Source organism: Acanthochromis polyacanthus, chromosome 8, assembly GCF_021347895.1.
Source record: "Acanthochromis polyacanthus isolate Apoly-LR-REF ecotype Palm Island chromosome 8, KAUST_Apoly_ChrSc, whole genome shotgun sequence".
Taxonomy (NCBI): Eukaryota; Metazoa; Chordata; class Actinopteri; family Pomacentridae; genus Acanthochromis; species Acanthochromis polyacanthus.
Window position 1 is genome coordinate 32,822,791 of NC_067120.1, and position 61,460 is coordinate 32,884,250.

At 37.9% G+C, this 61,460-nt stretch overlaps 1 protein-coding gene across 2 annotated transcripts; it reads left to right on the forward strand.

The window, feature by feature from the left end:
* Window positions 1–16,262: 16,262 nt before the first annotated feature.
* Window positions 16,263–43,203, forward strand: siah1 (siah E3 ubiquitin protein ligase 1). 2 transcript variants are annotated; one of them, XM_022205703.2, is made up of 5 exons: window positions 16,263–16,432; window positions 31,918–31,974; window positions 36,448–36,629; window positions 39,011–39,307; window positions 41,102–43,203. In XM_022205703.2, exons 2-5 carry the CDS (start codon window positions 31,965–31,967, stop codon window positions 41,471–41,473), a joined length of 861 nt encoding a protein of 286 aa, XP_022061395.1. In that variant the 5' UTR covers window positions 16,263–16,432; window positions 31,918–31,964; the 3' UTR covers window positions 41,474–43,203. The 2 variants fall into 2 exon arrangements, with proteins under 2 accessions (XP_022061395.1, XP_022061394.1); XM_022205702.2 differs by lacking the exon at window positions 16,263–16,432 and adding an exon at window positions 27,769–28,292.
* Window positions 43,204–61,460: the final 18,257 nt, after the last annotated feature.

Below are 61,460 nucleotides of genomic sequence, written 5' to 3' on the forward strand. Positions count from 1 at the left end.
TAGCTGCAACTAATGAACAGATTTTTCCTGTTATGTGAGATTTCTGATATTATCTAGACGATACAACAACAAAAAACACTAACTTACATGTTCACTGTAAAATAAAAACTGTACATAATGCCCACATCATAAATGAGTATTTTTATAAATCCCTTCTTTAACAATGTGTGACCGTAAAATGTGACTAAATTTAAATCTGTTAAATTATTTTATAGATACGTGCCATTATTTTTGGCACTTTTCTTTTCACAGTTCTGCTAGATTTTCTAAAAAAAAAAATTAACAGAGGGATTTTTTTTTAACTCTAAGATACTAAAACAGTACATGTCATTAGATACTGAATCCTGAAACTGACCAAAAAAATGTAAATTTCAATTAAGTTATTTCTTATTAAACAAATTATCATGCAGTTCGATACAACATCAATAAAGTATCTTCAATTAAATTATTAGAATGAAGAATTTAACTCGCTGAACATTTCCTTTTGCTTTTGTCCTAACATAGACTTGTAATTAAAATGATCTGTTTTTTGCATTGTCGTAAAATAAGTCTTTTTTTGAAACAACTGCTAAAAGAAGATAAGGAGATAAAAGAATAAACCGTTGCTTTGAACACTCAATCTGAATTGTGTAACTTTAAAGCTGTGAATTTAAACCTATAATCCTGTTCACTTTAATAAACTCTAGTGTAAAAAAGCAAGTTCACGGTGATTCTTTCCATTTTATCTCCACATTTACAGCTCACAGCTCCTCCAGGCTTCGTGTTTTTAATTCCATTTCTTACACCGATACTTCTTTGTGCGCCGGGTGCAGAGTCTCGGTCTGTCAAAGCAAACTGCTGCTGATTTGTTGCAGTGGCAGTGAGATAAGAATAGAGTTTGGTGTTTCTGTACAAGCCCAGAGCCTGATGAATAAGTGACTGTGGGCTTTTTAAACTTCGGTGTTCTGCTCTGCGGCCGGCAGAGCTGTAATTATGCTGGGGAGAGACGTAATCCTCCTAGTCTGCCAACCAGCAGTTTAGTCTGAAACTGTGGTTTACACTGTTTTAAATGTGTCCTTACGCATGATTTCTGTCATTTAATATTTGCCCAGAAGCCCAGGCTGCATAATAATATACAGTACATGATGTTAGAATTTATATTTTATTGAGCTACTCGTTCAGTCTGGCTCACTGGTTGCAAGATAATCCAGGGTGTCCCTAAAGTCTGGATATGTAGGGGGAAATACATATTGTCAAGAAATGAAATGAAATTCATCTGCTATCTTTCTGTATATCCATCCTTCACATCCACAGGGAAGTACCAGTTCAATTCTTTCTTCTTTCAACAAAGCCATATTTAATCTGTGGAGCCAAAAAATGTATAGTTTATAAGATTTCCTGTGTTATGTGTCCAGGCTTATGATAGAAATGTTCTGTTTGATGGTTTTAAAACCCTGTCAGCTCTTCTAAATATGCTTAATGTTGCTTCATGACCCTCAGTAAATCATTTCATGGAACTTTTATTAATAATGATAATCTGAATTAATCACTTTCAAACTTTATTTGAGCAGTACAGCACCTTTAATCCAGGTTAGTGCAGCTCCAGTGCTGCTAATTAGACAGAATGAAGGTGAACAGTTTGAGTTTGATGCATTCAAGAAATAAAAATGAGGCAAATGTAGTAACATAAAAACAACAGAAAATTAGCTAAAAAGACAATCAATTTTTTAAAAAAAATCATGATCACAAAATAAATGATTAAATAAATAAAATGATCTATTTTTAAAGTTTTGGCGTTTTTGAAGTTTTGTTGTTTCATTTTTACCCTATTTTTTTCAAGAAAGAATTTTCAATTTTGTCTTTTTTTTTTGCCACTATTACAATCAAATTTATGACATTATAGCCTGAAAACTTTCACAGCAAAATATGTAGAGTATTGTCAGAAGAAGAATAGTTTATCGTGTCACAAGTTTCTGTGGAGAAATAATGAGGAAAATCTTGTTACAACATGAAAAATATCTTATTTTAACAGTACAACCTGGTATAATGGGTTAGCGTTTGATAAATTAAATACATTTAAATAGTCAGATAAATAAATTGAATTGTTTATCTATTTTAAATTGAATGTTTTTAACAACAAAGTAAAGCTTCACCAAATTTTCCTCAATTTATCGTTTTTTTGTTGTTGTTGTTGTTGACATTGTTACAATCAAATCTATCACATTGTAGCCCGAAAAATTCTAACATAATAAATAGTATTATGTTATAACATGAATAGTTTTGTGTTTTTGTGTAACAGTTTGTATGTAGAAATAAAATAGAAACATCTTATTCTGACAGTAAAACATGTTATAATGGGCTAGGTTTAGGGTTAGATAAAGTTAAATAAGATTAAAAAATTAAAATAATTTAATTATTTATAATACATTGAATGTTTTTTTTGCTCCTTTGTTGCTACGTTTTTGTCTTTTTTCAGATTTTTTTTACAACAAAGAAGCTTTGCCAACTTTCACTCAGTTTATCAATTTTTTTTTTACTATTATTACAATCACATCTATCACATCGCAACCTGAAACATTTCACGTTATGTTATAATGAACAGTATCATGTTATAACATGAATAGTTTTGTATCAAGATGTGACAGTTTTTATATAGAAATAAAATTTAAAAAAAATCTTATTGTAGCAGTAAAACACATTATATTGGGTTAGGTTTAGGGTTAGATACATTTTTAAAAATTCAAATAATAAGATAAATAATTGAAAATGCTTAAATTATTTATTTATTTTACATTGAATGTTTTTTCTTGCCTCTTTGTTGCTAAAGTTTTATCTTTTTTATCGTTTTGAACAACAGATAAACAAATTTTATCATTTTTTTTGTTCATTATTCAATCAGCTATCGCATTGTGGCCTGAAACATTTCACAACATAATAAAATAAACAGTATCATGCTATAACATGAAAAGGTTTGTGTCATTATGTGACAGTTTTTATGTCGAAACAAAATAAAAGCATCTTATAGTAACAGTAAAACACGTTCTAGTGTTGGACTAATTTCTTTTTCTTTTTCTAGTGTGCCAGCATTAAGCTTCCAACATGTTCTGGTTACGTAGCAACAAAACACAAAAGCGTATTTGCTTTTAAATGTATCCTTAAAGCATCACTGTGTCTGTGGTACTCAGACGTCTAACAGGGAATTCGATGTCTCTGATACTGTCTTTCATTTACATCACAAGAAAGAAGGGAGGAAGCTGACAAAAGTGACTTCCATTCATCATTTTCATTGTTTTCCTTTCCGTATCTAAAAGACAGGCGTGTCTCTTTTGAAAATGCTTTAAAGCACAACGATCCCTGACTCTCCTGTTGGGTTTGTTTCCACCTGTTCAGGCAGGAAAGGCCTTCATTTTTAATTTACATGCAATGGGTTTGGTAACTCCCATTTCCACTTCAACCTGAGCAGACTAACTGGAAACATCTGGATGTGACATTTTTCAAAAATCACTCATTATTTTACTGTAATGTGAAAGAGAATGCTCTTTTTAACACATTTTCATTCATAAACTTCATTATTGACTGGAAAAAAAAGTATTTTAAAATGATGCAAGGTCAGAATGTGGACTGTCAAAAACTTGAAAATGATTGGATAGGTTGTGTCCAAAGTTAAATGGGGATTTTCAGAATAAGGGTCTGTAGATGCGGAAGATCAGTCATGTTTGATGCTTCATTCAGGGCAACTCTTTTCTGTCTGTTGGTTTCATGCAGGGCTGCACAGTGGCGTAGTGGTTAGCACTTTCGCCTTGCAGCAAGAAGATCCCTGGTTCAAATCCCAGCCTGGAATCTTTCTGCATGGAGTTTGCATGTTCTCCCTGTCCATGTGTGGGTTTTCTCCGGGTACTCCGGCTTCCTCCCACAGTCCAAAAATATGCTGAGGTTAATTGATTACTCTAAATTGCCCGTAGGTGTGAATGTGAGTGTGATTGTTTGTCTGTATATGTAGCCCTGTGACAGACTGGCGACCTGTCCAGGGTGTCCCCTGCCTTCGCCTGAGTCAGCTGGGATAGGCTAAAGCACCTCCCGCGACCCTAGTGAGGATAAAGCTGTGTATAGAGGATGGATGGATGGTTTCATGCAGACATGTGTTTGGTGCACATTACATGCAGGCTGATCATAAGAGGAAATAAATGAAATTATTTGGCATTTAAAGTCATTTTTTTCACAATAATCCCTGTTTTTATGAACACACACCATATACATACATTTACTTGTATTTCAAAGACAAAAAATGTATATTAAATATTAAAAATGGCAAGTTAGCTAGGTGTAAGATATTTTACAGAATTTTCCGGTTTTGATAGTTGGCAGATATTATCTCGAGAAATTACAGAAAAAATATATTTATTTAAATTTTAAATTGTAAATAACATCTGCATTAAAAATCTTTAAATTTAAAAATGATAATTTGTTGTTTTACATCTGCCCATGAAAATGTTATTTTCCCCTTTTTTACTGTATTAAAAAAATAATCATTTTACAGATATTGGTCATTATTGTAAAAAAAAAACATGTAAAAAAACATGTATATTAGTATTTGCAAAGATAGTAGATTTCTATACTGTAATTTTACAAATTTTTCCTGTTTAGTTAATTTACAGGTGATAACTTGTAAAACTACAGAAAAAAGTATTAACTATTAAATCTAAGAAAAAAAACAGACCAAATCTGTACATATTTTCTACATCAAAAATCTCTATTTTTTTAAAATATTTTTTTATGTAAGATATTTTACAGAATTTTCTTGTTTTGTTAGATTGCAGATGTTATCTAGAAAAATTGCAGGAAAAATAAACCTTAAAAAACTGAATAATATCAAATAACATGAAAAATCTGTCATTTTAGAAAAGATGATTTATCATTTTATAAAATTTGTCCTTTTTTTCTTATTTTTACTGTATTAAAATCAGCAAAAATTTCATTATTTTACAGATGTTTGTCATTATTTGAAAAAATGTATAATACTAATTAAAAGAATAGTAGATTTATATCCTGTTATATTGCAGATTAATTTTCCTGTTTTGTTAAATTACAGATAATAGCTAGTTGTTAAATCTAAGGGGGAAAAACAGACCAAAGTCGTACATAATATCAAAAATCTCGATTTTTATAACTAATAATTTCTTTTTAGTGTGTGTTTGGTATCAGCTTCATTCAGTCTGATCACATGAGGAAACAAGCAGCATTCTTTGGCATTTAAAGTAATTTTTTACTCACAATATTCCTTGTTTTTCTGAGCACACACCTTCAGTAACTCATGCATTCAGTCAACTTTAGCTCCAGATGTTGAAGTCATAAAGCGGTGGGATAAAGATGGAAGCTGACTGAAACTCAGCACTGCTTCACATGATCCTTTCTTTATGTGTTGATTAGTTTTCTGGCTCAGAAGCTCTCGGGGGACACGTGTCAGGTGCTGCCTTACATAAGCTGCATATTTCTCGTAGCCTGGCTGTCATTATGCAAATACGTGTGGTTTGTGTTTCAGGTGACTCGCCAACACCGACGCTGTGTGTGAGATTATTCCTCGACTGCAGCTCTGAAGTTATGCCGCTCTGCTTCAGCCTGAAAAATAGCTGGAGGAGAAATTCCCCGTAGGCCGGCCGGTCTAATTGCAGTTGGAGGTCTCTGCATGCAAAACGTACAAATGCTGCACAGCTAGTCTGGCAGAAAAGTTGAGAAACTCCGGACTGCAGGAAAAGAACAAAATGTTTTCGGACCACGGTGAATTTTTAGCATTGGAAACACTACAGACACTCTGAAAACAGGTGGTGGGTTTATGGTGGGCCTTTCTATAGGAGGTCACTGGCAGCAGTAATAGAGATGTTTTTGTGTGTTTTTCTAAGTGTTTTTATTGTTTTTTTTACTGCGAAACCCCTGAGAAAATAGCGTTTGGTGTCATCTGGGTTTCAACAGATGTTTTTTTTGCTTTTCAGTAAAGAAACACGAAGATGCTGCGACACCTACAGCCGAACTGTGCAAAAATGTATCTCTGAAAAGTTACTGTTCTTTGTTTATGCAACATTTACAAGCCACAATAATGAATTTGTTGTGTAATGAATAGTTTTTCTGTTTTCTGTGATTAACACATGCAATTTAGCTTTAACTGACATCTGGCACATTACAGCACAGTTTGATTCTTGTTCTTGCCTTATGCTGAAACGTCCTTGTTGAAGAAAAGTGGACTAGTCATTAGCAAGAACTAGCTTAGAAGTCACTCGGGGGTGTTCTCTTCCAAGGATGCTCAGTCGTTTCGTTTCTGACGGCTCAAATCTTGAAAAAAGTCAAGGCATAAACCACATGGCATTTTATTGATGGCATTTTGAACGCACAGAGATACTGTGCCATACATCCAAGAACATCACCTCATGTTGCAGCATTATAATCCACAGCCCCATGTTGCAAGAATCTGTACACAATTCTTGGAAGCTGAAAACGTCCCAGTTCTTGCATGGCCAGCATACTCACCGGACATGTCACCCATTGAGCATGTTTGGGATGCTCTAGATCGGCATATACGACAGCGTGTACCAGTTCCCACCAATATCCAGCAGCTTCGCACAGCCATTGAAGAGGAGTGGACCCCCCCCCCAAATAAAACAAAACTGCACCTTTCAGAGTGGCCTTTTATTGTGGGCAGTCTAAGGCACACCTGTGCACTAATCATGGTGTCTAATCAGCATCTTGATATGACACACCTGTGAGGTGGGATGGATTATCTCAGCAAAGGAGAAGTGCTCACTATCACAGATTTGTGAACAATATTTGAGAGAAATGGTGAGATTGTGTATGTGGAAAAACTTTTAGATCTTTGAGTTCATCTCATAAAAAGTGGGAGCAAAAACAAGTGTTGCATTTATATTTTTGTTGAGTGTAGTTACAGTGACACTGTGCCGCTATCTCACAATGATACAGAAATCTTGGACAAATCCATGGATCCAGACTATAAGCTGCATCACTGCCAAAATCTAATCACTTGGTCCTTGTGTCATTTCTGACCTTCCCTGAAAATGTCATCCAAATCCTTTGGTCCGTTTTTCAGTAATGTTACTAACGGACAAACAGACAATCCGGTTTTAGCCGGTACTCTTTTCATGAAAATAAATAAAAACACTTGCTTTTACTACATGAATTGACTTTTCCTCTACAATCAAAGATATCTTTAATTACAAGTTTTAATTGTTAAGATCAAGAAGTTTCCTTGAAATCCTGAAGTCAAGGTGAAGAAAAATTAAGTTGTTAAGCCAATTTCATTCAGTTTTCTCAACTTCATTTTCATGTGAAATCCACAAACACAGAAATTTTACTTGAAATGACGCATAATATTAAGTTGATACCGTTACCAACGTTATGTCAACACAACTCATCAAAAAGTTTGCAACTTAAAAAGGCTTTTCTAAAACAGTTAATGAGATTTATTTTAAAATCTTGCAACCAAGCATTTCATTAAATGGTGGGAACAGATCCTTAAATTACTTTTAAGAGCCAGTCGCAGTAAAAACACTCAGAACATTTAGGTTTTGGTTGCTTTCGTCTGCCTACTTGGCAAATTCTCAGATGTTTAGCTTTTATGTTTTCTATTGTCTCATGGGATTGTTCCTTCCAAACTAACCATCTCTTTCAGGCTTTTAGGCAAACAGGACGTGATTGAACCTTCTGCTGACACTTTAGAACGGAAAAAAAAAACAAAAAAAAAACGGGGAAATCCTGGTTCCCATTATAGACTTGTGGTTTTTCCAATCTTAATGAGGCGACTCCAACACAAAATCCTGTCTGTGCTGCTGTTTCTTTCGGAGTCGGGCTCCGTCCTTAATTGCTTTTCTTGTAGCTCCTGTGTGTGTCATGCTCAGGCCTGTAGTTATGGTTCTAAAAAGACAGACAATACAGATTGTGCTGCAGCCCAGCTTTGATCTTGGTTTGACTATAACCAAGTTATTTGGTTGCCACAGGGCTGGTGAGGAAATACGTGACGTTATGTAATGTTTCTGACACTAAAGACATACACTACTAGTCAAAAGTTTGGACACACCTTCTCATTTAATGGTTTTTCTTTGTTTTCACAGCTGTTTACATTGTAGATTCTCACTGAAGGCATCAAAACTATGAATGAACACATATGGAATTATGTAGTAAATAAAAGTGTGAAATAAGTCAAAACATGTTTTATATTTTATATTCTTTAGAGTAGCCACCCTTTGCTTTGATTACTGCTTTGCCCTTTCTTTAGGTAGTCTCCTGAAATGGTTTTCATTTCATAGGTGTGTCTTGTCAAGGTTCATTTGTAGAATTTCTTTCTTCTTAATGGGGTGGGGACCATCAGCTGTGTTGTGCAAAAGTCAGGTTGGTACACAGTTGACAGCCCTATTGGACAACTGTTAGAATCCATATTATGGCAAGAACCAATCAGCTAAGTAAAGAGAAATGGCAGTCCATAATTACTTTAAGAACTGAAGGTCAGTCAATCTGGAAAATTGTAAAAACTTTGAATATGCAGTTGCAAAATCCATCAAGCGCGACAATCAAACTGACTCACGTGAGGACCGCACTAGGAAACAAAGACTGAGAGTCACCTCTGCTGAGGATAAGTTCATCTGAGTCACCAGGATCAGAAATCACAATTTTACAGCACCTCAGATTAGAGTCCAGAGAAATGCCACGAAGTTCTAGTAGCAGACACATCTCTACATCAACTGTTTAGAGGAGACTGCGTGAATCAGGCCTTTGAAGTGAAATATATGCATAAGAAACCATTGGAAAAGCAACAAGCAGAAGAGAGTTGTTTGGACCAAAAAACACAAGGAATGGATATTGGACGAGTGGAAATCTGTGCTTTGGTCTGATTAGTCCAAATTTGAGATCTTTGGTTCCACCCACCATGTCTTTGTGCGACGGTCACAACATGCAAAGTTCCCACCGTGAGGCATGGCGGAGGAGGTGTGATGGTGTGAGGATACTTTGCTGATGACACTGTTAGGGATTTATTCTCAACTGAAGGCAAACTGAACCAGCATGGCGACCACAGCATCCTGCAGCGACATGCCATTTCATCCGGTTCACATTTAGTTGGACCATCATTTATTTTTCAACAGGACAATGACCCCAAACACGCCTCCAGGCTGTGTAAGAACTATTTGACCAAGAAGGAGAGTGATGAAGTGCTGTGTTAGATGAGCTGGCCGCCACAGTCACCTGATCTAAACCCAATCCAGATGGTTTGGGATGAGATGGACCTCAGAGTGAAGGCAAAACGGCCAACAAGATGCTTAGCATCTCTGGGAACTCTTTCAAGACTGTTGGAGAACAATTTCGTGAAGCTCATGGAGAGAATGCCTTGATGCCTTAAGTGAGAATCCACAATGTAAATCGTCATGAAAATGAAGAAAAACCATTAAATGAAAAGGTGTGTCCAAAGTTGACTGGTTGAGTAAATCTACTCTGCTCCAGTATCATAATTCTCTTGTCACCACACAGGAATCTTGGACTTTGGCATATTTTGTATTTTTCATGATTTGCTTCAGATAAGAGTAGATGAGAAGTTTGATATGATTTCCATGCCTGAAGGTGAAATATAAAACACCAGTATTTTCTCGTTCCAAAGGTAACAGAATCTGTCTTTGAATAGATCTGAAGCTCACCTATCAACACGTAGAATCTTGTTTGTTTGATTTACAGATAAACCAAAGTGCAAAAACAACCAGTTGTGGTTTTTTGGGTTTATTTGCCCTAAATGTTTTGTGGAGAGACTTCCTGGAGTCTCGTTGTCATCGTGAGGTTACCAAGCAACCACCTCGTGTAAAACCACAATAGTTTTTCTTCTGGATTTTATTAGTTTGAATGAAATTAAGTCAGATGAAATCTAACGTGTTTTCTTTTGAACTTCAAGGTTAAATTCCGGACTGCACAGGAGTGGCTGTATATTGTTGCCATTCTGAGACCTTTGTGTAAGGATTTTTTTTAGATTTGCACAGATTAGGTGTCAAATTTGCGTTTTCTCTTGAAAACATTGTCACATTTAATGGTGATTACCATTGTTACCTCACAGCATGAAAGTTCTGCAGGTCAGACAGGGTTTTCTGTGTGGAGTTTGCATGTTCTCTCAGTTTCTGCAGCTTCCTCCCACAGTCCAAACACACGAGTGGTGGGTTCATTGGTGACTAAATTGTTTGTAGGTGTAGGTGGGAGCATGCATAGTTGTCTGACTGGCAACTTCTCTACAGTGTTTCTTGCAACTTGTTCAAATGTGAGCTGGGATGTGCTCCAAACAGGAAAGCACTGCTATAGCTAATGCATGGAGCCATGAAACTGGATTTACATCATCAATACAAACGGATGGAACAAGGACAAGTTGGTCAACGATATTAACAGCTGTGTAGAAAAAATGCATTTTTCTGCACTCTACTACAAGATTACTAGTAATATGCTTGAAAAAATAGAAGAAACGTCCTTGTGTTAACCAACTCTGCAGATAGGTTTATGTGCATCTCTGCAGAAACACAATTGCAGGCACATTTTGTTACCTTTTTACTAAAGCAGTCAAACTTTTGCAGCCTTTGTGCTGAGCTCAGCTAACCAGATACCAGCAACAGCTTTGTATTTACCATTCAGACATACAAGTGGTATCGGTTTAATCATCTGAGTCACAAAAAAACCTGCAAATAAGTACATTTCACAAACAGTTCAACTACAGTGACAAGCTATTAACATACAACTTTTTGCACATTTGAGGTTGTTTAAACCAAATTCTATGTAAATGCACAAATTATCGAGCAAATGATTCTCACATTTCCTTCACGTGATAAAAACATTCCTTTTTTCCACTCCTAATTCAGTGAATTTGTTTTGCTTTATTTGACTTGTAGCCCCTTATTTGTTGTGGAACTGTCTATTGATTTGCTTTCTTTTTAAATCTTTTTGTCCTTCTTTCAAAATGCTCTACTAAGCACCAAGTCGAGTTTTTATACAAACCTATTTGTCAATAAAACTGATTCTGAAATTTAATAGTATTCGGTTATTTAATTCTTGAATAAACGTTTCATAAGAAAATGACTCTTTTTGTGAGTGCAGGAGCATGAAGGAGGCCGTGCTTTTGAAATTAAAGAAACTTCCTCGTATGAACCAACTTGGCAGATAGGTTTATGTGCATTGCTGCAGAAACATGACTACAAACACATTTTGTCACCTTTTCACTAAACCGGTCTAACTTTTGCAGCCGTTGTGCTAAGCTAAGCTAACCAGATGCTAGCAACAGCTTTGTATTTACCATTCAGACATGCGAGTGGTATCAGTTTAATCATCTGAGTCATATGAAGCCTGCAAATAAGTACATTTTCTGAAAAGTTCAACGTTACAAGCATCCACAGCAGGTAATGCAGTGACAAAGAAATATTAACACACAGCTTTATGCACATTTCAAGTTGTTTAAACCAAATTCCATGTCAATGTACAAATTCTCGGGTGAATAATTCTCACATTTCCTTCACATGATTCAAAAAAAATCCTTTTATTCCACTTTCAATTCGGTGAATTTGCTTTGCTTTATTTGACTTGTAGCCCCTTATTTGTTGTGGAACTGTCTATTGATTTGCTTTCTTTTTAAATCTTTTTGTCCTTCTTTCAAAATGCTCTACCTGTAAACACCAAGTTGAATTTTTGCACAAATCTATTGACAATAAAGCTGATTCTGAAATGTAATAGTACTCAGTAATTTAATTCTTGGGTAAACATTGCATGAGAAAATAACTCTTTTAGTGTGAGTGCAGCAGCAGCATGAAGGAGGCCGTGCTTTAAATACCAGGCATATTCCCAATCCAGTGGCTGCTCATCACGAGCTGGAGTTTACGTTTTAAACCAGTCTGGTTCTCCACAAGAATCTCAGCAGCAAACGCGTCCTCAGCGAGCTCAGAACTCGCTGTGAATTCAGGATAATAATCTGCTGCCAAACAGCCTGGAATCTGCTGCCTCTCACTCACCTACTTCCTCTTTCTTTTCCCCTCCACCCTCCACCCTCCGACTCTACTCTTCTTTAATTACATCCATTACTCCTGTCTCCTCACTTCCTTCCTCCCTTTCTCTCAAACTCTCTTTTCTGTTTCTCTTCTTCAAACCATCCATCCTGGCCTCTTCCTTCCACTTTTTCAACATAAAACGCTGTAATGTTGTTATGTCCAACCTTCCTCCAGCATACCAGCGCAGCTTAACATTCTCTTGGGTTTGGATCTCCCCACTTCCTCTCCCTTCCTCCCCCAACCCCTCTCTCACATTCTCCCAGCTGCTCTCTGTAGTTTCAGCCCTTCTTTGCTTGTCCTTTTCTTCCCATCATAATAAGAAGAAGTGAGGTTCAGAGTATCTGCCTCCTGCACATCCACGACTGGAGAGTCAAAGAGTTTTCTTTGCTGAATGATAAAGAGTCGCATCCTCATAATTGGTCCATATTGCCAGAATCCAGACGCTCACCTCCGTCTCCATTGACAATATTTGACTTAGAAATTGTTGTCAAGTCGTCATCTCTGCAAAAACTTCAAGTTTTTTTTTTTAGCTTTTAAATTGTCAAATGATTGCTGCAGTAAGAAAACCAAGATACACACACCCTCACTGTATTTCTGCAGCAGTGCTCCTTATCTTTTTCTGGCCTTCAGCATGTGCAAAGTGCAGCTGCTAGCTAAGAAACAATGAGATGTAAAAAGATACTACACTATGCTGTAATAAATACTGTGAAATACAGGCAAATTATAGCAATAGTGAGCTGTTTTAGCAAACTACAGTTAAAAACGGTAAAATCTGGACATTTTTTGGAGGCAAAAACTATTAAAAAAAACCCAAAACAAAACAGTAGTCTATTGTAAAAACTGACAATATGAAATTAACAAAAAAAATATGCAAACAGGAAACAAAACATCAAAAAGCAGACATAAAACAGCAAAAACAGGACAGAAACAGTGACAGAACAACACGTAAATCAACAGAAAGGAGACGAAATTGACTCAAAGAGAAACAAATAAGACACTAAAGAAAAGGAGAAAACAAGAGAGGACATGACAAAAATGAGACAAAATGACTCAAATGAAAGACAAACCTATCGCAAAGAGGCGCAAACAAACATCGCAGATAAGATGCGTGAAAAATGAGACAAAAGATGACAAAAACAAGACACAAAACAACAAGAAATGAGACCGAACGACCCACCTGAGATACAAAAGACAAAAGGAAAAAATGAAATACAGTATATTACAGGAGAGTGTAGCAACAATACTAAATAGGAAACCTCATATTCTACTGTAGAATACTGTAATAAATTACGTGGTTAGCAACTATTTAAGCAAATTGCAACTGTGACACTAAAGGAAATGCATTAAAGTACTGCAGTGTTTTACAGTGTAACCTTCATATTGACATGTCAGTTTCAGAAGATGTCATCGATAACTTACTAATACACTTTTTTTTGTTTTTTGGCGTGGACTGAAACTGACATTGGACAAAAATATTGACACACTGTTTTGTTTTTAGAGATGATGTTGTATTTTCATGTATGAGGCAGCACGACGAGGCCTGGACGGTAATTAAATAATACGGCATTCACACCCATAAAAAGAATTCACAAAGTGATAAATTTGGTCTAGTGCGCCCAGTATGTTGAGCCAACGAAGTGTTGGCCTCCTGCGTTTAGAGAGAAAAGCTGTTACACGCTGTCTGATTACAGTAAAGCACCTTACAGCCGCTGCTCAGGACAATAGGATTATATTCGCACAAGTCTGTTCTTTCTCTCACTTTTCTTGCTGTCTGAGCCGCTCTCGGCCTCTCGTGCACTCAGATGTCCTCCCGGGACAATGCACTTACATAACCAGTCCTCCTCTGTAATCCCAGCCTCACCCGCCTCCCACTCCTCTCCGGCGGTGGGGGCCCCCTTATGTCCAGATTACTATGGAAGAAGCAACATGACCTCTTAATCTTAATCCCAGCCAGTTTCATGTGCCGCATCAAGACTCGGCCTCGTTCTCTCCACTCTGTTGCTCGCTGCTCTAATTCAATTCAGTGTGATTTATTAGCATGAGTGTGAAGTTTACAAGACTGCCAAAGCACCTAGGATGGCATAATTAAAAAAACAATAAGTGAAAGAAATAAAAGTTGAAAAATACGATGTAATAAATGGAACAAAGAAATAAATAAGACTATAAAACAATGAAAAATTACAAAAAATAGGGATAAAAACTGTAAAAATGTGTGTGCCATATGTATGAAATGTCAAAAAATACGAATTTTTAGTGATGTTTCTGTGTGTTTGTTTTTGTAAAAATAAAATGTATTAATTGGAAGAAAGAAATGACTAAGAGTAAAACAACAAAGAATGAGGAAAAAAATAGGGGGGAAATTAAAAAATAAATTAATTAATAAAATGGTTGTGTGTACCATATACATCAAATGTAAAATAATAATAATAACTAAAGTCATTTTTAGTGATATTTCTATTCTATGTCCCTCAGCTTGTATAAAAACAAAAGAATTACTATGTATTAAATGGAATGAAGAAATGAATGAGAGTAAAACAACAAAGAATGACAAAAATAGGGGGGGAAATGTAAATAAAAAAGGCTGTGTGGTTACCATATGTATAAAATGTCAAAAAAAAATAAGCAATTTTAGTGATGTAATGTAAAAGTTTGTAACAAAGTAAAAATACAATGTACTAAATGGAAAAAAGAAAACAATGTTTTTTTGAGGAAATACAGAAATAACAGTAAAACAACAAAGAATGAGGACAAATAGGAGGAAAATTTAGAATAAATAAATTCAAAGGTTGTGTGTACCATGTGTATAAGATGCAAAAGCAAAAATAAAGCAGTAATTTTTAGTGATGTTTCAATTATGTGTCTCGCAGTTTGTATAAAAAGGGGAAAAATCTATGTATTAAATGAAATAAAGAAATTAATAAAGTCGTAGAGTAATAATGAATGACAAAAATAAGGGTTGCATATTTGTGCCATACGTATAAAATGTCAAAAATAAATATTTTTTAGTGATGTTTCATTATGTGTCCCTCAGTTTGTGTTAAAATGAAATAAATACAATGTAACAAAAATTAATACCATAGTAAAATAAAAAGACAAAAAATTGGGGAAAAACTGTAAATATGTGTTGTGTGTGTGTATATATATATATATATATATATATATATATATATATATATATATATATATATATATATATATATGTATATATAAGTCAAAAATAAATATTTTTACTGATGTTTTTATTGTTTCCCTCAGGTTGTGTACAAAAGAAAAAACATTACATTAAATGGAATAAAAGTAATTAATGAGTGATAAAATGACAAAAATTACAATAAAAGAAGAGAAAGCTGTAAATATGTCTTGTATGGTGTAACATTTGTATAAAATATCAAAAATTAATACATTTTTAATGATGTTTCTACTGTGTTTCCCTCTGTTTGTGCAAAAAGAAATAAAAAAAAAACAATAAATGAACTTTAAAAAAATCTGTAATATTGTAAAATAATAAAAAATGGCAAAAAAAGTAAATATATGTTACATGTGTGTGCATTATGTAAAAACAAGAAAAGTCAAAAAATAAAAAATTTAGTGACATTCCATTTTGTGTCCCTCAGTTGTGTAAAAAGAAATAATATGATATAATGAATGGAATAAAGAAAATTAACAAGATGGTAAAATAACAAAAAATGACAAAACCGCAGAAAATTGTAAATCTGTACTGTGTGCCACGTGTATAAAATGTCTGAAAAATAGCACATTTTTAGTGATGTCTCTGTTATATGTGCCTCAGTTCGATGTTTCTGTGCAATAACACAATTACAACTCTATTATTGTTCATTACACTGTATACTTATATTTATATTTCCTACAGCAATTAACATTTTTACATTATACGCTCATTCTTTCTATTTATAAGTAGATATATAACCAGTAGCTCAGACGTGTAATATTTAAAAGAGCATTCAAATTGTGACATATGGTGGCAAAATTGGTAGTATTTCGAGAGAGAAAAAAATAGCAAAATTGGTACTGACAGTAAATTTTGACTGCTGATTGTTTAACCTGCTTAAATCAGATGGGAACTCATTTAAATAATAGTCAATAGAGCAGGTGCATGTGTTTATTTTTTATTTTTTTAAATTTCTATTTTGCCTTTTGGACCAGTTAGTACTATCTGCAATTCGTGCAGAGCGCGCCCCCGCGACAAACTTCAACAACTGTGCGCGCTCCAGAGCGGCTGGTACTTAACGCCTGGCGTCTCGTCTCTGTTCCAGGAGCAGTGCCAATGTGTACACTGAGCGACCGAATGAAACACGGTAAAGACGGATCCTGTGTGTATCGCCGCGCCGTACCTTCACGCATATATCCGTCGTGAGCCGAAGGATATTTCTCCCGAGGTAAGCGGGTGTGCCGTGGCGAGCGAAACATCAGATTTTCGAGTGTGGTGTGTGTTGGCGAAAACAACAGCAGACGTTAGCTTCCTTCATTAGCGCTGTGCTAATGCTGCCTGCTGGCTAGCGAGAGGCTAAGCAGCCGTGTCTCCAGCCCGTTTGTCGTTTTAAAACGCCTCTTATCTGGGGTGTGCATATCAATTGGCGTGCATTGAGAGCAGATATTGTCGTTAGCGTTGACTCAACGGTGCATGGATAACAGTACAGTATCGGTTTCTTAGCTTGTTCACACTTGCTAAGCTAACAAGTCACCGATGCGGCTAGCTGGTTTGCTATGGGAGACTGCTTTACGGCAAGACAAGGCCTCGTATGTCTGTAACGGTGACTGCTTGCTAGGATACGCCGTAGTCTGCGTTGCCAGACAAGGCCATTTTGCTTTCAAAGTGGGTTAGTTCAGGTCAACAGAAACCCGTCGTGGCATTGTTTTGTGTAGCAGCGTTACCGGGATAACCGGGTTTTGTGGAGGAAGTGATGACTAATGTTTACGCGGAGTAACGACTGTGGCCGCAGTCGGATTCACCGTGACTGTGTCTGTGTGTGACCTGTCCGAAATGGGACGAGTGAATGTTAGCTCTAGTTAGTTATTGTTTATTAGAGGACTCTGATCTCCTTATTGAACTCCAATGTATGTTCTGGATGCAGCAGCCGAACATAATGGTTACTATGGACACCTGTAGATGAGTTATGAGCCCGGCTGTTAACAGAACTGTAGAAATGACATCACCCTTTTGACAAAGTTGCTTTAGGCAGGTGATAAATGCTGATTGCAGATCACATTTGCACTTATTCTAGCTTACAAGGTCTGCTCGGGTTGAGGTTGGAAACATCTAAGCTGGGCATTAGGAGAGGTCACAGTCGTACCTTTGCAGACGTGAGCAGTGAGTTGCTTGGGGCTAAAAGGTGCAACAGCAGTTGGATAACTTTCAGACACGTGAAAGTAACGCCAGTATCAACACAAACACAATGCTGTAACACAAAAGAGAGACACTAGATATATACTTGGGTGGCAGATATTGAGATATTTAGTTTTCTGCAATATTATGTTGGGGAAAATACAGGAATGTTCACTAAATGACTTCAGTGACTGTATTTGGAAAGAATTAATCATTTGAGTGATTGGTGTGTTGTTGTTTTTTTTCAAGGGGCAGCAAGATAGTAGATATCCTCTCTTCAAACATTCTACCATTGTCTTTTCTCTGTCCAGTGATCACTTGCATGCTTCCAGAGTTTCTGTTTCATTGTTATCATAGTATTTTTTTTCACAGTTTCTGATCCAACAAGGGTTTTACAAAGCTTTATCTCTTTTCTGAAGGCAGCAGTTCCTGTGATATTCTCCTAAAAATTATTTTAAAAAGCTGAAGAAAGCTATTTGGAGCCTTTTTCCTATAGTCTAACACTGACAAAGACATCCATAGCAGTTTTTTTGTCTTGCATAGTTTTGCACTCCACATACAGTGATATGTGGTGCTGATTTAAATGGGCAAATAGTTGATGTTGAGTTTCTTTCTGCAACCACATCTTCTACTTTCTCTCCTGTTCCTGCGTCATTTTGCTGTGCGCATGTGGAGCCTGAATGTCAACAAATTCTCTTTCATATAAAGTTAGAAAAAACTGTATTCAGACTCTTTAAGTCGGAGTAACTGCTGTTCCGTCAGACTTCTTCTGTAGTTTAGTTGTGGAAAATGAGAACCGCGAGAGTTTAGTTTTTGCATCAGGAAGCAAAACAGTTGTAGCATGATGTGTTTGAGTTGATATACCATACTTAAAATTGCACATGCATACATCAGAATGTCGATGCAGTAATGATATATTGTGCTGCCCTAGTATATACTAGAGTACACAATGGCTGTAAGACTTTGAAAGCTCTCACCTTTGGCCTGCACATCCATTGATGGATGATTTATTCGCAGTCTGAAATTGAATGAATTAAATTTTTGTCCCTTAGCCGAAGGTTACATTCCTCTTTGTGCAAAGGGGAAACGTAAATTAATTACACATAATCTGGCAGAACGATGCTCACATGCTACTGTAAATTCTTAATGTGTGAATGTTTTAAATTGCCAGAGCTGATTGTGCATGTAGAATAATGCTAATGTTTGCAGAGCAACACATGCAAGCTGATTTATGCTGAAGCACTTGGCAAGCACAGCTACCGTAGTGTAGAGCCCGACATCATGTTTGTAGCAGTAGTATGCAGATAATGTGTGACAGGTATTTCAATGGGATGTCTGCCGTGACTGCATTTCATCAATGGAAAATACGCAAATATAGGTAAACGTAGCTTACAGCAAATTGCACGTGCTCGTAAAAAAGATTTATCGGGAGATGCCAAGTGTGTCCCACTATGTATTATAATAGAGGTTGTTGGCTCTGCTAGTCAGTTTTCTAGAGTAGTTCCAGTGTTAACGTGACTATTCATTCAAACGCTGACTGCATTGTCAAACTGTAGACGAAGAACTGTGCTTTTGTCTGTTGTCTGTATGATGCTTGTACAGCTACTAGTGTCTCTACATTCTACCTTCCTAGCCCTTTACTGAGTGCAAAAGTAATAGTTTTGTTCATAATGCTACTGGCTCATTACTAAAACAACATTCATCAAATTCTCTGCTTGTTCACAGCCAATCTCGAAGACAAATGTTCTTGTCAGTCAAAACAAAATGCACTTTGTAACGTACGTACAAGTTAAAATCTGCAAAAATAATACAAGTAAATTATTGCAAACTGTTTTTTCATCTTGACATCTAATCCTGAGGTTAATTTCAAACCGCTCTCTGTTAGCATATATATTTGTAATTGTTTTGCAGCACTACTAAGGGAAACTGGAACAAAGAACATTCTGACCACCAGCCTATGACGTGATGGTCTAATTCTTGAGTAGCAATGCGTAAAGCTGACTGTTGGACTGTCTACAGTGAGATTACATGGCAGATGTCAGTCAGCTCAGCAGTAGTGTCGCTTTACTTTCTGTGCATTTAAGGACAGGGGGAGCATGAGAGATGCATGCCTTTGATTGAGAGACGGGTGATCCCATTTGTTGTTAACAGATTTGAAATGCAGCACAGCGTATAAGAACTGTAATGCCTATTTCAGCTGATCTGGTGCTTGCAGGTGGTTTATTTCAGGTCATTGCTTTGGGCTTGGGTGTAAATCAAGCCCTTATTAGCTGAATAAGATGTAAACCGGTGATGTTTGGGGTCCAGAGAAATACACTTAAAAACACTAGCCACGATTTCTGTATTGTACCTTAAGGATGTTGTTTACATGTCACACTAATTTTGTGTATTTTGCAGCAGTGAGGCTGCACTAAAGAGCTGTCAGGATCTAGACATCACACATTTACAACCAAGTACAAGATGTGAGAGTGGGAATAAATCCAGGCTAAGTCCAGGTTGCCAGGTGCAAATGGAATTCTGTCTCAAAGTTGAGCACAAAATCCGTGAGCTGCCCCCCCCCCCAAAAAAAAAAAAAAAAAAAAAAACTAAATAAAATAAAATAAAAAAACATCCTTAGGTAAGTTGTCAGTTCTTCTAACTGGTAGAATTTGGCTAAGAAACATCCAGCCCTGACGAGTGAAAGAAAACTAACAAGTTATGGACATGCTAATCAATCGATCTACACACAACACTACAGTCATGTGAGCAAAAAACGAGCAAAAAAATTGGCATCTTTTTATTTGCTGACTTTGCTCAGTACAGTGTTAGATGTCTGTAATGCAGCAGCAGAGATGAACTTGCTTTGACCTGAGGGCTTTCTGTAGCTTTTAGAGAGGCTTAGTAATGTAGCCACCAGGGTGGTTTTCATATGTGGATGGATGTTGACAGATGCCAAGATGACAGGGATTTATGTCATTGATAGGAAAGACTCATCCTCTTGAAATCCTCATACACGTTAAAATACAAGAAAATGAAGCTTTGGGTTTTTCAGCTGCAACTGACAATTACTTTCATTTTCAGTTGATTATTTTTTTGTCTGCAATATCCCATTCATTCTCAACAGATTGTTGTTTTATGGCCAGTGGGGATTAATCTAGGCAGACCAAAGTGACATCTTTCACCAAATCATGCCCAAACAGTTTCTTGTTAATTAACTGTACATTGACTGATCTGTTTTGTTTAGTTGGGGAGAAAAGACATTAAACTTTTTTTAGTTTCACAAACTCAGCAGCTGCATGCAAAAGGGTTGCAGCTGTTTGCGTAGACTATAGTTTACCACATACATCAGTATGCATTTTCAGTAGCAGGGACAACAAATACAGCATTTTGTAGATATGTAAATTTGCAAATAGTAGTAATTGCATAGCAAAACAAATGATATAGACATTTGTCTGTTGAACTACGTGACTGCACATGCAATAGTACATGTCAAAACACGTGTTTATTGCAGCTGTCATGCTTGTGTTTTATTTTCAGTCAGTCAGATTTGATATTACCTCTGCCCTTTCGATGTAGTTTTTATCATGTCTAATGCAGTATTTGGTCCCAGTGGCATAGTATTTATACATGCATTAACAGTGTGCTGTATTTAGAGCCATTCTCACATTCCTCAGTCATTTGAATTTCTCTTGCACAAGAGAAGTAAATGGCTGCTCCAGCTGCTTTTGTTGGTATGCGGCCTTTCTGTGAACTGCTAAAGGTTAGAACCTGCCGTCCACTCTGTGTTTTCATTTTCTCCTCAGTGGTTGTTTCTACTAGCTGTCTGTAGGTACAGTGTTTAATGGCTGATTTATTTATACTGTGCAGGTCTGCAGCGAGGATGATGTAACCACATATGCGCGCTGACAGTGAAGATTGTAGTGGCTCGTGGTTGTACTGATTGTTTAAGACGTCTGCCACATGACCTTTGTGGCCCAGTTATCTCTCCATCATACAGAAGAAAATGAGGCTGGTTAACCTGGTGTAGGGTATTCTGAGCCCTGAAGGTAAATTACTTCATCCTGACTGTAATGCTCATGTTTCTGTTTTAATATTATTTAGAAATGCACAGCAGTATTCTTGCCAGAAGTTGCCAGCCTTTAGCACACATGTACAGTTATGACAGCCCTATTTTTGTGTCATTTTAAATTGATCCACATAGAAATTGAAAATGTATGCACTTAAGCTGTTTTTTAAAATGTGCATTATGAAACCTGTAAGGCAGTACATGATTGATAATGCCCTCTTTTTTTTTTTTAGGCACCGGATATTTTTTTACTGGTGGGCCTTTTTTCCAAATGTGCTTCGTCACATTCTCCGTAGTGTCCAAAAACCTTGGTTGACTCTTGTATTTGAATTTCGCGTGGTTCACCTGAGCCTCTCTCTACTTCTGGTACTGCTGCTGCTGTCACCTGACCACCCGAGTGCATGCCCATGCATGGTGTCACATGGCACGAGACAGGACATAGTCTTCACTGTACATATTTAAGTGACATTTTAATTAAACCAGTTTAAGACTATTTATAGGATGAGTTATCTTGAGATACAACCTGACTTGTTGCGTTTGGTCAGCTTAATGTATGTTAACTAAACCAATGGTGGTAAAAGTAATTATCAAAGTATTTGACCTAATACGACAATAGATGATGATTTTTGTGATTTATGTGTGACTGTTTGCGATATTTATTGCACCAAGAGGTGGATGAGGTGCTTTGCGTGCTTCTGTATACTTGCATCTGTGACTTGGCTTGTCAGCTTGTGCATCTTTTAATGTCCTGCCACAACATCAGCGGCACATGTCCAGTGAACAGAGCACAGTTCGTCCTCACAAGAATGACAGGTGTTCCCGTCCAGCTTGATGCATGAGGTGTTTGTGTGTGAGAGAGAATGAGCATCTGTGTGCGCATGTGTGCGATAGAAACCGATAGACAGAAGTGACTCATTGGCTCTTTAACAGTGGGGTAATTCTAGATCTGTTACTAATGCCAGAGGGAGTCCCTGCTTGCTTTATCACTCCCTTTGTGTGTGGATGTGTATGCATGATGCGTGTCTGTTCATCTGTGTTAAACAGACAAGGTGCGCAGCTTTGTGTGTGTATGATCTGAGTTGGTTTTGCCTCTGCCCTGCTATCCCTGTTCTGTGTGGCTTCTCCATGGTAACAAGCTGCTAAACTGCATTGTTCCTCCAGTTGTTTTTCCTGCTGTGGATAAGAGGTTACTGCAAGAGTAAAAGAAATGACAGCATTAGCTTCTGAATACAATGTTCTCATGTTGTTGGCTTTGTTTCATTCAGGGATTTAGTTTGAGGCTTGTGCTGACTGATACACAATCTTAAGTTGACATTAGCTCTCATGGCTAACACAATGTCTCTGTAGTGATCAAACTCCTTCTTTCATCCTAAAAATGTAGCTGTGTAGTTTAGTGAGTTTGGTGTATGGATTAGAAGGTCAGTTTTCTTCATTTGGGTTATCAAGGCTTCACTTTGTCAGCAAGGAAGGCCATTCTGCTAAAGATAGCTATCAAGAGTCAAGGACAATTCTATAGTTTATCTTTCTCTCTGACCCGAGCTCTTACTGACCCTTAAATTTAATGTAAGGCTTACAGGACCTGGTTTTCTAATGTCTCTTGAAGCAAAATGGACTACATGGCACCTGCACTTGAGCTTAAATGGACCAAAACACTCCTAAATACGGGAAATGTCTGTAATGCTCGCTGAGTTTTCAGAGTGGTTTCCCCTGTTACCTTACCTAGCTCTGAGCCAGATGGGAGAACCTCTCATTAAAATTGAATTGGCTCCTGAATTGTGCATTCAAAATGTCCACTGGATCATTCACTCAGGCATTACGCTACACAGCAGCCTGATGTTTCTCATTTTGAACATTATTTTACTTACTCTTGGGACAGAGATGTTCATGAGGAGCTTACAGATGAACCTGAACTAAATAAAGATTGGGCTGGCTAACAGAAAGAAAAACTGTCTAGCCAACATGACCCCTAGATCACAGAATCGGGCCGTAGCCTCTGGTTTTGTGCTGACTCGGTCTGCTTGAGATTGTCTAAATGTGCCAAAGAAAACACACAGAATGATGCATTTCACCCTGCTGTGTTGCTCTTGTGTTCGTCATGCTTTATTCTGTAGACATAGTTTACACAGCAGTTTGTCAAGGCACTAATCTGTGAGTTACTGACTTTAAATGGACTTAACACTCATCTCTTTCCCACCCATTTCTTTATCAACAATGGACAAAGAGGCTTGAAACTGGAAACTAATTTATTGTTAATTTTACCTTACAATTAACTTCAGTGTGTACTCGGTCATGATAAGCCAGCTGAGACCAGACAAACCTCATGTAATGTGATAATTGGATCTATCAAAGCACTGATAAATGTCACGTAGTTGGCAGGTCATGTGATATGTTTTTTTTTTGTTTTGTTTTAAGTTAAGCAATCAAAGCATTTCTCTCTCAGCCTTGTTTCAGCTGCTTCCATGGTAGTACAACAGGTCAGAGTTTCAAAGGAGAAGACAGCAGGACAGCAGCATTTCATATGGAAATGTGAGCTTGTGTTTCTCTCAACCCAACCCTGTCTTACAACCTCCTTGCCTTTTTACATCTCCAGCTCACTGGTCTTGTTGTTTCTCTGACTTAATTTCACTTCAGCGGTGCTTTATTGGCATGACAAAATCCAGGCATCTGCATTGCTAAGCATGTTTACGATTTAAATAGTCTGTATCCTCCCCTCCCTCTTTCCATCTTCGCCTTTGTAGAAACCCCTGGCTCTAGGTGATGAAGTGTTTGGGTCGCTGGAGATGAACTGCTGCCTATTCCAGATGGCTCATTGTTGTATCTGCTGCCCTGCCCCTTTAATAACACACTGGGCATTGGCGAGTGTCACTAGCGTTGTTTTATAGCTCGCAGGGTGCATGTGTGTCCCAGCGGGTTCCCTTTGTGCCCATATTTTTTCTGCTCCTGAATTTCTGACTGCTTTATATTTATATTGTCTGGTGATAATGTGAGCAGATGTGGTGTAACGACTGTGAAAAGAATACAGCAGAGGGAGTACGGCAGTGTGTCTGTCTTAATCACGGTCAAGCTAGAATCCAGGAGCAGTTTATTTACCAAAAAATTGCATTTTAATTGCCTGTGGCATTAGAAAAATTCTTGGTGACACATAAAGTATTTTGGCAGTTAATCAGTTGGGAAACGAACAGAAAATAGATTTCTATAGTGATCATTTATCATGCAATAGTGCAGGTTTCAGTTTCTCCAGTATGAGGCTGTGCTGCTTTTCCACGTTTTTATTATGTATTTGTAAATCGTGGACTAAAACAGTGAAAATCTGAGAAGCTCAACTATATTTTTAACCATTGTTTGATGTTTTTGAAACTATACAATTCATAGTAAGAAAATTATTCAGCCCCAGTGATGTACAAGTAAATCTAGTTTTATTTGCTGTTATTACATTGTTTTAGCGAAGTTTGTCGTGCTAGACTTTGGAGCCTGACTGATACTGGATTTCAGGGATCAGTAATGGTTTTAAGGGATTAAAAATTCTGATATAGATGTATAGGCTGGCACTCTTTATATCAGTATTTCCTCTACATTCATTTAGGAGTGGCAGGCCGCCATTCCTAAATCCTAGCTGCTGCTTCTTAAAATTTTTCTTTTGTTTTTATTGTCACAAATACGCTACAGCTGCATGTCTCCATTTTCAAAGCAGAGTCTTGCACTGTGTCGGGTACTCGTGAGTACCAAGGTAAAGTACAGATAACTGTCTTGCTCAGTATCTACTCTTTCATAGGTCGTATTAATACGACGTTAATTCCTCGCGAACGTGGCCTTGAAAGTGATGTCACGTGGACCACACAGGCACCAGGTGAGAAAGTCAGAGGAGTGTCGTCTTGGAAAATAGGGCAGTGACTTACCGAAGAAAAGTTATTAGCCTAAGATAACTCATAATAGATTTTACAAGTTAAAGAGACATTTGCAAAATATTGATGGCCAGCTGACATTACGTAACATATCGGTAGCTTCAGTTAATTGGGCCCGGTGCCAACTCAGTGTTGCTATTGTGAGTGAACTAATTGATAGCATTAAGCTAATATCTCCACACCATGATGTAACTGCTGTGTACATTTTCAGATGAGCTTGTTCAATGTTTTTTTTTCTTGTTTTTATTTTTACATTCAGCCTTTAAAAAGCTATTTTCAATTGTCCATTCAATAAATAGGTTATACAAGTAAAATCTGCGCTCAACTGCCATTTGTTTAGGCCGCCACGGTTCCTAGAGAGCCTGCCACCGCTGCTGAAAAAAATCCTAGAGGAAACATTGTATATATATCTATGTCAGAGCTATATTGAAAAGGTAAAATGATGTAGTCTTTGTTTATTCAATTTCCAGTAAACTACCTAGCAGCGAGTGAAGACAGCACTCGACTGCACCACTATTTTGCTCGGCTGTGATGTGTACTCTGCTACATGTACTGCTGACAGTGCTGAGACTATTGGAAGCAATGGCACATTTTCTGAAGCATGTTTTTTTGCGACATGTTCTTCACAAGAAAGTTTTCAAATAAACACAAATTGAACAACAGAAATGTTGCTAGAGATTTATCATTTAAGACCAATATTGGTCACCTGATGTATCTGTTGGGCTCTATTAGACATTCATCTGAAGCAGTACTTCTAGTAACCGCACATACTCCTTACACATGTATGGCAGCTGCATCTGTGTTTAGACCTGTCCTTATGGGATTGAATCACCCAAGATGCCTTTCAGTGCCTCATGTGAACAGAGCCAGCGTCTCCCTTTCTTTGTGCACTAATCTAGCTATCACTTTCTCCCTTGCTGACAGACAGATCCTGGCTCACAGTGATATTTTGGTTTTTTACTTGGGCTCTTTTTCCTGCTTGCCTCAGTCTTGTGTGTGTTAGACAGAGAAAGCCTAGTTTCTGTATTTGTGCAGCAGAATGAATTTGTTTAAAAGGGAATGATTCTAGAGAGTAAAAAGCTAACATTTGAATCATTGATCTAAGAATTGCATTACATTATTTTTGATTTTGGCAAATCTGAAGAGCAAGGCTTGAGAAAACACAGAACACACACCAAGCTCTTCAAGTTTTTAACAGTTTTTTCTTATTATTTGATGCAAAGGTATTGAATTTTACACATAGGGCTTATTACTCTGTGGCAAACTATGCAAGGGGAAGTCAGAATGAAAAGAAAAGGCAGTGAGAAAGTGAGGTATGGTGTCAATGAGGGCAGCTGGTGGTACAGCCTGCAGCCAGACAAGGCTGAAATCTGAGACTTGCACAACCACAGAGCCCAGCAAAGGGAGGGGGCAGAGAGAGAAAGAGAGACACACCAGTGGGAGAAAGAGAGGGAGAGAGAGAATGTCCATCCAGGAGGGAAAAAAAGGGCAAAATATGCAGGCTTGAGGCAGAGAAACCATGCAGGAAAGTGTACAGGCGCAGAGAGGAAAATGGAGACCTGAAACAAAAAGTGTAGGAGGGTAAATAAAATTTGTAAGAATTAAGTTGAAGTCTCTTTGAGGGAGAGGAAATATCTGTGGAGCAGAGGAGAAAGGGTTATGTGTTTGGGTAGGGAGTCGTCAAGAGAGAATAGGGAAGGGTGTGAGTGAGCATGCTCTGTTTGGACTGACATTGGATGCCGGCTTAGCTTAGCCCTCTGTGTTTTGCACAAACACACCCAGCAGCAGTGACACCTACCACACTCCAGGGGACAGAGAGAACATCGTCGGAATAAAAGCACAGAGAAGGGGGAAAAAAAAGTCTGGGAGTGAGAGACTTTATCTGGGACTTTCCTTCTCTCACGAGTCTTCTCCTCTCAGGAAATCCAGAGAGCGGGGCTTTGTTTTCCAATCAGCAAAGGATTATTCTTCTAGGAACTGCTGTACACCATACAGGATTTGTTCTGTCATTTAAATCAGTCTTTTTCTGGATGTGGGAATTGTTTTTTAACTTCAAACCTGCAATTTTGGTGAATGGTTTTCAAACAGTGTATACCTGTTAAAAGCTGCAGTGGTGCAGTGCCGAACAGTTACTGAAAATCTGGCACCAGGAGAAACAGAGGTGGAACTTGCAACAGGATAATTACCCAGGGTTGGACTGAATCTACAGTGAGTTGGCTAAACTGCCTCGAGTTGCCTTCTGTTGCTAGTGGCTGATTAGGCAAAGGGAGGGAGTGGCAGGCTGACCACACACCGACAGACTGCTTACAGACTGACTGCATTTTCAAAGCTGTCAGTGCAACAGAAAGCAAATCTGTGAGCGTTTCTGTTTCTTTGTGCTGGAGCATAATCGTCCAGTCACCAGATCGGATTTCCTTTTTTAGTTTGAATTGAGTTTGGCAGGTTTGATGGATACCGGCTAAACTTTAAGGACATCAGCGATTGTTTTTTCGTGACGTTTCCAGCGATTGAGGGACTTTGAAATTTTTCTCATGTGAGATTTTGTAGTTTTGTTTTTTTTTTTTTGGATTCCACACGTGAGCACTTTCCTCCTGTCCCATTCCCTTGAGGGCAGTTATTTTTCCAGCTATTAAGGATTTGTTTGCCCTTGCCTGGACACAGCCCTCATTCTTTCATTGCAGCTCGCCCTGGACCCTCATGAGCTTATGCTTCCTAAATGGGGGAGCAGGAGGAAGAAATATGATCCTCTGTTTTGTGGTGTGTTTAGAGCAGCAGCAACCGTGTGTGGTTTCCATGGAAAAGGCCAGAGAAATATGGCACAGAGGGGCTGCATAAATGCTCAACCTCTATGTCTGTGGTCCAAGTGAAATCGAAGCCGGCTAGCGTAGCACTGCAAGCTCCACCTTGGAACTCCTTGTTCAGACTCTTCTCATGTGTAGCCACAAGGAGCGTGCACAAACCTAAAGGTGAATGAGCTATAAAGTGCTAATACACGTGAACGCGCCCTGATTTCTGGAAACGTTTACTCACCACCTCATCATGTCACTGTGTTTGCTGCTACTGTCCTTGTAGCTGCAGCCAAGGTGTTGTAAAATATTAATCTCTGCTCTCAGTCCAACTGCAGCTTTGTTTGTTTCAGGTTGATAAATTAATAGTTTGTGTGTGCAGAGTTTGGCTTGCAGAAAGTGAGCGTTCTGTATGTTGTGACAGAATATGCGCTCAGTAGCTTGTGTGTGGGTGAGTACAGAAGACGCTTTGAGCATGTGTTGCCTTGCGTGCATTGTGAATTACACTGCATGGTGTATATGAAGACTGTGCAATGTGTGTGACAGAGAAAGAGTGGGCTCTGAGTTGAGAACAAAGAATGGCACATTTGTGTTGAAGCCCGGCTTTTCTGCCTCCCCCTCTGCTCGTGCTCTCGTCATCTATCTCCTGTCTGTCTCGTTCCTTCTTCTATATCCTCTTCTCTGTGTCTTTGTCTCCCCCCCCCCAGCTGTTTGCCTCCAGACTTGTTTCTTTCTCTTTTTGGATACTTAGCTTTTCCTGTATTTAGTGTACCATTAGCCATCTTTCTGCATCTCGTACTATTTGCTTTTATGGTACTTGTTTTCCCCCGTTTGTCCAGCTAAAGTCATGTATGTGCAGGGCTTTTGTAGCGTGTGAATGCATGTGTTTATGTTTTGTCTAAAGCAAGTTGGCACATGCTTCAGGCTAACTTTGGTGACTTGCAGTAAATGCTGTTTTTCATGATAAAATGCCTCCATAACTTTTGCCCAAAACACAGAAGTCAGATTTGTCATAAACTTTGCTCACTGGAGTGCAGTCTTTGCTGCAAAAGACAAGAAAAACTACTTTGCATTGAGAAAGGAATCAGAATCCTTATTTGGAAATCTTTTAAGTTTGATGAAAATGGGATCCCTGTTGGTGTTCAATAAGCAGAAATGTAGGTGCATCGAAATCGATCTCACTTTCTCTGCACACTTTAATGCGTGCTGTTCCATTAGCCCAACAGTGGCTGCATTTATTTGCTCTCAGTAATCGGGGACAACAATCAGAGCAAGGCAGTTCTCCGGTTTCAATGTTGATGTTCGTTTGTCAAGGCAAGACAAGCACCAGGTCCAGACAATGAGATTAGGTTTTTATTACCTGTAAGTTTTGTTTACAGTCACAACCTCATATTTTCAATTATGACCAGTGAGGAAAACTCAAAATGCTAATGTCTGATACATAAGTAAAAAACATACCGTAAACAAACTTCTGAATGCTTACACAGTATTGATAACAGATATGACATTATAAATTCGAAAGCTGCATTTCAGTCACGTGAATACCTTGTTTCTGTGCTTTGCAGTTGTTTATCTCACATTTAAATCTTTACAACTAATGGAAAGTTGCAGCGCTTCATAAACAGACTTCCCAGACATACAGGTACACACTGTTTAGAAGATATACTTTATCCCACTACATTTGGTTTCTGTGTTGCATTTTGCAGCTGGAGACAGGAAACTAGTGGTCTTATTCTGTTGATAGTTTACACATATGGACATTTTCTATTTGCTTTATTACTGCTCATGTCCAAAACTTGTAACTTTACATTGCACTTTGGGCCGATTGTTGTTTTGGGTCTTTATTACTTCAGCAGTTATCTGTAGTGCTATTCCAAGTTTGCGTTGCAGGTGTTGAAGCAGGGGTGTTGTGGTTTTCAGTGCCTCTGTTTATGTTTGTTTCAGCAGGGATCATTTAACAGCTCCTGTGCTACAGGTACAGAATGTAGTAGCTAAAGGAGGGGTTTCTGGCAACTTAAGTATTCTGAAATACAGGAAATCAATACTGCTGTTGGAAGTTGTATCATGAATGAGAATTGTGTATTAAGAACAGAATGAAAATTTCTTGAGATAATGGTAGCTGTGTAGCCTAGCCACGCTATACCCATGTTTCTGACGGCACAAGGGTCTAGGGAAGCTCGACAGGGAGGGAGGCGGGCTAAAAGGTTGTCTATCAAATCCCTCTGCAGCAATTGGGTAGGTATACAACCAATCAACGCAACGAATAGGCTGATGTAGTTCCTAGAGCGCCGGCGGATTGTGGCTAAGTCCCATTAGCTTCCCAACCAGTGGAGCCAGCTGGTATATTAAGGATTTGCCATATCCCCTCGGCATAAGTCCAAATACGTCTTTCTTCTCAATGAAACACTTCAGTGCCGTCCTTTGTTTATCTTTCAAGTTGAATTTTAGCTTCAAATCTTTAAGGGCTGTGGCCAAAGCCGAGTCAAAAGATAACTGTTTGTTGTGCGCTGGTTGTTTCTGTCAGAATCGTCGCGCCTCTGTCGTCACTTAGTTACGCCCGCCTTCTGACTCTGCACTTCATGGTGATTGGTCCGGCCAGTTTTAGGAGCATCCAGCCTCGAGCCTTATGGAGGGTAACTAGACCCACCCTGGCAGATAATTAAATTCGTTGCCGTGGGTTGTCTAGCCCGGCTAGGCTAGTAGCTGTGTGCTAAAATATGTATATGTGCACATGTAAGAATTCCTGTTCAGTTTATCCAGCTTGCAGGCACCTCTGATGAGGAGCAGGTTTTGCATCATTTTGTAAAACTGTAATCCACAGTAGTATAATTGCATATCATAGACTTTAACACGAGCATGCAGCTTAAATTGATGGTATCTGGACTACTGTTTGGTTTTTGAAGATGTTTCATCTCTTAACCAAGGGGCTCCCTCAGTTTTAACTGACTCCTGGGCGGCTTCTGGTATTTGAAGCCATCTGTAGGTCGTTACTCACCTGAAACTCTTGTCACCAAGGCTAATTGACGACCTGCAGACTCTCATGAATCGAGGTGTGAATGGTGGCCTGGGGAGAGATGTCAGGATTGCATTGTTTGTGGCTGATACTTAATGCCAAAGGCTACCTCCCCCATTTAGAGACTGATCCCATTGATTCCCATATTGAGAAATGCTTGTGTTGCATCAGCAGAATAGAAAAGTAAACCCAAAGAATAACAAATTATATGGGTCAATAGGCAAAATTCAGAATGATTTTCAATGAAAAAGAAAGAGTAGTTCCAGCCTTCATTCCTCTCATCTACCATCTGTCCCTCTGTTTAAATTGAGAACCGTCCTCATAGAGGTGCCTCTTAGATGCGGGTAGACTGCTGAGTCTTATCCTGAAGGGACTTGCTCTTTTGTGTTTATTAAATATGAATTACTAGTGCTGGGAAAAACAGTGTGGCGCCAACACACAGTACAGTATGAATCAATGAGTGTGCAAGTCTCATGCTAATGTACGTTGCATTAGTGGTACAGTAAGTGGCTTAAATGCTTTGAATGAGCATTGCTAGGTTTATGGAAGTGCACAAGATGGGCAGTGCCCTTCCTGATCTCATATTGTCTGCTGGCACAATGCAGATGGAGCCTTAGAACCGAGATGACATTCATGAAAATCAAATCAAATTTATATGCAGGCTGAATTGAGCTGTGTTATTAAACGCTGTCAGAAATGAAAGAGGCAGGCTGTATTCTATTCACTGAAGAAAGATGTGTGTAACCACAGAGTCTTATTTATTTACCTTCTTATTTTTTTTTCTATTTTCAGAGGTCCCCACATTTCAAGAGAAGACGACAGCCTTATTTGGAAATCTTATGGACGAAGGTGGGTATTTGTTTCTGTTAGTGTCCTTCTCTGCCCTCTTCATTTGTCTCCCGGCTCATTTGTAGCAGTGTTTTCTGCAGGCTACTCCACCACATCTCTCTTGATCTCCTTTTTGTCCTCTGATGCCGTAGGATGAGTTGTTTCCAGTTTGAAAATTTGCAGCTCTTAATTTGCTTCACTTGGACAGCTCCTAACACAGTTTTCTCTTGTGCAAGATGATGCCTCTGTCTGGTGAAACCCTTTCATTTTGCCTTTTGTTAAAACATGCATTCAGTGCTGTGTGATAAATGGTTTTCTAAGCAGAAAGTCAGTATTCTTTCCCCTCCTGTTAAACACCAAGGACGGTGTGCTAAGTTATTGTTTTGTGTCTGCGCCTCTCTTTGCCATCCTTCCCTCCTCTCTTTTGACATGAAGCAGTGTGTGCTCATTGCCCTCAACCTGGATAGCTGACTCACTCTGTTACCTCAGCCCCTCTGTGCCCAGGTTTTCTCTCTCACACCTTTAGTGTACCCTTTTTGTCTAAGGTGTAATTTTGTTATAAAGCTTCTTTGGTATAAATCATCCCTAAAAAGCTGCTAGCACTCCTTAAGTATCCACATTGTAAAAAGTAAAGCCCAAAAGCTTTGTAAACTGTAAATTCAGACTGTAAAAGCCATTTCTAAGCCACCTGCTAACAACAAAAGGCTGCTGGGCCCTGCTCGTCTATATTTTGCCTTTATCTTGGCAGTGTCACCTTCTTGGCCTCCCATGTGCCAACTGAACAAGTGATGCTATGTTTATCCCCCCTCATGGACTCTTTTAGCTGGGCATGTTGCAGCTTGTTACAGCCTTACGTGCTGCCAACTATCTTTTTGTAGCAGTTCTCGAAGCAAGATCCGATTTTTATCAGGAGAATCGCAAGACTCTGAGCTGGCAAAGAAATGATTTAACACACATTTCTTGAAGTACATAAACTTTGCTTTCTGTGTGCTTATAGCCATTCTCCCATGGCCTTCCTGCCATTACGGGGGCATTTCTGTGCCAAAATCCCACATGGCTCAGCCAATCAGAAGCAATGTGTTAATCACATCAGTCACAACTGAGCTGCTTTTTTTTCTAAACATTTCTGCGCACCAGTGAGCAGCAGTGACTGATGATCCCCTGGCAGAATTCTAAGTTGACTGTATAATATTACCTCTAAATCAGTGAAACCCTAATAGTTGAGTTAAAACAATACATATTATGTGCTTGTACTGTAAGCTCTGTTGTCAGCTGTGAGACTGTGAATCCTGCTCCCCTTTTTCTGGCCTCTCAGCCGAGGTCCAGTGTTGATCTATTTCAGTAAAGTATGTTTAGCCATACATTAGTTCTATTCAGTCATGCAGGCAGTATTCGTCAGTAAGATGGCACTGCAGTGTACTCCACAGTGTGTGACAGAGGTACCAATCAGCCACACCCAAAGTATACAAACATCTTCTCAGACACACACAGCTGGTAGTTGGTCTCTCCTCCAAAATAATAAGTTGATGAGCCTATATTTTCTATTTTCTCTAAACACATCACAGCACACAGGCACATTTAAGTGCATATTATGGGTCAGTTGTATTATGTCTGTGTAAATGCTCCAAAGTTATCCAGGTCATGGTAATCTGAAGTGCTTCAGTAGATGGCAACTGAACTTCTTTTTTTCATGTTTGCCTTTCACTGAAGCACTTAAAATCAGTGGTGTTCATTTGATTTAAGGTGGTATTGTCAGTATGACCTCAATAGAAGCTAAACTTACAAGATATTGCTTAGCACACTGCACTTCTTGTGAGTTATTTTGTATTTATCGCTAGATGTTTACAATATAGAATCAATGTTAATAAAAGGAGACCCGTTTGTGCCTTTTTAAAGTTAGTTATTAAACTTGTCGATCAAGAGCATCGTGCAAGTTTACAACCTAGACATCACCGAAAAGATAATCTCCTTAAATCTTTATTATGTGTGAATTTAGGAGCACACAAGCTCCCTAATGTCTCATTCTGCCCGTCTGCAGCAAATGACTCACTCTCCAGTTGTGTTCATAGTTTTGTCTTTAGGCTGCATTAGCTAAGTTAAGAAGCGACCCTGTGCTGACTACTTCAGTCTTGCATGCTGGCTGACTGTGACCCTGGCCTTGGCCTAGCTGAATGTCCTGAGCTAATTTCGTCCCACTGCTCTTAGTGCTGCGGCTAGCATGCTAGCCAGCTAAGAAGTTCTATTAATAGCTGCTAAGGCAGTATCTCCATCAGAGCAGATGTGTTTACAGGCAGGAAGGCAGGCGTAGGGAGCGCTAGCTAATACTGCCTCTGACTAGATCCAGTTTTTACCTCTGCAGTTGGCGTCAGTGTACATGTGTGCATGCAGAGAAGCTTTACCCTAGCAGCCCTGGCTGCTGACAGCGCTGCCAGGTACTAAGCTCAAAGTAAGGGGGATGCTTACGCAAGTCGTGATGATGTAGTTAAAAGCATCACATTTGGTATTCATGGGCGCTCCGTTGCACTACATCATCTGGGAGTGGTCCGAACTGTCAACAAGGAATCACAAATCTGAAAAAGCTAAAAAGATTTCCTTTTGGACTAATTGTTGTTCAAAACCACGTTTGTTTGTTTTTTAATTAGAATTGAGCTTTTTCTTAGTTACCTTTGCACCAGAAACAAAAAGTTTTATTTCACTGCTTATAAAAATGAGAAACACCCAAACAGTGACTAATTATAAATGACATAATTCACTTGAAAAATGGATGAAAATTGCTGATGATTTCAGAAGACCTGCTATGATGGAATTACCTTTTAAAATGTTTCAATTTGCTGCTAGGTTAACCAAACTGAGCAGCCATGACTAAAGCTTGGTCAACGTTTTGCTGGTGGGTGTTAATTTCCCAGCTGTTGTATTGTCTGTCTACATATTGCTGTGCTGTTTGTCCACCTGACTCTTCTCTTGTCTTTACCTCCCACACATAACTAGCCTCTCTCCTCCTCTCTGTTCTGAGTCTCCCTGTGCTGCCTCTGTCTGTGGGCAGGGCTATAAAAAGGATGAACTATGCCAGCCAGGTAGCGCAGTAGGTGGGAACGCATCCCACCCAAACTACTGTGCTGCCCCGAAAAGGCCTACAACATCTTTCTTCCCCTCCTGTCCTTCCCTGTTTCTTTATTTCCACTCTGCTGCATCCATTTTTGTTGCTTCTTCCCTTGTCCTGTTCAATTTAAAGCTTTTTAGGTCACACAGATTCTGTCTACCACTATCTACTTGTCTCGCTCGATTCAAACTTTGCTGCATCACTCCTACTTTCCTCCACCTTTCTTTTTTCTCCCTCCTTTCATCTCCAATGACTCGATCTCCCTCCAACATTAAATATTCTTTTACACATCATATTTACTTGCCTCTTCTCTACACCCTCTCCTTTTCTCTGCTCCACAGGCCATCCCATACTTAACCACAAACCTGTTACCAAGGCAACTACACAGCATGATAGGAAACAGCAGCAGCTCCGCACACCACATCTGAGTTCACTTTACTGTCTGGTTGTTCTTTTTATATGTGACGAAGAAAGTCTGTGCGGCTCTGACTTGTTGCGGAGACAATAGTAGATACAGAGTAGGTTGTAATGGAGAGAATACTGACGTGTACTCTGCTCACTCCTCGTTTTAAAGGCAAATGTACTGTTAAGTTTTCTGTTTGCTTATGTATGTATATTCCCCTTTAATGAGTCTGTACATCCAAATACGCATAGTAATTAAAGCTATTACAAAGCCTCTATCAGTCACACAGATTGGGAAATGTGACATGTCTCGAGAGATTTGTACTAGTGGTTAACCATCGTGAGTGTATCGCTAAAGAAGTAAAGCTGTTTGGTGTATGGATATTTGACTGAAATGTTTATTTGCTGGTGATTAAGCATGAAGTGTATTGCAGGTGTACTGCACAGCGGATTGTTGCTCTGCTTGGCGTTCTATAGCTGTGAGAGCTTTAACAACAGTGAGTGTTGCAGACTGGATAGTAGATTAGCTCAGCATGTAGCCACATATCCTCACATAAGCTGAATAGTGCAGCTGACATATGGGAGCAGGAGAAATAGTTTTCTGCAGCAGAGAATTTGTTCATCAGTTTTCCTTGTGGTCTCATTGAATTTAAACTGCTTTGGTCAGTAAATCTAAGTACTATTTGTCACCAGAAACATTGTTTTCGACTACAGTGAAGGGAAAATACCTGATTTGATGTCACATAGGTTAACTAGATGCACTCGGCAGCGTTCACCACATTTTCAGTCTCTCTCTCTCTCTTTTTTTTTTTTTTTAGTGAATCACAGTGACTCATAGATGTGCAGTGACTAAGAAAGAGGTGCTATAAAGAGAGGTCCAGACAGCCAACCATTGCTTCTTTGATCTAAAAACCTTTTGTTGTGTTACAGTACAATACGATGCCGCTGCAGCACTTTATCACAACCACCGTCCTCCTCTCTCTCATTACCAGAAATGAGTCGCCAGACTGCCACCGCGCTGCCCACAGGAACCTCCAAGTGCCCCCCATCTCAGCGCGTGCCCACCCTGTCAGGCACCACAGCCTCCAACAGTGACCTGGCCAGCCTGTTCGAGTGTCCTGTCTGCTTCGACTATGTCCTACCCCCCATCCTGCAGTGCCAGTCCGGACACCTGGTACGTACTGTGCAGCCTGGAACCAAACCAGATGGTGTGGGTGTGTGTGTGTGTGCGCAATACAACAACCAGTGGCGGTTGGTTTTTCAAAGCCAGAGTCATTTTCCATTGGTCTGCGTTAAAGAACAGCAACAACCTGCGTCCCCATTGTCACATCTGGATTTTATTCATCCAACAACACAACAATGGCTCTTCTACTTTGGCTACAATGAGCACATCTTGTATATAGAGCTGTCTGTACTGCTACACCTGCAGCTTAGGTATTGCTATGAGTCACAATCAAACCAAGGTGAGCTTTCGTCTTGGAATTGTTGTCTTGAGTTCCTGCACTTGACTAGCCTAGCCCTGCTAGACCCATGTTCTGAAGGCACAAGGGTCTAGGCACGCTCGACAGGGAGGGAGGCGGGCTAAAAGGTTGTCTATCAAATCACTCTGCAGCAATTGGGTAGGTATACAACCAATCAGCGCAACGAATAGACTCCTAGAGCGCTGGAAATCAGAGGATACGGTAGTTCGGTGAAGCCTTATTTATAGTCAATGGGTGAAGCTCAAGTATATTACAGACATGTTAACAGAAAGATTATTCAGAGTCGGTGCTAATGGAGCTCAACGACTGTTGTCGTTTTTGTTGTCGACCTTGGCAGAGAATTAAATTCGTTGCCGTGGGTTGTCTAGCGCGGCTAGGCTAGTTGTTTCTGTCAGAATCGTCGCACCTCTGTCGTCACTTAGTTACGCCCACCTTTTGACTCTACACTTCATGGTGATTGGTCCGGCCAGTTTTAGGAGCATCCAGCCTCGAGCCTTATGGAGGGTAACTAGACCCACCCTGGCAGAGAATTAAATTCGTTGCCGTGGATTGTCTAGCGCGGCTAGGCTAGCACTTGACACAACGTTGTGAAATTTCCAAGTATTTCTCTAAGTTTGTAATCTAAATAAGCTAACACCTACAGATTACAGTAGACTAGTCACAGAGTGAAATTACTAAGCAACTAGCCTAAGAAATGCTAACGGGGTGATCAAGACCCCAAAGTAGAAACCCTGTTTGATACGAGGTAGACATTTCCTGTAATAGTGCTAGTTACATTTAAAGCTACTGACCAGTTTTCTGTATAAAAGGGCCATGTACACGTCGTGTAAACAATATAAATAGAAGACTGGTCCATTCTTACCTACGTGCTACCCTCGCGCCTCATGTAGTCAGTTTCATTGATTTTAGTTTAAGCGTAGTGATGCAGCAGCTGCTCAGCCCACAGTCCACATACACCACATGTTCAGTGTAGCTGTGGGCACAGTGTAGGACTGGCTTTTAGCATGAATACTGTTTTCTCAGTGGAGTTTTGCAAAAAAAAAAAAACATGCTATTCATTATAAATTGCATTGTTATGAATCTACAAAATGCAGCTGAAACAGGTACTTCTCCTCTGCAAGTTTTCAGAGTACAAACGGCAGACTAGAGCACACTCCTATTTCACAGGATTTTATTGTCCAAACAGACAAAATGTTCAACTCTTTATCAGAGATATTATTATTTTTAGCAATGTAATCATGGCCAATATTGTCTCAGTTGTATCTTCGGAGATGTTTGTGGTGTAAATTGAAGCTGATTGCTCAGTAGAAAAGTAATAATAATAATAATAACTTTATTCATATAGCAACTTTTGAAAAATTGGGTTAACAAAGTGTGTTACAGACAGGGCAGAAAAGAAGGATATTCAGGACGAACATTGACCAACAGAAGGCTGGTCAGTCCAAACATGGTAAAAGATTTTCAAAAGAAATTGGTACAACACCAGATAAAATAATAAAATGACACATCCAAATAAGGGAGAGAACACATGGAATAAAAGATAAATGGAGGGGCAATCCAGAAACACAAGGCCAAAAATGATAACAGCAATAAATAAGGCGTAAAACTGAATAAAATGACCAATAAAATAAAGCTACAAAACCAAGTGGATGATAAAAATAGATGATAGAAATGATCATAAACAGCAGTACACATTATCAGTTTGCATTGTGTTCTAGTCCCAGGATAAACAGTTTGAACTTGTGTTCACATATAACTGCAGATCTTAACAGTGCTACAGAAGCATAATCGTGTTCATGACACAGCTCACTACAGCTGCCAAATGAATGGTCTGATAGCGGCCTGATGTCTGACCCAGAGTGTAACTCCGAGGAAAATGTTCAAGGTAAAGGCCAAGCTGTCAGCTGTGCTTTGGAAATGTGCTCCTTGTTATACTGAGGAATGTGTATTTCCTGCACTGAGCCCTGCCAGCTCCCATAAATTCTAACCAACGAGATAACAGAAAATGAAAAAGAGATTCAGGGTTCAGATAATATTTCGGGGCAGAAACACTAATTCGTGTTATTCGTCCCAGGTATGCTCCAACTGCCGGCCCAAGCTCACCTGTTGCCCCACCTGCCGAGGTCCCCTGGGCTCCATTAGGAACCTGGCCATGGAGAAGGTGGCCAACTCTGTCCTCTTCCCCTGCAAGTACGCCTCGTCGGGCTGCGAAGTCACCCTGCCTCACACAGACAAGACCGAGCACGAAGAGCTCTGCGAGTTTCGGCCGTACTCTTGCCCCTGCCCCGGCGCCTCCTGCAAGTGGCAGGGCTCCCTGGACGCTGTCATGCCTCACCTGATGCACCAGCACAAGTCCATCACCACGCTGCAGGTCAGACACTCACAAAGTAGTCTTAATACATGTGTTTGTTTTTCTGCAGTTATATGTTCAGTAGATATAGAAAGGAACTGTAAACTCCATTTACTGCATGTTGTTTTCAGGTTTGGCACCATTTTACCAAAAAAAAAAAACAAACAAACTTGAAATAAATTTGAGTTGGCATGTCGTTAGTCCAGACCAGTTAGAAAGCAATTGCTATACCTCACCCCACCAAGCCGATAGTGAATTTAAAGAGCGCCCTCTGCTGGATCTCAAGATGAACTGCTTCAGATTGTACCGTTTTATTTAGTTCAAATGGGTTATTATTATAGTTTGCGTTCTCCAATTTTAATTTACCTGCCAAGATTTAGAGAACCTCAGAATGCTTTTAAACAGAAAGATCCTGCACTGATTTAAATGTCAGTTAAGTTGCTAAATGGCTGTAAAATCTCTTCTTAGAGTCTGAAGAAGCTTTGAGTGTACAATGAAGATTATCTCAGCTGGGGCAGAGAGAATAGGAATTTATTAGTACAAATTACAACTGTGCTTTTAAGATCTAGGGTTTAGCAGGAATCTGAGGTAAAAGAAAAGATGGGATCAAGTTGAGTTAAGATTTGTTGGATGCGGTGTTCTTTGTCTTTTTTTTTTTTTTTTTTGCAGGATAGCCCACATTAGAGTCTCAACATAAATGTTTCTCATCCTCTGCTGCTTCGATTTTAACCATTTTTTTTGTGTCTACTAATAATCACTCAAGTGAATCTTGAAATTACAGTCGGACTTCTGCACAAGGTGTTCTATATGAGGCACCATATACAGCATCCTACAAGCGATCTTTCAGACTTGTCTTTGACCAGAGCAAACTGGTTCAAACTCCGGACCAAATTAGATTCACGTCAGTATAATCAAACGAAACTGGAATTTTACGAGAAAGAAAACTCACTCAAGTGTCTCCAAAGTAAAACTTCTAACTTGCATCCAAATGATTTGGTCCTTTGGTTCACTGTTAGTCATTTTCCCCATATTCCTGCTGCCTCTTTCTTACTGATCAGACTTTAGCCCACAGTGTTTGCTTTTGGGTTGGGCTGCTTGACTCTTTGCCAGTTTGGACATTGATTTCTTGCCCAGCGTTGCGTCCTCGTTAGCATTTTTTGAGTTGTTCTTCAGGTGTCGGCTCTTTACATCGATTTGTTTCTGTCCTACTCTGTGCTCACATGTAGTGCATTTTAATACAGCTGAATTCCCAATAATGTTCATTTATGTAATGTGTTGAGTATGAAATAGTGACTGAAACATGACCCATTAGGACATTAACCAGCCCTTAAAATCCCAATTTTATAACTTAGTTTTCTTACAAACAAATCACTTGGATTTAAAATTAAGCATCACACCCATAAGTGACTGTACCTGTTTAACTTGTGTTTTTTTTTAACTTTAGCTTTTTTTCCATAACAAACAAGCAGAACAACATATAAACAGAAAAACAGCCTTCATACTATAATATAATAAAAGCCAGGGTTCCAAGTGTCCAAGCTTGTCAGTATAAAATGTTCATCCTCCAGGTCTTTCTCGAGTTTTCCATATATTTTTATGGGTTAAACTTCATTTGGCGTCTGCTCCATCCAAAACCTACAGACTTGTGTTCTCATACAGTTCCAAATGATTTCCGTTTTTCCCAGTACCATTCACATTTTTGGGTTGCTCAGAGAAGAAGCCAGGCATTCCATAATGTTTTAGGTTCCATTCTATGACTTTTCTGATATCTTTACTCCGCCATTTTTTTGTTAACTTGTGTTTCTCTGCGTCCAGGGCGAGGACATCGTGTTTCTGGCCACAGACATCAACCTGCCGGGCGCCGTCGACTGGGTCATGATGCAGTCCTGCTTCGGCTTCCACTTCATGCTGGTGCTGGAGAAGCAGGAGAAGTACGACGGACACCAGCAGTTCTTCGCCATCGTGCAGCTCATCGGCACCCGCAAGCAGGCCGAGAACTTCGCCTACCGGCTGGAGCTGAACGGGCACCGGCGCCGGCTGACCTGGGAGGCGACGCCGCGCTCCATCCACGAGGGCATCGCCACCGCCATCATGAACAGCGACTGCCTGGTGTTCGACACGTCCATCGCACAGCTGTTCGCCGAGAACGGCAACCTGGGCATCAACGTCACCATCTCCATGTGCTAAGAACTTTACAGAGAAGAGGGTCAAAAAGTTACAGATTGTTCGGGGGGCATTTTTTTAGGGGGGGGTCAAATCAGTTCTGACCTCATGGCGCCTCCCCCCCTTCTCTGCCTCACCCCTTGACATGTGGAACTGGACTGTCTGGTCGGGCAGCCGTGGAGGCCCAGAGGGGTGAGATGGATGGATGGATGAATGAATGGATGAATAAACACACAAGGACGTAACTGTGTAGTGATGGCTGTAGACTTCTAAACACACACATGTGAGACTCGTGCACATACATGCAGTCTCACCCTCTATTGGTCATAAACACAAACTGAGAAGTCGTTCAAACTCGCTTGTCAAACTGGTCTCCTGGCCACGTGTCTGTCTCCGAGTGATTTCTTTCCCCCTCCCATCAGTCTCATTTTAGTGTCTCTTTTCTCTCGGCCTCAGTCAGACATTTCAGACACTACAACTCTAAAGCCTGGAAGCTGCTTCACCCCCGACAAGCTACTAATTCACCACGGACTCCTGGTCAGTGCAAGGAAGCTAGCCAGCTATCTAGCTCTCCCTTTCTGTTCTTCACCCGCCTCAGTTACCTCCCCGGATTGAACGGTTTCCACTCGCAGGGCTTCGACAGTAGCTGTGGCTGCTAATGACTGACTGGAACCCGGAATCCATAAAAGAAAAAAAACCTTTCACCTGTGAGCGACGTGGCTATCGATGGCTGACTGGAACCGTCATCTATAGACATGGATGACTGTAGCACCCCAAACCATCCACACGCGTCCCGGATGGAAAAACAAATCGGCAAAAGCTCATTTGATTTCTTCCTGATCCACCACGAGGCTAAAGATTGTGCATCTTTAACTAGTTGACTGTCGTCGTTGATAGTTATTAGACTCTGCTGTCATACTGTATGGATTGAAGAAGGCCCTCAGCTACATCAGCCCTGGACTTAGTTTGTTTTTGTTTGTTTATTTTCACACAAACACATCTGTTCCTTGCATCACAGGTCTAATAGTGGATGAGTCGACCGAGGAACAGAGTTTTTTTTTCAGAACAAGGAAAAAAAAAAAAAGAAACACTGCATTTCAGTTTTTCTTTCCGGGTTTCTTTCTTAAGTCTGTCTTTTCTTTTTAATTAGTTTTTTTGTATGACAAGAGAGAAGAACTCCTGATATTTTTGTGTGTGAGAGAAAGATTCTGGCATAAAAAAAGCCTGCTCGTTTTCTCCCTTTCCTCTTCTTCTTCTTTTTGTTTCTGCTCTGTCTTCTGCCGGCCACTGATTGACTGATCACCCAACCAGGAATGAGGGACAGTTTGTACCGTTACAATGTTGCTATTGTTATTATTAAATGGAGATTATCATAATTATCATTTTTTGTATTGAATTTTAAAAACAAAAATTAAAAAGGCAGTTGTAAAACTTGTGGCTAAACTTCAGTGTTTGTAGTTAAAAAGCAAGTTGTGTCGTTCTTCTGAAGGTTTGTTCTTTTTTTTTTTGATTTGTCTCCAGAGTTGGGTTGTTTTCATCTATTTGTCTCTGTCTTCTTGTTTGTGTGGTAAGTCTTTTCTTCACCCCCTTTTTACTTTTTTTTTTTTTTTGTTGTTGTTGGAGGAGGAGGGAGGTTTAGCCAATCATCTCTCACTTTCTCTTCACGTGGAGTCTCAGTAATGTTGCTGCTCTCCCTCGAGTCCTTGACTATTTTCTGTTTTAATTTGTCATTAAATAAATCTATCTTTTTCATACTTGGTGCCTTTTTTTCTTTATTTCTCTTATTTAGGCTCAGCATTGCCACAGCTATTAATCCACCATGCATAATATAACCTAGTTTTGTTGCATAGACTTTCATTGATAAGACATATTTGTAAAAAGTTTTAATCTGAAAATATATTTATTTCATCACCATTCCAGACTAAACATTGAACATCTTATCAGTAAGTTCTGCATTTTACTGATGTTCCTTAAACGCCTCACATGCTGAATACCATCGATGCTGCCAGGCGGCTGCAGTGGAGCAGCTCTGAGAGATGTGCAACCAGGAATTTGTTGGAAAACAAACAAAAAAGAGCGCTCGACACAGATTTTAAGTTGAAACAGTGATTTTTATTGACTGTGGTGTTTTCGATCAGCAGAACGTCCTCTCAACACCACAGTTTATCACGTTTATTTAGTCAAAAATGTGATCGCTGCTCTGATTTAAATCATTGTGGCTGAATGTCGGGCTATTTTTTTCTTCTTAACTGACTCGGTCAAGATCTCCAATCCTGCACCTGAAAATTCACGCAAAATTCCAATTAAACTCCCAGGATGTTTTTGAACAACATACTACGCTGACATTTTATGGACAAAGGCTATACTATGACGTTGTTTAGACTACATACTATACTACGACGTTTTTTTTGGACTAAAGGCTACACTGACATTTTTTAGAACAAACGATATACTATGACATTTTTTTTAACCAAACGCTATACTATGATGTTTATTAGACGACATACTATATATACTAACGTTTTTTTGGACTAAAGGCTACACTGACATTTTTTAGACCAAACGATATACTATGACGTCTTTTTTGACCAAACACGATACTATGACGTTTTTTAGATGACATACTATATATACTGAGACGTTTTTTGGACCAAAGGCTGAACTATGACATTTTTTTCTGACCAAACGCTATACTATGATATTTTTTAGATGACATACTATATATACCAAGACGTTTTTTGGACCAAAGGCTATACTATGACCTTTTTTTTTGAAGACACACTATACAATGACATTTTTCAGACCAAATGCTATACTATGATGTTTTTTAGATGACATACTATACTACCACATTTTTTGGACTAAAGGCTATACTATGACATTTTTTTCGACCAAACACTATACTATGAGGTTTTTTAGATGACATACTATATATACTATGACGTTTTTTTGGACCAAAGGCTGTACTATGACATTTTTTGGATAACATACTATACTATGACGTTTTTGAGACCAAAGGCTATACTATGACGTTTTTTTGGACAACATACTATACTACGACGTTTTTTTAGACGACATACATTGCGACGACGTTTTTTTTAGACAAAACGCTATACTATGACTCTTTTTAGACGACATACTATACTATGACGTTTTTGACCAAAGGCTATACTATGACATTTTTTGGACAACATACTATACTATGACGTTTTTTAGACGACATACATTGCTATGACGATTTTTGGAACAAAGGCTATACTATGACATTTTTTGGACGACACACTATAGTATGACATTTTTTGAACCAAAGGCTATACTATGACATTTTTTGGACGACATACTATACTATGACGTTTTTAGACGACATACTATAGTATTACGTTTTTCAGACCAAACGCGAAACTATGACCTTTTTTTTAGACGACACACTATACTATGACCTTTTTTAGGACCAAAGGCTATACTATGACGTTTTTTTAGATGACATACATTGCGACGACGTGTTTTTTTTTTAGACCAAACGCTATACTATGACGTTTTTTGGACAACATACTATACTATGACGTTTTTTTAGATGACATACTATACTATGACGTTTTTTTAGACGACATACTATGTTACGATGTTTTTTAGACCAAACGCTATACTGCAACGTTTTGGACCAAAGGCTATACTATGACATTTTTTGGACAGCATACTATACTACTGCGTTTTTTTTAGACAACATACTATACTATGACATTTTTGGACAAAAGGCTATACTATGACATTTTTTGGACAACATACTACTATGACATTTTTTGGACAGCTTACTATACTATGACGTTTTTTTAGACGACATACTATACTATGACTTCCTCCGGGCACTCCGGTTTCCTCCCACAAGTCCAAAAACATGCTGAGGTTAATTGACTACTCTGAATTGCCCGTAGGTGTGAATGTGAGTGTGATTGTGTGTCTGTATATGTAGCCCTGCGACAGACTGGCAACCTGTCCAAGGTGCCCCCTGCGTTCGCCCGAGTCAGCTGGGATAGGCTCCAGCACCCCCCGTGACCCTAGTGAGGATAAAGCTGTGTATAGAGGATGGATGGATGGACTATACTATGACGTTTTTTTGGACAACATACTATACTATGACGTTTTTAGACGGCATGCTATACTATGACGTTTTTGGGACAACATACTATACAATGACGTTTTTTTAGATGACATACTATGCTACGATGCTTTTCAGACCAAACGCTATACTACGACGTTTTTTAGACCAAATGCTATACTATGACTTTTTTTTGGAGGACGAGATGCCATACGATGACGTTTTTGGACCAAGATAAAAAAGGTGTCAGAGATGTAAAACAGAAGCAATAAATACCCCCCCAAAAAATTAAAAATAAGTTAGAATTAAAATACATTCAAAAAATAGTAAATAAATGAATGATGATGTTGTTTTGGACAACATACTATACTTTGACGTTTTTTTGGACGACATACATTGCTACGACGTTTTTTAGACCAAACGCTATACTATACTATGACATTTTTGGACCAAAGGCTATACTCTGACATTTTTGGACAACATACTATACTATGACTGTTTTAGACGATATACTTTGCTATGGCGTTCTTTTTAGACCAAACGCTATACTATGGCGTTTTTTAGACAACATACTATACGATGACGTTTTTGGACCAAAGGCTATACTATGACGTTGTTTTAGACAACATACTATACTATGATGTTTTTTGGACCAAAGGCTATACTACAACATTTTTGGACGATATAATATACTATGACGTTTTTTTGTACAACATACTATACTATGACGTTTTTTTAGACGACATACATTGCTATGACGCTTTTTGGACCAAACGCTATACTATGACATTTTTTAGACAACATATTCTACTATGACGTTTGGGTTCTGCTGGTTTGGTTTTTGTACGATTTCATTTGGAGGACTATCTTGAGACCCCTCCATGTGGTTTAGTGAGATTCTCTGAAACAGTTCTGCAAAGCAACCTGCAGCGGAAGAGACTTGAAGAGTTTTTAGGAAGTTCTGGAGACCAGACTTTAGAGCAGCAGAAACATTTGTCAGCAGTTTGAGCAGGAGAAGGTGAGCTTCAGAGTAGAAATGAGAAGGAAACCTTCTTGACCCGTGTGGTGAGGTCCTGTACTCAGAGTTTGAGCAGGTTGTGAAGAGTCTGGAGTTCTTTGGTCTGAAAGCACCAGAAGAGTTGACTCATTAAAGGAGAAAACAGGAGATATTGTTGCTTCTTCTGTCGCTCTGTAGTTTCCTTAGACTGAATATCAAGTTTCTATTTTAAATGATTTACTGTGTGAGCCCAAGAAGACTTCAATAAACTCCCTCCATCCCCCTGACACAACATATTTTATTACCATGTTAAATGTTTTTTTTTAATGTTTTTGAGTTTTAATAATAGTTTTAGCATACTTTTTTCACTGTTTAGTTTTGTCATCTGTGTGAAAGGTGCTAAACAAATAAAGTCGAATTGATAAACTGAATAACTGACTAACTCATGATTGTGACAACAGAAGTATTTTTATTGTGATTTAAGGGTTTGTTTTATTTTTAAGGTTGGGGTTAAAATTTTGACAGGAAATAAAGATTAAATAAATAAATTACATTAAAAGCAGTTAAATCAAAGGCAAAAAACATTTAATACAATAAAACCTTTAAAAAGAATATTGAACATTAAATACCATTAAATTATATGAAACAAATTAGATAATTACAGAAGATACAAAACATGTAATTATGACAATAAACATTTTATTAAACAAAAATATTGTTAAAGATGAAGTATTTTAGATAATTAAACATTTAAAAAATACAATTAAAGAAGAAGAATATTACACATTTTAAAAAATACAAAACATTTAATTAGATTATTAAGCTTTTAAAAAGACAGAACATTTCATTAAAAATTAATGTTTAATTTGAAAATTAAATCTTAAAGACAATAAAACTTTAAATAGGAATAAAACAGAACATACAATGAACCATTTAAAAAGAAAATTAAACATTAGGTGTTAAAACATTTAAAAAGAAAAACCTGAACGATTTAATCTAAAAATTAAACATTGGGAAAGAAAAAGGAAACTTTTCAAACAAGCCGATAAAACATTTGAAAAAATAACAATTAAACATTAAAAAGACAAAACATTTCAAAATCAAATCAGACATTAGAAAAGAATAAAAGGTGAGAAAAGAGCAAAATTAAACATTTAAGAAGAATCAAACTAAAGACAAAACATTTGAAAAGACATCAGTTAGACTTTTGAAGATCAAATTAAACAGAAGAGACAATAAAATGATCAAAATAGCAAAAACAAATAAAGGTCTTACAGCATTTTCTAGTCTTAATTGAAAACATCAAGTTGTTTCTTCAAACATTTCCTCTTTCTATGTTCTTGGTTTGATTGTGGATAGATTTACTAAAAACTCATTTCAGAAAACTGCTTTCCAGATAAAGTCTACTAGTCGTTGAAGGCATCGATCAAACTAATGTTACCTTCTGATCTCCACAAACTTTACTGTTCAGTGAAGAGAATCAAAGTTTGTTCAGGATTTCTAAAGAACCCACAGGTGAAGGTCAGAGAAGAACTCAGATGGATGGTCTAAATGTGAAATCAAGACTCATGGTCACAAGTTTTAAGGCTTCTGGTAACCAGAAACTTCAAACCAACAGAGATCTAGTCAGGAACTTATTAAATTTCAGCCCTCGGACTGTGTGAAAGCTCAGGTTCTGAGGACTTCAGAGATCTGGAGGCTTTAGAAAGTCTTGGAACTGACTCCAACTGACTAGTAGCTCAGGGAACAAGAAGAGAGGCTACCAAGTGGGAGGTCATGGGTTCAAGACCCACCACTGTCAGTTTTTCTTTCTTTGTCAGGATTTTGTTAAAATTTAAGGAGGGTCTGGGCTTGAACCAGCAACCTGCAGTTTCATAGGCAAACCCTTAACTCACTGAGCTACAGATCAGATAAAAAGAAATAATTTTGTCGTCCCTTTGTCCTTGTAGTTTCTGTTCCTAATAAAGTGACCACATGGGTGGAGCCAAGGCGGAGTCTGGGTGGAGTCAGGGCGGAGAGTAGGAAGGGAGGTGGGTGGTGGCCTACCCCCTCTACTCCCCCACCGCCCCTCTCTACTCCCCCACTGCCCACTAGTCCCCTGCCCGACTAGTTTTTCGAAAGTTTCCACGAGGTGGGAGGCAGAAGAACTTGTCATGAAAAGGTGTTGAAGTCGGCGAGGATGGAGTGACTTTTTACAGCGACTAGAAGGAAGACGACTAGAAGAGCAGGACTTTAACCAGCATCCCTAAAATCCATGGAGTCGGCTCCGGAGAAATGAAGGGAGGTCAGCTTTTATCAGCCTCCATCCAGATGTTCAACTTGATATCTTTACTTTGAGATTTTTAGCACCACAAACCTTTAGTATCACACTTATCATTTATTAGGACTTTAAAGGAATCCACCAGCAGATTTAGGTTTTGTTGAGACACTTTATTCTCGTCGTCGTGGGGCTGCAGGATTTAAAACTGTTCCTTCTATTTGACCTCATGTTTATTAGTTTGAGAAAGTTATTTTAATTGTCGATTAGTCTCTAAAAACCATTAATAAATTGGAATAGTCAAGAGGCTTAAATTTCTTACTTTGTCATATCTTAAATATGACAAAAAATATAAAAATAAAGCGTCTTGAGACAGTTTGACTTGTAATTGGCCTTATATAAATAAAATTGAATTAAAATTGTATGTATCTTGTAATGTTGGACTAATTCAGCCATATATGTTGAAAACACATTTTCTTTGTCCATTAATCTGCTGTTTATTCCAGTAATTCATTTCTTGTTTTGGTTTATAAAATGTCAAACTCAAATATATTCAGTTTACCATCATAAAAACCAAAAAAAATTACATTCATGGTGCAGGAATCAGGCAGTTTTTCACTTTTTATCTTAGTTTAGTCAGAAAGATAGCTGATAATGTGTGAATTGTCGCAGCTTGTGAGCAATAGAAGGTTTTAATCTTTGGGACCGAGTGTCTAATAAACATTTTGAACATCAAGGTTTTGAACATCATTAAAGGGAAATCCAACTTTTGCATGACAATATCTAATTAAAGGACATTTATTTCCAACATAAATGTGTGATGTTCATCCACTGGAGCTTCTCTTCACATCATCTTCCACCTGGACTGGTTTGGTCGGGAGCATGTGCAACAAATGTGAAAAACTGCACTTTAACATCAATGAATGACACTGAAGTTTAATCTCCACATAAATGAGACTGAGTCTGGATGTGCTGCTCTGTCATTAATTCCTAAGTTTAGGGAAAGTTCAAACAAAATATAAGTTCAGATAAGACTTGTTTTCATGATATTTTAGACAGCATACTAAACTGTGGCGTTTTTGGTCACATTTTGGACGACATACTTAACTGTGGCGTTTTTGTCACGTTTTGGACGACCTCCTAAACTATTACATTTCTGTCACATTTTGGACGACATACTAAACTATGACGTTTTAGTGACATTTTGGACCAAATACGAAACTATCTCGGTTTTTCGACATTTTGGACGACAAACTAAGCTATGACTTTTTTGGTTAATTTTCAGATGACATACTAAATTATGACATTTTTGTCCATTTTCAGACAAAAGATTATGTTTTTGGTCCATTTTCGAACAACATACTGAACTATGACATTTTTTGTCTATTTTCGGACGACATACCTAAACTATGACATTGTTGTCAATTTTCAGACAAAAAATGATGGTTTTTGTTCATTGTCGGATGACGTACTAAACTATGACGTTTCTGTTACATTTTGGACGACACACCAAACTGTGGCATTTTTGGTCACCATACTAAATTGTGGCGTTTTTGTGACATTTTGGACAACATACTAAACTATGGCATTTCTGTGACATTTTAGACGACATACTAAACTATGACATTTTAGTGACATTTTGGACGACATACTAAACTGTGGCGTTGTTGGTCACATTTTTGAAAACATACATAACAATGACGTTTTTTACATGTTTTGGATGACATACTAAACTATGACGTTTTTGTCGACGTTTCAGATGACATATTAAAATATGACTTTTTTTGTTCATTTTTGGATGACATACTAAACTATGACTTTTCTTGTCCATTTTCGGACGACATACTCAATTAGAATGTTTTTGTCCATTTTCGGACAAAAAATGACGTTTTTTGTCCATTTTCGGATGACATACTAAACTATGATGTTTTTGTCCATTTTCAGACAAAAAATGATTTTTTTGGTCGATTTTTGAATGACATACTGAACTATGACATTTTTTTGTCCATTTTCGGACGACATATTAACTACGACGTTTTTTTGTCCATTTTCGGATGACATACTAAACTATGATGTTTTTGTCCATTTTCAGACAAAAAATGACGTTTTTGGTCGATTTTCGAATGACATACTAAACTATGACGTTTTTTTGTCCATTTTCGGACGACATACTAAACTATGACGTTTTTGTCCATTTTCAGACGAAAATTATGTTTTTGGTCCACTTTCGAACAACATACTGAACTATGACATTTTTCGTCTATTTTCGGACGACATACTAAACTATGACGCTTTTTGTCCATTTTCGAACGACATATGAAACTATGACGTTTTTGTCCATTTTCGGACAACATACTAAACTATGACATTGTTGTCAATTTTCAGACAAAAAATGATGTTTTTCGTTCATTGTCGGACAACGTACTAAACTGTGACGTTTTTTGTCCATTTTCGGATGACATACTAAACTATGACATTTTTGGTCAATTTTCCAACGACATACTAAACTATGATGTTTTTGTCCATTTTCAGACAAAAATTATGTTTTTGGTCCATTTTCAGACAAAAAATGACATTTTTTGTTCATTGTCGGACGACATACTAAACTATGACGTTTTTTGTCCATTTTCGGATGACATACTGAACCATGACATTTTTTGTCTATTTTCGGATGACATACTAAACTATGACGCTTTTGGTCCATTTTCAAACGACATACGAAACTATGACGTTTTTGTCCATTTTCGGACAACATACTAAACTATGACATTGTTTTCTATTTTCAGACAAAAAATGACGTTTTTCGTTCATTGTCGGACGGCATACTAAACTATGATGTTTCTGTCACATTTTGGACGACATACTAAATTGTGGCGTTTGTAACACATTTTGGACAGCATTCTAAACCATGACATCTTAGTGACATTTTGGACGACATACTAAACTAAGACGTTTTTATGACATTTTGGATGACATCCAAAACTATGACAGTTTTTACACATGTTGGTCGACATACTAAACTATGATGTTTTCATAACATTTTGGACGACAGTCGAAACTATGACGTTTTTTTCACATTTTGGATGACATCCTAAGCGATGATGTTTTTCAACATTTTGGACAACATACTAAGCCGTGGCGTTTCTGGTCACATTTTAGACGACATACTAAACTATGACGTTTTTTTCACATTTTGGACGACATACTAAACTATGACGTTTCTGTTCATTTTCGGACAAAAAAATGACATTTTTTGTGAATTTTCGGAGGACACACTAAACTATGACGTTTTTTGTCTATTTTCAAACAACATACTAAACTATGACGTGTCTGTCCATTGGTGGGCAACATACTAAACAATGACGTCACATTTTGGACAACATAATAAACTATGACGTTTGTTACACAATTTGAACGACATACTAAATTATGACTTTTTTCACATTTTGGACGACACACTAAACTTTGTCGTTTTCATCACATTTTGGACGACATACTAAACTATGATGTTTTCATGACATTTTTGACAACATACTAAAATATGACATTGTCACATTTGGACGACATAGTAAACTATGACGTTTTTTCAACATTTCGGACCACATACTAAACTATGACCTTTTGTTACACAATTTACACGACATACTAAACTATGACTTTCTTTCCACATTTTGGATGACATACTAAACTATGACGTTTTCATGACATTTTGGACAGCATACTAAAGTATAACTTTTTTTTTTTACACATTTTTGACGAAATACTAAATATGACGTTGTTGTCACATTTTAAACAACATACTATGACGTTTTATCGCACATTTCGGACGACATACTAAACTATGACGTTTCTGTCCCATTTTTGACGACATACTAAGCTATGACGTTTTCATGACATTTTGGACAACATACTAAACTATGACGTTTGTTATACAATTTGAACGACATACTAAACTATGACGCTTTATCGCACATTTCGGACGACATACTAAACTATGATGTTTTAGTCACATTTCGAACACATACAAAACTGGGACGTTTTTGTCACATTTTGGACGACATACTAAACTGTAGCATTTTTTGTCACATTTTTGACGACATACGAAACTGTGATGTTTCTGTCACATTTTCATGACATTTTGGATGACATACTAAACTATGATGTTTTTTTACACAATTTGGATGACATACTAAACTATGATATTTTATCGTACATTTTGGACCACATACTAAACTATGACCTTTTTGTGACATTTTGGACGATATACAAAACTATGACGTTTTTGTCACATTCTGGACGACATACGAAACTATCACGTTTTTTACACATCTTAGACGACATACTAAACTATGACGTTTTTGTCACATTTTGGACGACATGCTAAACTATGACATTTTAGTGACATTTTGGACCACATACGAAACTAGAAAAGCACTCAGAGAGTGCAGACCTCCGCTAAGGATAGAGAGGAAAACAGGAAACCCATGCAGTAAAGGATCATGAGCTGGAATTGAACCTGCATCTCTGACACAGTTCGGTTTAAGAATCACCTTCTTAACCAGTTGAGCTATCTGGACACCTTGCTCCAATTTGTTGGACGACATACTAACCTATGATGTTTTTGTCATATTTTGGACAACATACTAAAACATACTAAAAAATTCAAAGTGATCCAAAATCCAGGATCCTTTTTGGATTGCCACCAAAATTGAATCAGCTCTTCCTCTTACCATAGTCTACATCCCCTCAAAATTTCATGTGAATCTGCCCAGGCGTTTTTGAGTTATCTTGCTAACAGACAGAGAAACAGACAGACACAAACGCTGGGTGTCACATAACCTCCTTGGCGGAGGTAACTATGACGTTCTTGTCACATTTTGGATGACATACTAAACTGTGGCGTTTTTAACACACGTTGCACGACATACTAAACGATGACGCTTTTTCAACATTTTGCATGACATACTAAAGTATAATGTTTTCATGACATTTTGGACCACATACTAAACTATGACGCTTTATCACACATTTCGGACGACATACTAAACTATGACCTTTCAGTGACATTTTGGACCACATACGAAACTATGACGTTTTTGTCACATTTTGGACGACATACTAAGCTATGACGTTTTCATGACATTTTGGACGACATACTAAACTATGACCTTTTAGTGACATTTTGGACCACATACGAAACTATGGTGTTTTTGTCAGATTTTGGACGACATACTAAACTATGACATTTTTGTCACATTTTGAACGACATACGAAAGTATCATGTTTTTTACACATCTTAGACGACATACTAAACTATGACGTTTTTGTTACATTTTGGACGACATGCTAAACTATGACGTTTTTGTCTCATTTTGGATGACATACTAAACTGTGGCATTTTTGTCACATTTTATACCCCGTACTAAACTATGACGTTTTTTCAACATTTTGCACGACATACTAAACTATGGCGTTTTTGGTCACATTTTGGACGACATACTAATCTATGACGTTTTAGTGACATTTTGGACAACATAGAAAACTATGACGTTTTTGTCACATTTTGGACGACATACTAAACTGCAACGTTTTCATGACATTTTGGACGACATACTAAACTGTGGCGTTATTGTCACATTTTGGACGACATACTAAACTATGACGTCTTTTCAACATTTTGGACGACGTGCTAAACTATGACGTTTTTGTCACATTTTGCATGACATGCTAAACTATGACGTTTTTTCGACATTTCTAACGACATACTAAACTTTGACGTTTTTGTCACATTTTGGACGACATATGAAACTGTGGCATTTTTTCAACATTTTGGACAACATACTATACTATGATGTTTCGTGGACCAAAGCTATACTGTGATGTTGTTTTCGACGACATACTACTATGACGTTTTTAGGACAACACACTAAACTATGACGTTTTTTGAACCAAAGGCCATACTGTGAAGTTTTTTGGACGACATCCTATACTGTGATGTTTTTTTAGTCGACATACTACACTATGACGTTTGTTCAACCAAACGCTATACTATGACATTTTTTAGACCAAACGCCTATGACATTTTTTAGATCAAAGGCTATCCTATGATGTTTTTTAGACCCAACGTAATACTATGATGTTTTTTAGAAGACATACTATCCTACGACATTTTTTGGACCAAAGGCTATACGATGATGTTTTGCGACCAAAGGCTAGACTATGACCTTTTTGGACATACGTAATTCAATGAGCATTTTTAAATGTAAAGACCAGTCTTTCGTTTTTGTGTCGTGGTTAGAAGTATAAGTCAGGATTGTTATTGATGATTATTTGCACCAAATGGAGCAGTGCTCCCAATTTCGTTGTATACCCGTGTACAATGACAATAAAGGCTTTCTATTCTATATGGTAAAATGGTTGTATTTATATAGTGCTTTACATGATACGTCACATTCACTCATGCATTCACACACTGATGGGAGAAGCTGCTAACCACAACCCACCAGGAGCAATTAGGGGTTCGGTGTCTTGCTCAGGGACACCTCAACATGAGCTCAATGGGCCAAGGATCAAACCAGCAACCTTCCAGTTACAAGACAGCCACTCTACCCACTGAGCCATGCCGCCCCCTATTCTATTCTATTTTATTCTGTTCTATTCTATAACTTTGCAACCCTGATGCTGAGCTAGCCATTGTAATTGGATAAAATACTAATAAAAATACTCAAGTCACTTGAATGTGAGTGTTTGTAAACTGTAGTTGAGCTTCCAGCAGCTTCGAATCCAGGTGACTTTTCCACTGAGTTGCTGTACATGTGTGAACTGCTGCATTTTCTATACAGCTTCAGAGAAACACACACAGCAAATCTGCAGCTGAATATGTTGAGACTGCTGATTCACATTTTCAGACCATTTGTCAAGAAGCTTTCTTCCAAAACCCCTTAATACAAGAACTGATGATATCTGAAAAATATGTCTGAGTCATTCTGCTGCACTAACAGGCCATTTAGAGCCATATTTATATACTAGAAGTGTTTTACTATCACAAGACAGTTACTGGGAGCAATTTTGTGTAAGTTTTGAGCTGCAAAAATGCATCCCGGTGTTTTTGTCCTCGATGTTTCTGCCTCCTGAGTTTATGCTGGTAAGTAGGTCTTGGATGTGGAGCAGCTGTGAGGTCAGAAAAGGTAAATCTGACAGGAAGCATGAACTCTGAGCAGCTGCAGGGGAAGAAACTACTAGAAAAAAAATTTAAATAAGGGTAACATTAAAAAAAACAGTGAGCAGGAGGACGAGCAGCTGGATGTCTGTCAAAGGTTTACCTATTGTCTTTCTCTTTCTTTGTACAGGGATTTTGAGGAGATTTCATCATTAAGATCAACCAATTATCAACCCTGCTGATTATCCAATTAAAAAATTTAGGTGATTATCTGTTGGTTTCTTTATTTTTTGATTCATAATAAAATATATAAACGACCACAGTGATCATGAGCCGACTGACTGAAGAAAATCATTTAACATCTGGAAAACATAAGAAATAAAAATAAAATGCAGATACGTAAATAAATTACAGTGTTTGACTATAAATGACACTATTTAACTGATTTAAATCACCAAAATAACATTGTTCCACAGATGTGTGCCATTATTTGAAAGAAAAAGGACACATAAAAGGGCTGGGAAATATTAAATCACTTTTAACATCCTTTTTTGTTTTTGAAACAGATTTTCCTTTTTTTTCTTTTAATTTAAATAATTTGAACATATGGAAAACATAATTAATCGAAGAAAGATTTTGAAAGTTTTGCAGTTTGTATAGTTCAAAATTTCGGCACCAAAGACTTTTTTTTTTTACATCAAATATATGTCAGATCCAAATATATTTACTGGTTTTCTTCTGTATCAGTATCAGCTCTCAAAAATTACACTATTTTTACTCAAATCATTATATGTATATATATATATATATATATATATATATATATACACACATACATACATATACAGAGAGAGGTTTGAAAACTAGCAAATTTCTAGTGAAACCTTATAAAATCTGGAAAAAAAACCCCAAAAAACAAATATCTGAACTTCTCCAAATAATAATTAGCTTTTTTTGTAGTTTTTAAGGCTTTTGACCATAAATTACACTATTGAACTGATTTCAATCTGCTTTTTTCCATGCATATTAGGATTTTGGCCACACAAATGCAGTTTAGGTGACTGAAAGAAAAATGAAACAGGGAATATCTGTAAAGAAACAAACCAAAACAAAAAACGCCACTGTAAAAACCTAAAACTTTGTATTTTGCTGAGTGCTATAGGTCGAACTGTTTTGTATCAGAAACTCCAGAAACACACAATTACTGAGTATTATCATGTATCAGTTATTAATTTTACATGGGATGGAAGTTTTACTCCTATTACTGTAACAAAGTCATGTTTACGTACTTTCACACAAGACAAATATCACAACTGATTTTTGTATAACATTTAAACATGTTTGCTGATTTTATATGTAAAGTATCTGAGTGTTCTAGAAAGCACTATACAAATAAAATGTATTATTATTATAAACTATTTTAATTCGCCTGTATGAAAACAAGTCATGTTATTGATTTAATTTACTTACATGTGCAGACAAAATACCAGAAGATCCTCCTGCAGAACCTCAGACCTGCTTCCTCCTGGAGGTAATTATCGCCCCCTGCTGGTCACAAGATGTGATTGTAGCAGACATTACATATATTAAAGTAAATCTTTTTTCTATATTTGTTTTTATCTATATTCAGACTTATTTGCCCAATAGTGCATTTCTCTAAATCAATGACATGATGAAAAACATGAGAGAACATGTCAAGCTTTTATCTTTGAGGGTTGCCGAGATATTGTTGTTCAAACAGACTCAAACTTGAATTAATTTCAAAGTGTATCATCAAGTAGTTTTTCAGAATGTTTTATCCTGGAAAGTATAAACCTAAAATTATACAAATACCATTTTAAATATCTATAGTTTTTAAATATTAATAACAAAAAAGTCTTGGGCAAATCAGAATTAATTTAACAGAAGGCCTCTGATGATTTAAGATGTTCATGGAGGTGTTTAGTGCTTTTATTAACAAAGTGTTTTATTCTGTTCATCTTTATGGTTCATTAAAGTTTTCTTCAGTGAGCAGAATCCAGGCTGGATAAAATATTGGATAAAAGCACAAGAATGGAGCTGAATAATACATGGAAGTACAAGTAGAAGGCAGATACAAAGACATGTAACATATAAGACTTGTCCTGCTTCAACTGAATGAATGTGTAGCTGCAGAGTTTCGTCATTTTGTCATTATAAATTCTGCACAGCTGAGAGGTTTCCTCACTTCCTCCCACCAAACAGCTGCAGGTCATCAACAAACAAAGCAAGTCAAATACCTGACAGGAATATATGAGTTTGAATATCAGCTTAATTAAACGATTTTTCCTTGAATAATTTTACACTGAAGTCTTCACTTTTGTGCGCAGATGCTAACTTCTGCTGGAAACGGGCTATAATTAGCTGTGAACCATGGATTTTTTTTTTAGCTCATTTCATAAAATAAAGTGCACCGAATTTACTATTATCCGTTTATTTTTGTTTTGCGCGAGTATATTTGTCAATAACGTACATTAAATTGCTAGAAAACTGAAGAAAACCTTAAAATACGATAATTCTCAGGCGGGTTCTGTCACGACTAGAAGCGTCTTTTTCTCTCTTGGTTTTCAGCGAAATGAGGCTGTTAAGTCATGAAAATGGTGATATATTCGCTAAATATGAGTAAATGAACTGTAAATATATGTCCATAACACCTGTGAAGTCAGGTTCGTCTGATATTTAGCACAAACTGAGTCATTTGAGCGTTTTAAATGCAGCTAACCTGAACTTCCTCCATGAGCTGCTGCTGAAGCCAAACTCTTATTAACTTTTCTTTATAAATAAGTATAAATCTTGATCCATAGCAATAGTGGCGGATCTTCCGTGGGGGCACGGAGGAGGCACGGAATTAAACAGTAACACATTACTATTATTAAATTTTTTAATTAAATGTTCTGTCTTTTTAAAGGTTTAATAAGCTAATTAAATGTTTTGTATTTTTAAAATGTTTAATATTCTTCTTGTTTGATTATCTTTTTTTTTTTTCTTTTTTTTGTCCTGTCCGGCAACAGAGCAGGCAGAATGGGGATCTGGCTGCTGCATTGTGCCATACAAGTTTGCTTTTCCAAGGGGAGTTTATAAGTATAAGACTCCCCTTGATACTGTACAGTAATTTATTTAGTTTGAATACTTGTTGATTAGTTAAATATACATAAGTTTGCCGGACCTGACAGGGGAAAGGCAGGAAGAGAGAAACGAGAAGAGAGGAAGAAAAAAAAAGAAAAAAGAAAACAACAACAAAGGGGGATAGTGAAGAGAAAAGGAAGAGTGCAAGAATACAATTATCTTTCAATTGAAACCGACACAACAGACAACAAGCGAGTACACCTTAACAAAGACACACCGGAACGCATCCTACGGGTTTTGTTAGGAAACACAGCTAGTAATTATTCAGATCATCTATGTGAAGCAAACAAACTGAGGAAACATGTCTTTTGATGTTTTGGCACCATGGCAAACTTAACACCCCACAAGACAACATGGTTGCTATGTCCACATGCAGAGTACGGTGCAATTGTGACTGTGATCATGCAACTATGACCTCTGACCTCCGTGAAGGCCAGAAGCGGGCCCGAGAGCCCACAAGACCCAGGCGAGCCGGCAGCAATCCCAGAGTAGATAAATGTTTGATTATCTAAAATATTTCATCTTTAATGTTTAATATTTTTGTTGAAAAAAAGTGTTTCATTTCATCATTATGTTTCATATCTTATTTAATTATCTAATTGAATATTTTGTCTGTTTAATATAATTTAATTGTATTTAATGTTGAATTTTCTTTTTAAAAGTTTTATTGTATTAAATGTTTTTTTCTTTTGATCTAATGGCTTTTTAAATTGTATTTCTTTAATCTTTATTTTCAGTCAAGATTTTAACCCCAACTTTAAAAATCAAACAAACCCTTAAATCACAATAAAAAATACTTCTGTTGTCACAATCATGAGTTAGTCAGTTATTTAGTTTATCAGTTCAACTTTGTTTGTTTAGCACCTTTCACACAGATGACAAAACTACACAAGCAAAGAGAAAAAAAAACTAATAAAAACTCAAACATATTTTTTTTTAAAAAATAACATGGTAATAAAATATGTTGTGTCAGGGGGATGGAGGGAGTTTATTGAAGTCTTCTTGGGCTCACACAGTAAATCATTTAATATAGAAATTTGATGTTCTTTCTCAGGAAACTGCACAGCGCCAGAAGAACCAACAATATCTCCCGTTTTCTCCTTTAATGAGTCGACTCTTCTTGTGCTTTCAGACCAAAGAACCACAGACTCTTCACAATCTAATCAAACTCTTGGTACAGGACCTCACCACATGGGTCAAGAAGGTTTCCTTCTCATTTCTACTCTGAAGCTCACCTTCTCCTGCTCAAACTGCTGACAAATGTTTCTGCTGCTCAAAGTCTGGTCTCCAGAACTTCCTAAAAGCTCTCAAAGTCTCTTCTGCTGCAGGTTGCTTTGTAGAACTATTACAGAAAACCTCACTAAACCACATAGATAGCCTCAAGATAGTCGTCCAAATGAAACTGTACAAAAACCAAACTAGCACAACCCAAACGCTAAAGTCTCCTGCAGCCTACCAGAGAACCTCTTTAAACAGAGAAGCAGGACGGGAACTCTTATCTTCTGGACAACCAGCGTTGGTTCACAAACAAGAATACAGAATGTGTCTGACCAAAAATCTCTAAAGACTCCCTACAGCAAAGATAAAGACACAACTCAGCTCCACCAAATCCACTAATCACAGCACACATTAGCACCATGTGCTAACTGTGGCTAAAGAACCACATTTACCAAGACAACTATCCAGTACAAAGCCCTAAAACACACCAAGAAACACATTAAAGAGGATTTTACTGCTGGAAGCTGCAAGTCAATGCCTGAAGAACAAACTACAGCATTGGAACCAAACCCTGTTTAGTGAAGAGAAGCAGAGGAAATGTTTGACTGCAGACATAAAGCAGGAAGACACTGAGCTGCTCTAGTGTTCAGTCAACGAGGCGTCTACGTATATATGTCTGTGATAACACCAAGCAGCCACCTGGACAGCCAATAGGAACACAGCTTACTGGAAGTCCAGAGGGCTGGCTTAGTGAAGTAAATTTAACAAAGAAAGTTGAAAACCACCTTCTGAACCCTGAAATCTCTGAATTTTCACAAAAAGAACACCTGAACATGTCAAACTGGCTCCATAGTAGAACCTTCACTGTAAAAACGTCATAGGGTGGTGTGTTGCTCAAAAAACATTACAACTGGCTGTCTCAGGTCGCCAAGGAGCAACACAAAAACAGGACAAACACTGGTTTCCAGGGGGTTAGGCAGCTATTTATTCGAAAGAGTAAGTTTTGTAAACTTACTAGTTCAAATAAATACCCTATACAAATAAATGAATAGAGTGCGACTTACTGTATTTTAAAATTTACATTACTGCACAGAACATTTCAGATTATTTTACCACAGATCAAAGGTTCAGATTGTTGTT

Excerpts from the sequence above, each read along its gene's own strand:
- siah1 (XM_022205702.2), top strand. The coding sequence starts at position 28,175 with ATGTCTGTGGTCCAAGTGAAATCGAAGCCGGCTAGCGTAGCACTGCAA. Across the intron at positions 28,293-31,917 it reads GAGCGTGCACAAACCTAAAG|AGGTCCCCACATTTCAAGAG; the intron begins GTGAATGAGCTA and ends TTCTATTTTCAG. Across the intron at positions 31,975-36,447 it reads TGGAAATCTTATGGACGAAG|AAATGAGTCGCCAGACTGCC; the intron begins GTGGGTATTTGT and ends TCTCATTACCAG.